General features: G+C 43.7%; 3 protein-coding genes across 4 annotated transcripts; 2 read left to right on the forward strand and 1 right to left on the reverse strand.

The window, feature by feature from the left end:
• Nucleotides 1–27,620: 27,620 nt before the first annotated feature.
• LOC123122440 (protein TIC110, chloroplastic) lies at nucleotides 27,621–37,193 on the forward strand. Its single transcript, XM_044542645.1, has 15 exons — nucleotides 27,621–28,318; nucleotides 28,702–28,761; nucleotides 29,434–29,557; nucleotides 29,704–29,772; nucleotides 29,857–29,955; nucleotides 30,969–31,035; nucleotides 31,233–31,297; nucleotides 31,530–31,624; nucleotides 32,314–32,438; nucleotides 32,528–32,628; nucleotides 33,912–34,125; nucleotides 34,948–35,102; nucleotides 35,235–35,357; nucleotides 35,494–36,483; nucleotides 36,634–37,193. Exons 1-15 carry the CDS (start codon nucleotides 27,774–27,776, stop codon nucleotides 36,886–36,888), a joined length of 3,087 nt encoding a protein of 1,028 aa, XP_044398580.1. The 5' UTR covers nucleotides 27,621–27,773; the 3' UTR covers nucleotides 36,889–37,193.
• Nucleotides 37,194–38,320: 1,127 nt separating this feature from the next.
• Nucleotides 38,321–40,343, reverse strand: LOC123122458 (G patch domain-containing protein 11). 2 transcript variants are annotated; one of them, XM_044542666.1, is made up of 4 exons: nucleotides 40,085–40,343; nucleotides 39,903–39,956; nucleotides 39,182–39,304; nucleotides 38,321–38,676 (listed from the first exon to the last, which is right to left on the reverse strand). In XM_044542666.1, the coding sequence occupies exons 1-4, from the start codon at nucleotides 40,118–40,120 to the stop codon at nucleotides 38,545–38,547; spliced, it is 345 nt and encodes a 114-aa protein (XP_044398601.1). In that variant the 5' UTR covers nucleotides 40,121–40,343; the 3' UTR covers nucleotides 38,321–38,544. The 2 variants fall into 2 exon arrangements, with proteins under 2 accessions (XP_044398601.1, XP_044398598.1); XM_044542663.1 differs by having other exon boundaries at nucleotides 38,321–38,679; nucleotides 40,085–40,340.
• Nucleotides 40,344–40,396: 53 nt separating this feature from the next.
• LOC123122448 (ubiquitin-40S ribosomal protein S27a-2) lies at nucleotides 40,397–41,128 on the forward strand. Its single transcript, XM_044542653.1, has one exon. It carries the CDS (start codon nucleotides 40,491–40,493, stop codon nucleotides 40,977–40,979), a length of 489 nt encoding a protein of 162 aa, XP_044398588.1. The 5' UTR covers nucleotides 40,397–40,490; the 3' UTR covers nucleotides 40,980–41,128.
• The last annotated feature ends 30,961 nt before the right edge of the window (nucleotides 41,129–72,089 follow it).

Raw genomic sequence — 72,089 nt, forward strand, 5'->3', positions numbered from 1 at the left:
ACTTGATAGGAAATAATATGATGGAAGATAGACCCCGGGGCCATAGGTTTCACTAGTGGCTTCTCTCAAGATAGCATAATTTACGGTGGGTTGAACAAATTACTATCGAGCAATTGATAAAAAAGCGCATAGTTATGAGAATATCTAGGCATGATCTTGTATATAGGCATCACGTCCGTGACAAGTAGACCGAAACGATTCTGCATCTACTACTATTACTCCACACATCGACCGCTTCCAGCATGCATCTAGAGTATTAAGTTCATAACAACACAGTAACGCAAGATGACATGATGTAGAGGGATAAACTCAAGAAATATGGTATAAACCCCATCTTTTTATCCTCGATGGCAACAATACAATACGTGTCGGTTCCCTTTCTGTCACTGGGATCGAGCACCGCAAGATTGAACCCAAAGCTAAGCACTTCTCCCATTGCAAGAAAGATCAATCTAGTAGGCCAAACTAAACTGATAAATCGAAGAGACATGCAAAGATATCAAATCATGCATATAAGAATTCAGAGAAGAATCAAATATTGTTCATAGATAATCTTGATCATAAACCCACAATTCATCAGATCTTGACAAACACACCGCAAAAAATATTACATTGAATAGATCTCCAAGAACATCGAGGAGAACTTTGTCTTGAGAACTAAAGAGAGATAAGAAGCCATCTAGCTAACTATGGACCCAAAGGTCTATGGTAAACTACTCACACATCATCAGAGAGGCTATGGTGTTGATGTAGAAGCCCTCCGTGATCAAATCCCCCTCCGGTAGATCACCGGAAAAGGCCCCAAGATGGGGTCTCACGGGCACAGAAGGTTGCGGCAGTGGAAAAGTGGTTTCATGGCTCCCCTGGATGTTTTCAGGGTATAAGAGTATATATAGGCGAAAGAAGTAGGTCGGTAGAGCTACAAGGGGCCCACGAGGGTGGGGGCGCGCCTACCCCCTGGGCGTGCCCTCCTACCTCGTGGCCGCCTCGTTGCGTCTCCGACTTCCACTCCAAGTCTCCTGGATTGTGTTTGTTCCAAGAAAGATACTCGCGAAGGTTTCGTTCCGCTTGGATTCCGTTTGATATTCCTTTTCTGCGAAACACCGAAATAGGCAAAAAACAGCAATTGGCACTAGGCCTCCGGTTAATAGGTTAGTCCCAAAAATAATATAAAAGAGCATATTAAAGCCCATTAAACAACCAAAATAGATAATATAATAGCATGGAACAATAAAAAATTATAGATACGTTGGAGATGTATCAATAAGATAGTGATTGACAGAGTTCTCTAGTCACTATCACCAAGTTACTAGAACTTCGTGATGAACTAAAATATGTAAGGGATGACGAAAACGATTCCCGGGCTCTTCGCGATGCTGAAATCAGCGAAGGTAGAAATCAAGAAAAGCATCAAGTGTTGATGGTTGACAAGACCACTAGTTTCAAGTACAAGGGCAAGGGAGAGAAAGGGAACTTCAAGAAGAATGGCAAGCAAGTTGCCACTCCCATGAAGAAGCCCAAAGATAGGCCAAAGGCTGAAACTGAGTGCTTCTACTACAAAGGAAATGGTCACTGGAAGTGGAACTGCGCTAGATACTTGGCGGATAAGAAGGATGGCAAAGTGAACAAAGGTATATTTGATATACATGTTATTGATGTGTACTTTACTAGTGTTTATAGCAACCCCTCAGTATTTGATACTGGTTCAGTTGCTAAGAGTAGTAACTCGAAATGGGAGTTGCAAAATAAACAGAGACTAGTTAAGGGCGAGGTGATGATGTGAGTTGGAAGTGATTCCAAGGTTGATAAGATCACCATCGCACACTCGCTTTACCTTCGAGATTAGTGTTGAATCTAAAATAAATGTTATTTGGTGTTTACGTTGAGCATAAATATGATTTGTTGCTGTTGTTGCTGTTGCTGTTGTTGCTGTTGTTGCTGTTGTTGCTGTTGTTGCTGTTGTTGTTGTTGCTGTTGTTGCTGTTGTTGCTGTTGATGTTGTTGTTGTTGCTGTTGCTATTGTTGCTGTTGTTGTTGTTGCTGTTGTTGTTGTTGTTGTTGTTGTTGTTGTTGTCCCCTCTAGTCAACCATATCAATCCTTTCAACAGTGTCTGATCGGGCGGCTTTTTTTTTGTGTGGACCCATATTTTGACAGTTATTTTGCGGGTCGGGGCATTATACGGGATCTGCTAGAGATGCTCTAAGCGTCTTCCACAGCTGCAAGAAAAGCTACACAATTTGTAGATAGCGTCAATAGACCGCCGCAATGGGAAGCGTTCAATCACAAACTTGCTGCGAATCTCCACAATGTGCATGTGAGAACCCCAATCCGAAGCCACCTAATGTGGCGGGAACCCACAATGTAAGCTAGTAATTTGTTGTAAAGATCGGGGAAGTTTGTGCCGGGACTTCCAAAGCATTTTGGAGTGCTGACTTTGTTTTTGCAACGACTTCTAAGAATGTCATTCCATGATAAAACTTTGTAAGCACTTCAAAATTTCAAAGTTTTACTACAAGAAAATTTCATATTTTTCATTTTTTTGGAATTTACTGTTCACCCAAGCTCATTTGAGCTTGAGCTAAGAAACATCGCACCCAACTTGGATAGACTATTCGTTTGATGGTTCTCTTCAGATTATCCACGATAATATGACATGTGCGGATGATAGGTGGTGAGACTTTGTTCTAGCATGACTATGCCATGGATCAAGGGGTGGGGTACTTTGGTTTTATGCACGAAAGCTACTGAGGATCACAACAAGGAAATATAAAACACAACCATGAAAAGAGCGACATGCTGTCAATTACCATCCATAAGTGGTTTAGCTCGGTGATCGTGTCGAACTTCTAGAGTTGTTTGATTATGAGGCGTGCTACGCGCCCGCCGACTGATGTTTTTAAAAGACCGACCAGGTCACGAGTCATCGGATTTAGTGCCATCAAGCGGACAAGCGCTCTTTGTTCGACGAGTTTTTGTGCACTGTTACATAATTTATTTATTTATTTAAAAATGAGTTTTTGATGCAGGATATATATACAAAGGCACAATTCCTTTAGCATGGCACAAGCACGCATGGATGGCTGCCCACGTTCTTGCACATGCATGTGCATGAAATCTTGGTGCAAGTAATACGTGTCCATGCACACGTCCTGGTCACTTGCACGTAGGCTAGGTGTAGTAGTCTCGCTTTGTACGTATAGTATTTCAAATGTCTCGGCCGGCCGGCAAGCTCGCGTGCGTACATACCCGAATACCGGTGCAATGCTTAGTCAACCTGTATTTTGTCAAACTAAACCATAATGACACGTTCGGCCAGGGAGCTTGTCCGCCAGCAGCCAGCTAGGTAAGTATGTTACGCTTTGTTTTGTAGTCGTGCAGGGCAAGAAGAACAATCATATGGAAAGGAAATTTCAGAAGGAAAGCTTTGATCTTCTTGCCAATGAAGAAATCACGTCGCATGTTGCCTGCCTAATTAGTGGCCGACACCAGCCTATATCAAGCTAGCGGAGGGACAAAGGAAAAGAGGAAGCAGAAGACGCGCCTTGGCGGCAGCGTCGAGAACATCAGGAAGAAAAACCCCACACAGCTCCGTACGCAGGAGGCGCACAGGAAGGAACGCGACGGCTCGCCTGTGGCCGTGCGTTCGCAACACACGAAGCCCAGGAGAAGCTTGCCATGGCGAGCATGCAGGCACTGAGGATATGAAGAAACAGGAGAGCTCCGCTAACTAATTTTATTTTGTTACTATGTCTTCCAATGCCATGTGAGAAGAATAGCCGGCTGGAGAAAAGGAAACAAGACAACAAAGGGAGACCAGGAGGAGAAGCAGACGCGCCCGGGGTGGCTGCGTCGAGGAACAACGAAGTCTCAGAAGAGAAGACAGGAGACAGAAGCCAGCCGAGAGAGGCGCGCCCGTGGTGGCAGCGTGTACGGCAGCGTCGCTTGCTACAGAGCATGTACACATATGAGAAGACCGGCGTACGCGGCGGCGTCAACTACACCCTGTCAAAACATGAAGATGCGCAGGCCGGCGACGACAATGTTCACGGTCGTTGCGTGCCTCTTCAGCTGCCCATGCATCTTCAAGGATGTACGACGGATTTCCTTGTTTCTTTTTCTTCTTCTTCTCCGTTCTTACCAGGGCCAGAGACACAAACACGGAGAGGAGCACAAAACCAACACAACCGGCAGATCAAGACATCTCATGAAGGAGACGCACCCGTGGTGCAGTGTCGAGGAGATCCGGCAGGCGCAGCGCTGACTATGTCCCAAGCTTTGTGATGGCCCGGCGGCAATGGCGGTGCTTCGGCAAGAAGCTCGCAGCGACGCTGGGCGAAAGCATCATGTTAGCAGAGAAGAACCTGTCCGCGGCAGCGGGAACGCATTACCAATGTCGAGCATGCGGCCGGCGGGATTAAAGACCAGCAGCAACGCATGCCGGCGTTGACTGACCTTTTTTTATGTATGTGTTTTCATCAATCAGGTTTCACGGGAGAGCATGCATAGAAGGAGAGGCAGCCGGCGAGGCAACAACACCTCCCGTAGGCTCCCGCACGCATGGAGAAGACGAGGAGAGACGTGCCCCTGGTGACAACGTCGAGGAGATCGGAGAGCGCGCCCATGCGGTGGCGCGTGCGCCAAGGGGATGCAGCGACAACACCCTCACACGGAAGCAGAGGAGTGGCAAGCAGATGAACACGCCCACGGGAGGATTTTTGGCGGTGCAATAATCTTGTTTTTTTCTATGTGTGTAGATCATCACGCACCTGGATGCGGCAGACGCAGCGGCGGCTGATGTGGCACACTCACACATGGGCGCACACTCACCCATGGACGAACATAGCAAGGAGGCGGCGTCAAGCCTACTGGGAGGCCGACCGCCATCTACTTCGTCAAGCCGGTGCCATGGAGGACGGAGGCGTGGAGCTCGCCCAAACGATGCCCTCGACTTAGGCGGCGCCATGGAGGACGGAGGCGTGGAGCTCGTCCGAACGACGCCCTCGATTTTGTCATCAAGCCGGCGCCATGGAGGACGGAGGCGTGGAGCTCTCCCGAACGACGCCCTCGACTTCGTCATAGGCGTGGAGCTCACCCGAACGACGCCCTCGACTTTGTCATCAAGCTGGCGCCGTGGAGGATGGTGGCATGGAGCTCGCCAACACGACACCCCTCGCCAACATCAACTTGGTGTCACGGAAGATCGTGGCGTGGAGCCCGGAGGTGTGAAGCTCGCGGGCATGCTGCCGCGTGCCGTAGAGGATGGCGACTCAGAGCTTGCTAGGACAACGTCCGTTGTTTTCTTCATCAAACTAGAGCTATGGAGGATGGAGGCCTGGTGCCACAGAGGATCGTGGCGTGGAGCTCGCTAGGACGATGTCCATCGGCAACATCATCAAGCTGGTGCCGCGATGGACGAAGGCGTGGAGCTCGCGGGACGACACCACCAATGTCTACCTCATCAAGACGGAGCCCGCGACCTAGAGCCCATGAAGCTGACACACGCCCCCGGTGCTGCCCGCAACACGGAGCCCGCAAGATGAAGAAGATGGTGTTACGCGATGACACGTCTTCACCGACCCTTACCACGATCCCCGCGATGTGTTTCCTTTGTCTTGGTGGACCACCGAATACGGCGTCCAGCCGAGACGAGGTGCACTCTCCATGGCGTACTGGTCTCGACGTACAAGCAGCATGCTCCTTCTCTTAGCGGACCACCGAATACGGCGTCTAGCTAGGACGAGGCATCAACCACGCCCCTCCATGAAGCCATCCTTCTTCAACACCACAATGTTTCACCCTTGTCTTGGTGGACAACCGAATATGGCGTCCAGCCGAGACGAGGCGCACCCTTCATTGCACAGGTCTCATTGTCATACAGGCGGCGTGCTCCTTGTCTTAGCAGACCACCGAATACGGCATCTAGCTGGGACAGGGCATCAATCACGCCCCTCCATGTCATCCTTCTTTGGCCCCGCGATGTTTGCCTTTGTCTTGGTGGACCACCGAATACGGCGTCTAGCCAAGACGAGGTGCGCCCTTTGTTGCATACAAGTCTCATCGTCGTACAGGCGGCGTGATCCTTGTCTTAGCAGACCACCGAGTACAGCGTCTAGCTGAGACGAGGCATCAACCGTGCCTCTGCATGATGCCACTTTTCTTCGGCCCCGCGGCATGATCTTTGTTTTGGCAGACCATCGAATACGGCGTCTAGCCAAGACGAGGCATCCACCACGCCCCTCTATGGCGTTACCTCTCACGGCCTTGTGAGGCGGAGTCTTTGTTTCCGCAGACTATCGTAACCTCAACGTCTAGTCGAGACGAGATGCCAACCACACCGGCCATGCCGATGAGAGTGTGCGTTGGTTTTACACTGACGACAGTCTCCACAAAAGAATACTCCCGCGAGGCAACCCCTTGCGTACCCCGACGAAGCCGCTACATCATCAAGAAGTCCGAGCCAAGCAGGATTCATGCTACCCCAACACCGATTACATCAACGTTGTCAACACCGACGAGGTGCGACGGCGAGGGCGGACGTGGCTAGCACAAAGCCATGTTTTGAGCGGCACGTGTACCGACGAGGACACGGGCTTTGCCGCCGCCCACACCATACACACACCATCATCATCATTATGCATGAAGAACGCGAAGCGAAGATGGCGAAGACGACCACACGGCTTAAATCGGAGGTATCTCGCGGAGCAACCCGCGGGAGTAATTAACCGGGAGCTTTTCGAGGCCCCGGGTACCAGGAGACCGCACATCGCCATAGTCAGGTAGGCCGCGCTAGTAGGCCATAGAGCGCAACCCTTTTTTTATGGGATCTTGTAGTTTTGTTCATCCAAAGAGATAAATGAAATACTCGTTTCCCGTATCACTTTTCTTTGTGTACTATACGGTACACTGGCACGCCCGCATTTTCTTTTTCCCGGCGCATGAGAGAAATCTACACTCCTTCTCTTCCCTTCTCACGGAGTGCTTATAAGATTTTTCTCGCGTCAAGCACCCTTCACCGTCACAACAAAGGTGATGTTGCAGAAACCTTGTAATATAGATAATGTTACAAAACCTTTGCAATAGAGGTGATGTTGCAAAAACGTCATCGCCTGTTTAGCGCCACTTTGCAACATAACTGATGTAGCATAAATCTTTCTTTGCAACAAGGTGATGTTGCAAAAAGTCACCGCCGTTTGACGAAACCTAAACCTAAGCTAGATGTCTTGAAACGAGGGTAACAGAGACACATGGATTTTACCTAGGTTCGGGCTCTTCGAGGAGATAATACCCTATGTTCTGCTTGAGTTTATTGCGTTCGAGTGAGTATATAGTACATATATCTATCAAGAGATTGTAGACAACTTGTGGTTTCTATGAGCCGGGTTTATATAGGTGCCGGGGGTCCTAGGGTACAAGATCCTAGTCGGTTACGCACAGAGAGGTAGAGTCCTACACGGCTCCAACATCTTGTCGTGTACACCAAGTCTTCTAGATCCTTTTGATTATACGCAACGGGTTGCCTGATGTGGCCCAGGTCGGAGCCCACTAGGTCGAGAGTCAAGAGGCCCCTTAGCCGGTACACTGTCACCGTTGAGCACCATCGTCGTTCGCCACCGCTGTTGCAAAAGCTCGTATACGTTGCCGCCGTTGAGGACCACCATCGTTCGCCGCCACTGTTGCAAAAAGATTCATCTGTGTCGGTCATCATCGCTCAGGATCCCAACGGTGAGGACGAACTGGCGACGGCTCGAGGTATTAAGGTCCGTCGGCGTCAGAGGCAAATGCTTGACACGAGCGGCGTTGGACTTGCTGACGACGGCAACAGAGGCTCACGAGGCCAACGTCGTTGGGTGGAGAAGAAGCGCGTCAGGGAGGTGCTCGTTGGTCGGTGAGTGGTGGTGACGCATGATAACCCACAAGTATAGATGATCGTTTGTAGTCTTCTTCGGTAAATAAGAGTGTCGAACCCAAGGAGGAGCTAAAGGTAGAACAAATATTCCCTCAAGTTCTGTCGACCACCGATACAACTCTACGCACACTTGACGTTTGCTTTACCTAAAACGAATATGAAACTATCTTGCAAGAATAAAACTACGAGTACTTCGCGAGAATAAAACTACGAATAAATTGCAAGGTAAGAAAGTGGAGCCATTTATCCCTAGGCAATCGATAACAAGTACCGATAATCATTCTTGTAATTTTATATGAGGGAGAGGCATGAGCTAACGTACTTTCTCTACTTGGATCATATGCACTTATGATTGGAACTCTAACAAGCATTCACAACTACTAAAGATCATTAAGGTCGTGAAACCCAACCATAGCATTAAGTATCAAGTCCTCTTTATCCCATACGTAACAACCCTGTTGGAAATATGCCCTAGAGGCAATAATAAAATGGTTATATTATATTTCTTTGTTCATGATAATTGTCTATTGTTCATGCTATAATTGTATTATCCGGAAATCATAATACATGTGTGAATACATAGACCATAACAAGTCCCTAGTGAGCCTCTAGTTGACTAGCTCATTGATCAACAGATAGTCATGGTTTCCTAACTATGGACATTGGATGTCATTGATAACGGGATCACATCATTAGGAGAATGATGTGATGGACAAGACTCAATCCTAAGCATAGCACAAAGATCGTGTAGTTCGTTTCGCTAGAGCTTTTAAAATGTCAAGTATCATTTCCTTAGACCATAAGATTGTGCAACTCCCAGATACCGTAGGAGTGCTTTGGGCGTGCCAAACGTCACAACGTAACTGGGTGACTATAAAGGTGCACTACGGGTATCTCCGAAAGTGTCTGTTGGGTTGGCATGAATCGAGACTGGGATTTGTCACTCCGTATGACGGAGAGGTATCTCTGGGCCCACTCGATAATGCATCATCATAATGAGCTCAATGTGACCAAGTGTCTGGTCACGGGATCATGCATTACGGTACGAGTAAAGTGACTTGCCGGTAACGAGATTAAACGAGGTATTGGGATACCGGCGATCGAGTCTCGGGCAAGTAACATACCGATTGACAAAGGGAATTGTATACGGGGTTGATTGAATCCTCGACATCGTGGTTCATTCGATGAGATCATCGAGGAGTATGTGGGAGCCAACATGGGTATCCAGGTCCCGCTGTTGGTTATTGACCGGAGAGGCGTCTCGGTCATGTCTGCATGTCTCCCGAACCCGTAGGGTCTACACACTTAAGGTTCGGTGACGCTAGGGTTGTAGAGATATTAGTATGCAGCAAACCGAAAGTTGTTCGGAGTCCCGGATGAGATCCCGGACGTCACGAGGAGTTCCGGAATGGTCCGAAGGTAAAGAATTATATATGGGAAGTCGAGTTTCGGCCATCGGGAAAGTTTCGGAGGTCACCGGTATTGTACCGGGACCACCGGAAGGGTCCCGGGGGTCCACGGGTGGGGCCACCTATCCCGGAGGGCCGCATGGTCTGAAATGGGGAGGGGACCAGCCCCTGGTGGGCTGGTGCGCCCCCCTTGGGCCCCCCCTGCGCCTAGGGTTGGAAACCCTAGGGTGGGGTGGGGCGCCTCCACTTGCCTTGGGGGGGCAAGGCACCCCCTTGGCCGCCGCCCCCCTTGGATATTCAATCTCCTAGGGCCGGCGCCCCCCTGGGGACCCTATATAAAGAGGGGGGAGGGAGGGCAGCCGCACCCTTGCACTTGGCGCCTCCCTTCCCCCTTGCTACACCTCTCCCTCCTGTAGACGCTTGGCGAAGCCCTGCCGGGATCCCTGCTGCATCCACCACCACGATGTCGTGCTGCTGGATCTTCATCAACCTCTCCATCCCCCTTGCTGGATCAAGAAGGAGGAGACGTCTCACTGACCGTACGTGTGTTGAACGCGGAGGTGCCGTCCGTTCGGCGCTAGGATCTCCGGTGATTTGGATCACGACGAGTACGACTCCCTCAACCCCGTTCTCTTGAACGCTTCCGCTCGCGATCTACAAGGGTATGTAGATGCACTCCTCTCTCTCGTTGCTAGATGAACTCCTAGATTGATCTTGGTGAACGTAGAATTTTTATTATTTTATGCAACGTTCCCCAACAGTGGCATCATGAGCTAGGTCTATGCGTAGTTCTCTTTGCACGAGTAGAACACAATTTGTTGCGGGCGTAGATGTTGTCAACTTTCTTTCCACTACTAGTCTTATTTCGCTTCAGCGGTATTGTGGGATGAAGCGGCCCGGACCGACCTTACACGTACGCTTATGTGAGACAGGTTCCACCGACTGACATGCACTAGTTGCATAAGGTGGCTAGCGGGTGTCTGTCTCTCCCACTTTAGTTGGAGCGGATTCGATGAAAAGGGTCCTTATGAAGGGTAAATAGAAGTTGGCAAATCGCGTTGTGGCTTTTACGTAGGTAAGAAAACGTTCTTGCTAGATCATGTTCTTGTAATAGGAATCACGACTTGCATGTCGATGAGTATGACAACCGGCAGGAGCCATAGGAGTTGTCTTTATTTCTTGCATGACCTGCGTGTCATTGAAGAACGCCATGTAAATTACTTTACTTTATTGCTAAACGCGTTAACCATAGAAGTAGAAGTAGTCGTTGGCGTGACAACTTCATGAAGACACGATGATGGAGATCATGGTGTCATGCCAGTGACGAAGATAATCATGGCGCCCCGAAGATGGAGATCAAAGGAGCAATATGATATTGGCCATATCATGTCACTATTTGATTGCATGTGATGTTTATCATGTTTTACATCTTATTTGCTTAGAACGACGGTAGTAAGTAAGATTATCCCTCAAAATAATTTCAAGAAAAGTGTTCCCCCTAACTGTGCACCATTGCGAAGGTTCGTTGTTTCGAAGCACCACGTGATGATCGGTTGTGATAGATCCTAACGTTCGAATACAACGGGTGTAAGCCAGATTTACACACGCAATACACTTAGGTTGACTTGACGAGCCTAGCATGTACAAACATGGCCTCGGAACACGGAAGACCGAAAGTCGAGCATGAGTCGTATATAAGATACGATCAACATGAAGATGTTCACCGATGTTAACTAGTCCGTCTCACGTGATGATCGGACACGGCCTAGTTGACTCGGATCATGTTTCACTTAGATGACTAGAGGGATGTCTGTCTAAGTGGGAGTTCATTGAATAATTTGATTAGATGAACTTAATTATCATGAACTTAGTCTAAAACCTTTGCAAAATGTCTTGTAGATCAAATGGCCAACGCTCATGTCCACCTCAACTTCAACGCGTTCCTAGAGAAAACCAAGCTGAAAGATGATGGCAGCAACTATACGGACTGGGTCCGGAACCTGAGGATCATCCTCATAGCTGCCAAGAAAGATTATGTCCTAGAAGCACCGCTAGGTGAAGCACCAATCCCAGAGAACCAAGACGTTATGAACGCTTGGCAGTCTCGTGCTGATGATTACTCCCTCGTTCAGTGCGGCATGCTTTACAGCTTAGAACCGGGGCTCCAAAAGCGTTTTGAGCAACACGGAGCATATGAGATGTTCGAAGAGCTGAAAATGGTTTTCCAAGCTCATGCCCGGGTCGAGAGATATGAAGTCTCTGACAAGTTCTTCAGCTGTAAGATGAGAAAAATAGTTCTGTTAGTGAGCACATACTCAAGATGTCTGGGTTGCACAACCGCTTGACTCAGCTGGGAGTTAATCTCCCGGATGACGCGGTCATTGACAGAATCCTCCAGTCGCTCCCACCAAGCTACAAGAGCTTTGTGATGAACTTCAATATGCAGGGGATGGAAAAGACCATTCCTGAGGTATATTCAATGCTGAAATCAGCAAAGGTAGAGATCAAAAAGGAACATCAAGTGTTGATGGTGAATAAAACCACTAAGTTCAAGAAAGGCAAGGGTAAGAAGAACTTCAAGAAGGACGGCAAGGGAGTTGCCGCGCCCGGTAAGCTAGTTGCCGGGAAGAAGTCAAGCAATGGACCCAAGCATCAGACTGAGTGCTTTTATTGCAAGGGAAGTGGTCACTGGAAGCGGAACTGCCCCAAGTACTTAGCAGACAAGAAGGCCGGCAAAACCAAAGGTATATGTGATATACATGTAATTGATGTGTACCTTACAAGTGCTCTAGTAGATCCTGGGTATTTGATACCGGTGCGGTTGCTCATATTTGTAACTCAAAGCAGGAGCTGCGGAATAAGCGGAGACCGGCGAAGGACGAGGTGACGATGCGCGTCGGGAATGGTTCCAAGGTCGATGTGATTGCCGTCGGCACGCTACCTCTACATTTACCTACGGGATTAGTTTTAAACCTCAATAATTGTTATTTAGTGCCAGCTTTGAGCATGAACATTGTATCAGGATCTCGTTTAATTCGAGATGGCTACTCATTTAAATCCGAGAATAATGGTTGTTCTATTTATATGAGTGATATGTTTTATGGTCATGCCCTGCTGGTGAATGGTTTATTATTAATGAATCTCGAGCATAATGTTACACATATTCATAGTGTGAATACCAAAAGATGTAAAGTTGATAACGATAGTCCCACATACTTGTGGCACTGCCGCCTTGGTCACATTGGTGTCAAGCGCATGAAGAAGCTCCATGCTGATGGACTTTTAGAGTCTCTAGATTATGAATCGTTTGACACATGCGAACCATGCCTCATGGGCAAAATGACCAAGACTCTATTCTCCAGAACAATGGAGCGAGCAACCAACTTATTGGAAATCATACATACTGATGTGTGCGGTCCAATGAGCGTTGAGGCTCGTGGAGGATATCGTTATGTTCTCACTCTCACTGATGACTTGAGTAGATATGGGTATGTCTACTTGATGAAACACAAGTCTGAGACCTTTGAAAAGTTCAAGGAATTTCAGAATGAGGTAGAGAATCAACGTGAGCGAAAGATAAAGTTCTTACGATCAGATCATGGGGGAGAATATTTAAGTCATGAATTTGGTACGCACTTAAGGAAATGTGGAATCGTTTCACAACTCACGCCGCCTGGAACACCTCAGCGAAATGGTGTGTCCGAACGTCGTAATCGCACTCTATTGGATATGGTGCGATCTATGATGTCACTTACCGATTTGCCGCTATCATTTTGGGGATACGCTCTAGAGACAACTACATTCACTTTAAATAGGGCACCGTCTAAATCCGTTGAGACGACACCGTATGAATTATGGTTTGGGAAGAAACCTAAGCTGTCGTTTCTAAAAGTTTGGGGATGCGATGCTTATGTCAAGAAACTTCAACCTGAGAAGCTCGAACCCAAGTCAGAAAAATGCGTCTTCATAGGATACCCTAAGGAAACCATTGGGTATACCTTCTACTTAAGATCCAAGGGCAAGATCTTTGTTGCCAAGAACGGGTCCTTTCTGGAGAAAGAGTTTCTCTCGAAAGAATTAAGTGGGAGGAAAGTAGAGCTTGATGAAGTACTACCTCTAGAAATGGTGAGTAGCGCAACTCAGGAAGATGTTCCTGTGGTGCCTGCACTGACAAGAGAGGAGGTTAATGATGATGATCAAGATACTTCGGATCAAGCTCCTACTAAACTTCGAAGGTCCACAAGGACACATTCCACACCAGAGTGGTACAGCAACCCTGTCTTGGAAATCATGTTGTTGGACAACGGTGAACCTTCGAACTATGAAGAAGTGATGGCGGGCCCAGATTCCAACAAATGGCTTGAAGCGATGCAATCCAAGATAGGATCCATGTATGAAAACAAAGTGTGGACTTTGACAGACTTGCCCGATGATCGGCGAGCGATAGAAAACAAATGGATCTTTAAGAAGAAGACGAACACGGATGGTAATGTTACCATATATAAAGCTCGACTTGTCGCTAAGGGTTATCGACAAGTTCAAGGGATTGACTACGATGAGACATTCTCTCCCATAGTGAAGCTGAAGTCCGTCCGAATCATGTTACAATTGCCGCATACTATGATTATGAGATATGGCAAATGGACGTCAAAACGGCATTCCTTAACGGTCACCTTAAGGAAGAACTGTATATGATGCAGCCGGAAGGTTTTGTCGACCCTAAGAATGCTAACAAGGTATGCAAGCTCCAGCGCTCCATCTATGGGCTGGTGCAAGCATCTCGGAGTTGGAACATTCGCTTTAATGAGATGATCAAAGCGTTTGGGTTTATGCAGACTTATGGAGAAGCCTGCATTTACAAGAAAGTGAGTGGGAGCTCTGTAGCATTTCTCATATTATATGTGGATGACATACTTTTGATGGGAAATGATATAGAACTTTTGGACAGCATTAAGGCCTACTTGAATAAGTGTTTTTCAATGAAGGACCTTGGAGAAGCTGCTTACATATTAGGCATCAAAATCTATAGAGATAGATCAAGACGCCTCATAGGTCTTTCACAAAGCACATACCTTGATAAGATATTGAAGAAGTTCAATATGGATCAGTCCAAGAAGGGGTTCTTGCCTGTGTTGCAAGGTGTGAAATTGAGCTCGGCTCAATGCCCGACCACGGCAGAAGATAGAGAAAAGATGAGTGTCGTCCCCTATGCCTCAGCCATAGGGTCTATCATGTATACCATGACCTGTACCAGACCTAATATAAACCTTGCCGTAAGTTTGGTAGGAAGGTACCAAAGTAATCCCGGCATGAAACACTGGACAGCGGTCAAGAACATCCTTAAGTACCTGAAAAGGACTAAGAATATGTTTCTCGTATATGGAGGTGACGAAGAGCTCGTCGTAAAGGGTTATGTCGGCGCTAGCTTCAACACAGATCTGGATGACTCTAAGTCACAAACCGGATACGTGTATATTTTGAATGGTGGGGCAGTAAGCTGGTGTAGTTGCAAGCAGAGCGTCGTGGCGGGATCTACATGTGAAGCGGAGTACATGGCAGCCTCGGAGGCAGCGCATGAAGCTATCTGGGTGAAGGAGTTCATCACCGACCTAGGAGTCATACCCAATGCATCGGGGCCGATCACACTCTTCTGTGACAACACTGGAGCTATTGCACTTGCCAAGGAGCCCAGGTTTCACAAGAAGACCAGGCACATCAAGCGTCGCTTCAACTCCATCCATGAAAATGTTCAAGATGGAGACATAGATATTTGTAAAGTACATACGGACCTGGATGTAGCAGATCCGTTGACTAAACCTCTCCCTAGAGCAAAACATGATCAACACCAGAACGCAATGGGTGTTTGATACATCACAATGTAACTAGATTATTGACTCTAGTGCACGTGAGAGACTGTTGGAAATATGCCCTAGAGGCAATAATAAAATGGTTATTATTATATTTCTTTGTTCATGATAATTGTCTATTGTTCATGCTATAATTGTATTATCCGGAAATCGTAATACATGTGTGAATACATAGACCACAACAAGTCCCTAGTGAGCCTCTAGTTGACTAGCTCGTTGATCAACAGATAGTCATGGTTTCCTGACTATGGACATTGGATGTCATTGATAACGGGATCACATCATTAGGAGAATGATGTGATGGACAAGACCCAATCCTAAGCATAGCACAAAGATTGTGTAGTTCGTTTCGCTAGAGCTTTTAAAATGTCAAGTATCATTTCCTTAGACCATGAGATTGTGCAACTCCCGGATACCATACGAGTGCTTTGGGTGTGCCAAACGTCACAACGTAACTGGGTGACTATAAAGGTGCACTACGGGTATCTCCGAAAGTGTCTGTTGGGTTGGCACGAATCGAGACTGGGATTTGTCACTCCGTATGACGGAGAGGTATCTCTGGGCCCACTCGATAATGCATCATCATAATGAGCTCAATGTGACCAAGTGTCTGGTCACGGATCGTGCATTACGGTACGAGTAAAGTGACTTGCCGGTAACGAGATTAAACGAGGTATTGGGATACCGACGATCGAGTCTCGGGCAAGTAACGTACCGATAGACAAAGGGAATTGTATACGGGGTTGATTGAATCCTCGACATCGTGGTTCATCCAATGAGATCATCGAGGAGTATGTGGGAGCCAACATGGGTATCCAGATCCCACTGTTGGTTATTGACCGGAGAGGCGTCTTGGTCATGTCTGCATGTCTCCCGAACCCGTAGGGTCTACACACTTAAGGTTCGGTGACGCTAGGGTTGTAGAGATATTAGTATGCAGCAAACTGAAAGTTGTTCGGAGTCCCGGATGAGATCTCGGACGTCACGAGGAGTTCCGGAATGGTCCGGGCGTAAAGAACTATATTGGGAAGTCGAGTTTCGGCCATCGGGAAAGTTTCGGAGGTCACCGGTATTGTACCGGGACCACCGGAAGGGTCCCGGGGGTCCACCGGGTGGGGCCACCTATCCCGGAGGGCCGCATGGGCTAAAGTGGGGAGGGGACCAGCCCCTGGTGGGCTGGTGCACCCCCCTTGGGCCCCCCTGCGCCTAGGGTTGGAAACCCTAGGGTGGGGGGGCGCCTCCACTTGCCTTGGGGGGGGGGGGCAAGGCACCCCCTTGGCCGCCGGCCCCCCTTGGAGATTCAATCTCCTAGGGCCGGCGTGAAGGAAATATGCCCTAGAGGCAATAATAAAGTTATTATTTATTTCCTTATTTCATGATAAATGTTTATTATTCATGCTAGAATTGTATTAACCGGAAACATGATACATGTGTGAATACATAGACAAACATATAGTCACTAGTATGCCTCTACTTGACTAGCTCGTTTATCAAAGATGGTTATGTTTCCTAGCCATGGACAAAAGAGTTGTCATTTGATTAATGCGATCACATCATTAGGAGAATGATGTGATTGACATGACCCATTCCGTTAGCCTAGCACTTGATCGTTTAGTATGTTGCTATTGCTTTCTTCATGACTTATACATGTTCCTGTAACTATGAGATTATGCAACTCCCGTTTACCGGAGGAACACTTTGGGTACTACCAAACGTCACAACGTAACTGAGTGATTATAAAGGAGTACTACAGGTGTCTCCGAAGGTACATGTTGAGTTGGCGTATTTCGAGATTAGGTTTTGTCACTCCGATTGTCGGAGAGGTATCTCTGGGCCCTCTCGGTAATGCACATCATTATAAGCCTTGCAAGCAATGTGACCAAATGAGTTGGTTACGGGATGATGCACTACGGAACGAGTAAAGAGACTTGCCAGCAACGAGATTGAACTAAGTATTGGATACCGACGATCAAATCTCGGGCAAGTAACATACCGATGACAAAGGGAACAACGTATGTTGTTATGCGGTTTGACCGACAAAGATCTTCGTAGAATATGTGGGAGCCAATATGGGCATCCAGGTCCCGCTATTGGTTATTGACCAGAAACGTGTCTCGGTCATGTCTACATAGTTCTCGAACCCGTAGGGTCCGCACGCTTAACGTTTCGTTGACGATATAGTATTATATGAGTTATGCATGTTGGTAACCGAATGTTGTTCGGAGTCCCGGATGAGATCATGGACATGACGAGGAACTCCGGAATGGTCCGGAGATAAAGTTTGATATATGGGATAATAGTGTTTGATCTCCGGAAGGGTTCCGGAATTCACCGGAAGGGGTTCCGGATGTTTCCCAAAATGTTTGGGTACGAGAACACGTTATTTGGGCCAAAGGGGAAAGCCCACAAGGTTTTTGGAAAGCGCAAAAGGAAGTTTTGCAGAGTCCAGGGGCCAGACGCCAGGGTCCCTGGCGTCTGGGTCCAGACGCCGGGAACCCTGGCGTCTGGCCCTGGAGTCCGAGAAGGACTCTTGCCTTTCGGGTGAAACCGACTTTGTGAAGGCTTTTACTCCAAGTTTCGACCCCAAGGCTCAACATATAAATAGAGGGGCAGGGCTAGCACCAAAGACACATCAAGAAACACCAAGCCGTGTGCCGGCAACCCTATCCCCTCTAGTTTATCCTCCGTCATAGTTTCCGTAGCGCTTAGGCGAAGCCCTGTGGAGATTGTTCTTCACCAACACCGTCACCACGCCGTCGTGCTGCCGGAACTCATCTACTACTTCGCCCATCTTGCTGGATCGAGAAGGCGAGGACGTCATCGAGCTGAACGTGTGCAGAACTCGGAGGTGTCGTGCGCTCGGTACTTGGATCGGTCGGATCGTGAAGACGTACGACTACATCAACCACGTTGATAAACGCTTCCGCTTAGCGATCTTCAAGGGTATGAAGATACACTCTCCCTCTCGTTGCTATACCATCACCATGATCTTGCGTGTGCATAGGAATTTTTTTGAAATTATTACGTTCCCCAACAGTGGTATCAGAGCCAGGTTTTATGCGTTGATGTTATATGCACGAGTAGAACACAAGTGAGTTGTGGGCGATACAAGTCATACTGCTTACCAGCATGTCATACTTTGGTTCGGCGGTATTGTGAGATGAAGCGGCCCGGACCGACATTACGCGTACGCTTACGCGAGACTGGTTTCACCGTTACGAGCACTCGTGCTTAAAGGTGGCTGGCGGGTGTCTGTCTCTCTCACTTTAGTTGAACCGAGTGTGGCTACGCCCGGTCCTTGCGAAGGTTAAAACAACACTAACTTGACAAACTATCGTTGTGGTTTTGATGCGTAGGTAAGAACGGTTCTTGCTCAGCCCGTAGCAGCCACGTAAAACTTGCAACAACAAAGTAGAAGACGTCTAACTTGTTTTTGCAGGGCATGTTGTGATGTGATATGGTCAAGACGTGATGCTATATTTTTATTGTATGAGATGATCATGTTTTGTAACCGAAGTTATCGGCAACTGGCAGGAGCCATATGGTTGTCGCTTTATTGTATGAAATGCAAACGCCCTGTAATTGCTTTACTTTATCACTAAGCGGTAGCGATAGTCGTAGAAGCAATAGATGGCGTAAACGACAACGATGCTACGATGAAGATCAAGGTGTCACGCCGGTGACGATGGTGATCACGACGGTGCTTCGAAGATGGAGATCACAAGCACAAGATGATGATGGCCATATCATATCACTTATATTGGTTGCATGTGATGTTTATCCTTTATGCATCTTATCTTGCTTTGATTGACGGTAGCATTTTAAGATGATCTCTCACTAAAAATTATCAAGAAGTGTTCTCCCTGAGTATGCACCGTTGCCAAAGTTCGTCGTGCCCAGACACCACGTGATGATCGGGTGTGATAAGCTCTACGTCCATCTACAACGGGTGCAAGCCAGTTTTGCACACGCGGAATACTCAGGTTAAACTTGACGAGCCTAGCATATGCAGATATGGCCTCGGAATACGGAGACCGAAAGGTCGAGCGTGAATCATATAGTAGATATGATCAACATAATGATGTTCACCATTAAAAGCTACTCCATTTCACGTGATGATCGGTTATGGTTTAGTTGATTTGGATCACGTGATCACTTAGAGGATTAGAGGGATGTCTTTCTAAGTGGGAGTTCTTAAGTAATATGATTAATTGAACTTAAATTTATCATGAACTTAGTCCTGGTAGTATTTTGCAAATTATGTTGTAGATCAATAGCTTGCGTTGTTGCTTTCATATGTTTATTTTGATATGTTCCTAGAGAAAATTGTGTTGAAAAATGTTAGTAGCAATGATGCGGATTGGATCCGTGATCTAAGGTTTATCCTCATTGCTGCGCAGAAGAATTATGTCCTTGATGCACCGCTAGGTGACAAACCTATTGCAGGAGCAGATGCAGACGTTATGAACGTTTGGCTAGCTCAATATGATGACTACTTGATAGTTTAGTGCACCATGCTTAACGGCTTAGAATCGGGACTTCAAAAACGTTTTGAACGTCATGGACCATATAAGATGTTCTAGGAAATGAAGCTAATATTTCAAGCAAATACCCGAGTTGAGAGATATGAAGTCTCCAACAAGTTCTATAGCTAAAGGATGGAGGAGAATCACTCAAATAGTGAGCATGTGCTCAGATTGTCTGGGTACTTCAATCGCTTGAATCAAGTGGGAGTTAATCTTCCAGATAAGATAATGATTGACAGAATTCTCTAGTCACCATCACTAAGTTACTAGAACTTCGCGATGAACTATAGTATGCAAGGGATGACGAGAACGATTCCCGAGCTCTTCGTGATGTTGAAATCAACGAAGGTAGAAATCAAGAAAAACATCAAGTGTTGATGGTAGACAAGACCACTAGTTTCAAGAAAAGGGCAAAGGGAAGAAGGGGAACTTCAAGAAGAACGGCAAGCGAGTTGCTGCTCAAGTGAAGAAGCCCAAGTCTGGTCCTAAGCCTGAGACTAAGTGCTTCTACTGCAAAGGGATTGGTCACTGGAAGCGGAACTACCCCAAGTGATTGGCGGATAAGAAGGATGGCAAAGTGAACATAAGTATATTTGATATACATGTTATTGATGTGTACTTTACTAGTGTTTATAGCAACCCCTCAGTATTTGGTACTAGTTCAGTTGCTAAGATTAGTAACTCGAAACAGGAGTTGCAGAATAAACAAAGACTAGTTGAAGGGGAAGTGACGGTGAGTGTTGGAAGTAGTTCCAAGATTGATATGATCATTATCGCACACTCCCTATACTTTCGGGATTAGTGTTGAAACTAAATAAGTGTTATTTGGTGTTTGCGTTGAGCATGAATATGATTTGATCATGTTTATTGCAATATGGTTATTCATTTAAGTAAGAGAATAAATTGTTGTTCTGTTTACATGAATAAAACCTTATATGGTTACACACCCAATGAAAATGGTTCATTGGATCTCGATCGTAGTGATACACAATTCATAATATTGAAACCAAAAGATGCAAAGTTAATAATGATAGTGCAACTTATTTGTGGCACTGCCGTTTGGGTCATATCGGTGTAAAGCACATGAAGAAACTCCATAAAGATGGATTTTCGGAATCACTTGGTTATGAATCATTTGATGCTTGCGAACCGTGCCTTTGGGCGAGATGACTAAAACTCCGTTCTTCGGAACAATGGAACGAGCAACAAACTTGTTGAAAAATACATACTGATGTATGCAGTCCAATGAGTGTTGATACTCGTGGCAAGTATTGTTATTTTCTGACCTTCACAAGATGATTTGAGCAGATATAGGTATATCTACTTGATGAAACATAAGTCTGAAATAGTTGAAAGGTTCAAAGAATTTCAGAGTGAAGTGGAAAAATCATCGTAACAAGAAAATAAAATTTCTGCGATCTGATCGCGGAGATGAATATTTGAGTTACGAGTTTGGTCTTCAATTAAAACAATGTGGAATAGTTTCACAGCTCACGCCACCTGGAACACCACAACATTATGGTGTGTCCGAACGTCGTAACCGCACTTTATTGAATATGGTGCGATCTATGATGTCTCTTACTGATTTACCAATATTGTTTTGGGGTTATGCATTAGAGACAGCTGCATTCACATTAAAAGGGCACCATCTAAATCCGTTGAGATAACAACATGTGAACTGTGGTTTAGCAAGAAATCCAAGTTGTCGTTTCTTAAAGTTTGGGGCTGCGATGCTTATGTGAAAAAGTTTTATCCTAATAAGCTCGAACCCAAATCGGAGAAGTGCGTCTTCATATAATACCCAAAGGAAATTGTTGGGTACACCTTCTATCACAGATTCGAAGGCAAGATATTCGTTGCTAAAATGGATCCTTTCTAGAGAAGGAGTTTCTCTCGAAAGAAGTGAGTAGGAGGTAAGTAGAGCTTGATAGGGTAATTTGTACTTTCTCCCGAATTGGAAAGTAGTTCATCACGGAAATTAGTTCCAGTGATTCCTACACCAATTAGTGAGGAAGCTAATGATGATGATCATGAAACTTCAGATCAAATTACTACAAAACCTCGTAGGTCTTCCAGAGTACGGTCCGCACCAGAGTGGTACGGTAATCTTGTTCTGAAGGTCATGTTACTAGACCATGATAAACTTACAAACTATGAGGAAGCGATGATGAGCCCAGATTCCGCGAAATGGCTTGAGGCCATGAAATCTGAGATGGGATCCATGTATAAAACAAAGTGTGGACTTTGGTGGACTTGCCCGATGATCGGCAAACCATAGAAAATAAATGGATCTTCAAGAGGAAGACAGACGTTGATAGTAGTGTTACTATCTACAAAGCTCGACTTGTCGCAAAAAGGTTTTTGACAAGTTCAAGGTGTTGACTACAATGAGATTTTCTCAACTGTAGAGATGCTTAAGTCTGTCCGAATCATGTTAGCAATTGCCACATTTTATGAAATTTGGCAAATGGATGTCAAAAACTACATTCCTTAATAGATTTATTAAAGAAGAGTTGTATATGATACAACCAGAAGGTTTTGTCAATCCTAAAAGTGCTAACAAAGTGTGCAAGCTCCGGCGATCCATCTATGGACTGGTGCAAGCATCTCAGAGTTGGAATATACGCTTTGATAAGTTGATCAAAGCATATAGTTTTGTACAGACTTACGGTGAAGCCTGTATTTACAAGAAAGTGAGTGGGAGCACTACAGCATTTCTGATAAGTATATGTGAATGACATATTGTTGATCAGAAATAATGTAGAATTATTCTGCAAAGCATAAAGGAGTGTTTAAAAGGAGTTCTTTAAAAGAAAGACCTCGGTAAAGCTGCTTACACATTGGGCATCAAGATCTATAGAGATAGATCAAGACGCTTGATAAGATTTTTCAATGAGCACATACCTTGACAAGATTTTGAAGTAGTTCAAAATGGAACAGTCAAAGAAAGAGTTCTTTCCTGTGTTGCAAGGTGTGAAGTTGAGTAAGACTCAAAACCCGACCATGGTAGAAAATAGAAAAGAATAAACAGTCATTCCCTATGCCTTAGTCATAGGTTCTATAAAGTATGCTATGCTGTGAACCAGACCTATTGTATACCTTGCTCTGAGTTTGACAAAGGAATACAATTTTGATCTAATAGTAGATCACCGGACAACAGTCAAGAATATCCTTAGTGAGGACTAAGGAGATGTTTCTCGATTATGGAGGTGATAAAAGAGTTTGTTGTAAAAGTTACAACGATGCAAGCCTTACACCAATCCAGATGACTCTAAGTCTCAATCTGGATACATATTAAAAGTTGGAGCAATTAGCTAGAGTAGCTCTGTGCAGAGCATTGTGGACATAGAATATTTGCGAAATACATACGGCTCTGAATATGACAGACCCGTTGACTAAGCTTCTCTCACGAGCAAAACATGATCATACCTTAGTACTCTTTTGGGTGTTAATCACATAGCGATGTGAACTAGATTATTGACTCTAGTAAACCCTTTGGGTGTTGATCACATGACGATGTGAACTATGGGTATTAATCACATACAGATGTGAATATTAGTGTTAAATCACATGGCGATGTGAACTAGATTATTGACTCTAGTGCAAGTGGGAGACTGAAGGAAATATGCCCTAGAGGCAATAATAAAGTTATTATTTATTTCCTTATTTCATGATAAATGTTTATTATTCATGCTAGAATTGTATTAACCGGAAACATGATACATGTGTGAATACATAGACAAACATATAGTCACTAGTATGCCTCTACTTGACTAGCTCATTTATCAAAGATGGTTATGTTTCCTAGCCATGGACAAAAGAGTTGTCATTTGATTAACGGGATCACATCATTAGGAGAATGATGTGATTGACATGACCCATTCCGTTAGCCTAGCACTTGATCGTTTAGTATGTTGCTATTGCTTTCTTCATGACTTATACATGTTCCTGTAACTATGAGATTATGCAACTCCCGTTTACCGGAGGAACACTTTGGGTACTACCAAACGTCACAACGTAACTGAGTGATTATAAAGGAGTACTACAGGTGTCTCCGAAGGTACATGTTGAGTTGGCGTATTTCGAGATTAGGTTTTGTCACTCCGATTGTCGGAGAGGTATCTCTGGGCCCTCTCGATAATGCACATCATTATAAGCCTTGCAAGCAATGTGACCAAATGAGTTGGTTACGGGATGATGCACTACGGAACGAGTAAAGAGACTTGCCGGCAACGAGATTGAACTAGGTATTGGATACCGATGATCAAATCTCGGGCAAGTAACATACCGATGACAAAGGGAACAACGTATGTTGTTATGCGGTTTGACCGATAAAGATCTTCGTAGAATATGTGGGAGCCAATATGGGCATCCAGGTCCTGCTATTGGTTATTGACCGGAAACGTGTCTCGGTCATGTCTACATAGTTCTCGAACCCGTAGGGTCCGCACGCTTAATGTTTCGTTGACGATATAGTATTATATGAGTTATGCATGTTGGTAACTGAATGTTGTTCGGAGTCCCGGATGAGATCATGGACATGACGAGGAACTCCAGAATGGTCCGGAGATAAAGTTTGATATATGGGATAATAGTGTTTGATCTCCGGAAGGGTTCCGGAATTCACCGGAAGGGGTTCCGGATGTTTCCCAAAATGTTTGGGTACGAGAACACGTTATTTGGGCCAAAGGGGAAAGCCCACAAGGTTTTTGGAAAGCGCAAAAGGAAGTTTTGCGGAGTCCAGGGGCCAGATGCCAGGGTCCCTGGCGTCTGGGTCCAGACGCCGGGAACCCTGGCGTCTGGCCCTGGAGTCCGAGAAGGACTCTTGCCTTTCGGGTGAAACCGACTTTGTGGAGGCTTTTACTCCAAGTTTCGACCCCAAGGCTCAACATATAAATAGAGGGGCAGGGCTAGCACCAAAGACACATCAAGAAACACCAAGCCGTATGCCGGCAACCCTGTCCCCTCTAGTTTATCCTCCGTCATAGTTTCCGTAGCGCTTAGGCGAAGCCCTGCGGAGATTGTTCTTCACCAACACCGTCACCACGCCGTCGTGCTGCCGGAACTCATCTACTACTTCGCCCATCTTGCTGGATCGAGAAGGCGAGGACGTCATCGAGCTGAACGCGTGCAGAACTCGGAGGTGCCGTGCGTTCGGTACTTGGATCGGTCGGATCGTGAAGACGTACGACTACATCAACCGCGTTGATAAACGCTTCCGCTTAGCGATCTTCAAGGGTATGAAGATACACTTCCCCTCTCGTTGCTATACCATCACCATGATCTTGCGTGTGCGTAGGAAATTTTTTGAAATTACTACGTTCCCCAACACGGCGCCCCCCTAGGGACCCTATATGAAGAGGGGGGAGGGAGGGCAGCCGCACCCTTACACTTGGCGCCTCCCTTCCCCCTTGCTACACCTCTCCCTCCCATAGACGCTTGGTGAAGCCCTGCCGGGATCCCTGCTGCATCCACCACCACGCTGTCGTGCTGCTGGATCTTCATCAACCTCTCCTTCTCCCTTGCTGGATCAAGAAGGAGGAGACGTCTCACTAACCGTATGTGTGTTGAACGCGGAGGTGCCGTCCGTTCGGCGCTAGGATCTCCGGTGATTTGGATCACGATGAGTACGACTCCCTCAACCCCGTTCTCTTGAACACTTCCGCTCGCGATCTACAAGGGTATGTAGATGCACTCCTCTCTCTCGTTGCTGGATGAACTCCTAGATTGATCTTGGTGAACATAGAATTTTTTTTATTTTATGCAACGTTCCCCAACAAACCCACCTACTCGAGTTTAAGCTTTTGTCACTCTCGCAACCCACCATAAGGGAATCATGAACGTATTGCAACACCCTACAACGGGGATCCTCACGTTTGCGCGAGACGGAGGGCGTCGTTGACAGTGCCATAAATAAAATATACAATCATACCAACCAAGATCATGATTAACCCATAGGACAAAACAGATCTACTCAAACATCATAGGATAGCCAAATATCATTGGGAAATAATATATGGAGTTGAGCACCATGTTTAAGTAGAGATTACATCGGGGAGAAGGGGCGTTACACCGCTGCATAGAGGGGGAGAGAGTTGGTGTTGACGGTAGCAAGATTGTTGATGTAGATCGTCGTCACGATCCTAGCCCCGGCGGCACTCCGGCGCCATCAGGAGAGAGGGCGAGAGAGCCCCCTCCTTCTTATTCTTCCTTGCCCCTCCCCCCCTAGATGGGAGGAGAGTTCCCCCTCTAGTCCATGGCCTCCATGGCAGCAGATCCCCTCCGAGATTGGATCCCCCTCTCTGTTCTCTTCTGTTTTGCGTTCCCAGATCTGGCCCTTCATGGTTTCTTAAATTTCCGGAGATCCGTAACTCCGATTGCGCTGAAATTTTTACACGATTTGTTTCCATAAATTATCTTTATTGCGCCAGAAGAAGGGCCCCAACCGACCTTCGAGGAGGGCACAAGACACCTGGGCGCGCCTGGCACCCCCAGGCGCGCCCTGGTGGTTTGTGGGCATTGTGGGCCCCCGTTTGCGTTCATTCCACCTCCCAAAAATCACATATATTCCAAAATAATTCACTGTAAATTTTTATCGCGTTTGGACTTCGTTTGATATGGATTTTCTGCCAAACAAAAAACCTGCAGAAAACAGGAACTGGCACTGGGCACTGGATCAATAGGTTAGTTCAATAAATCATATAAATTGTTGCCAAAAATATGTAAAGGTTGTATAATGTTGGCATGAAACAATAAAAAATTATAGATACGACGGAGACGTATCAACGCGCGCCCTCCCGCACAAGCTCGGGCAAAGTGGGCTCCATGGTTGCCAATCTGCAGAGGGGGCTGTGAGGTTAGAGGGAGAAGGGGGAGAAGAGGAAGATGATGAGAAGAGGAGGCTGGGCGCGGGGTCTCACCGGCGAGCGGTGACACGAGCACAGAGCGACGACTCAAGGTTTGCAACAGACCACTTGTGGTTGAACGGATTTCAACAAGGGCCAAGTTACATCAAGGTGAAGATGGCTACGAGTTGTTCGATCAAAAACAAATTTGACGACCATAAAAGCGGTTGAAGCGCGCGGCTTCACCTGTCGAGTGAACGCTAGCATTTTCCCTTGATTTTTTGCATTGAATGTTGACTTTTTACCTTTTTTCATCCTATTGATTTAGTGAAAGTGGCACATAGAACACAAATGATGTTTGTTCGGTGAGTTTGGCCCACAAAGCTCATCCGAGAGGTTTAGAAACCCAAAGGTTATAGCCTCCCATAACTCATAGGCTAATTAAGTCTCGTTATTTATTTGTATCACACGACAAAAATCTTTGTGATGATTATCTGTGTTCAACGAGACCGTCTGCATAATTCAATTAGCTTAGCTTACTAGACCCCATACCTTTGCAACGACGACCCTTTTTTTTCCTTTTTTTTTGTTCTTGAAATAATAGATGGGAACAACTCTCTCACTTTAGACACATTCCAAATTATTACAATATCATACAAGTCATAAGAGAAGTGAAAGCAACAAGCTACCAACCCAGCGATATTCATAATATTAATATTATTTATGAACGAGGAATAAACATCGAAAGACTTGCTGTTAGTCATCTTGTCAACGTGACGCTCCGAGAGGTCTAAAGGAAAGCACACACTCATTTTTGAAGGCTTTTCTCATGTTCTTTTTCTAACTTTTCAAATCTCGTGGCTTAAGTATGATGAGTGTGATGTCACTATATTAGCGAACAGTTTTTTTTGGGTTTTCTTACAAGCAGTTGTATCACATTGTAACTACTTCCGGTTTCCTTTAATCCTCAAAGTCAAAAGAAAAAAAGAAAGAAAAAGGAAAAAGGAGACCTTGTGCTTGCCTTGCCCCTAAATTCGGCCCTTCGTCCCACCCCTTTGCCCAGCCAGCCGCCCGAGCCCCCAGGCGTTGCTCCGCCCCGACCGCCCCCACCAATCCCCATCCATCGTCGCAACGCTATCCACACCCTCCGCCCCGCCCCTGCCCCTCCTCCTCCGCCCGCCGCCGCCGCCGCCGCCGTCCGTCCAGGCGAGATCTTACAATGGAGCTCTCCCTCGTCTCCGCGAGGCCCTTGCCCCGCGCCGCCGCCTCCCCGCTCCTCTTCGCCCCGCTCAAACCATTGCCCCTCCTCCGCTTCCCGCCACGGAAGCGCACCGCCTTCGCCCGCCTCCGCAGCCGGCGGTCTCGCCGCGTGGCGGCCTCGGGGGAGGGGGAGGGCGACGCCGCGGACCGGGACGAGGAGGTGTTCGGCGGCCGGAGTGAGCAGGTGTTCGGGGGCCGGAGGGAGCTCACCGGCGTGCAGCCGCTCGTGGAGGCGCTGCCGCCGGTCGCACGGACGGCGGCGGAGCTTGCGGTCGCCGTGGCGGCCGTGGCGGCGGGCTACGGCATCGGGCTCCGCGCTGGCGGCGGCAACCGGGCCGCGGCGTTCGCGGGCGCGGCCGTGCTTGGTGGGGCCAGCGTCGCGGCTGCTGTCGCGGTGAACTCTGTAGTGCCAGAGGTCGCCGCTGTCGGATTGCACAACTACGTAGCCGGCCATGACGACCCCACCAAGCTGGAGGCCAGCGAGGTGGAGGCCATCGCGAACAAGTGAGTTTGGATTGCCTCCTTATAGTCGCTGCCTTCGTTGTAACCCTGCGTCGTTTATATCAGCTATAAGTTTTTTTTAAATAGATTATACCAGCCATTTGATCATCTCAACATTTTGTTTTGCTCGTTTTTTCTTGTATCAATTTAGGCTTGCAATGTAGTTTCTGCAAACCCATTTACTTTTGAAACTCCAAACCTGTTAGGGGACTAGCAACATTGTCGTGTATGCTTTTTCTGTAAAAGATGAAAAATATTACTGGGGCTATCGTTAAATGTAAGACGGGAGGAGACCTAAGATTCTTTAGGGTGATGTGAACTTACATTTAAGTATTGGATGCATCTCTCTTTCTGCATTATCTTATCCTTTTCTTATTTATTTTTAGATACGGAGTTAGTACACAAGATGCAGCCTTCAAAACAGAGCTCTGTGACTTGTATGGCAGGTAAACCTCTTGATACACGTGATGTTCAGTTGCTTTCCATGATGATTGTGAAAACATGTATGCACAGAACGACCAGATAAATAGTGGATTCTATGCAATCTTACTCTTGGATGGGAGTATTTGTACTGCCATATTTTCTAGTACATGGCTACACCTCTCTTAGCAATCACCCCCTCCTGTCCAGAAAAGGGGCCACTTCTGACAATTTGTAAACAACAGCATGCAATATTGAAGTTTGTACCATAATATTTCTGTAAATGGTACAGATCTATAATATGGTGGAAGTACTGTGAATGTTGATGACTATTCACCGTATTATTTTCATATGGTGAATCTACCAATTTAATATACATTGGTAGGTTCACACATATTCACATGAGCACGATTCAACTCGAATTTTTCGTATGATTCTTTGATATTGCATTCAGTTAACTCAGTTCTTGAATATACTACTCAACTAAAACCACGACGAGAATTATGGAACGGAGGGAGTACCTTTTTGATAAGCACTTCTAAATTCACGTTGGTGTTGAACATTTACTGTCTTTAGAAATCGGACACTATCCACATCTTACCAATTTTGCAATGTGATATTTGAGCTTCACGTGGTTTCATGCTCCTGAACATTTGTCATTCGCTCATTCTTTCTCCTATCTTCTTTTTTTCCTGCAGCTTTCTTTACTCAGTACTTCCTCCAGGAGATGAAGATCTCAAAGGTAATGAGGTTGAGGTCATTGCAAAATTTAAAAGAGGCCTTGGACTCGATGATGTAGATGCTGCAAATATGCACATGGAGGTATTCCCTCGTGATCCAAGCCTTTTTATTACATCTTGGTATCCCATATTGTTTTCAGATGTTTGTATTATCTTTAGTCACTGTTTTCACAATTGCAATATTTTCCGTCTGCCTGTTTATTCCTTCCACTTTGCCCATTTCAATAGATTGGTAGACGCTTATACAGAGAGAGGTTGGAAACAAGGGACCGTGATGCTGACATTGAACAGCGGCGGGTAATTGTTTCTGCTTTGAAGTAAATACATGGATACTTAAAACCGTATGTAGATCCTAATAGTAACCATGGAAATATTTCATAGGCATTTCAAAAGTTGATATATGTGTCAAATCTTGTCTTTGGAGACGCATCAGCCTTCCTACTTCCATGGAAACGTCTTTTCGGGATCACTGATTCTCAGGTACATTAATATACATTGTTTTACCTTTGTGCATGGCATGTCTCTGTTTATGATTTCATGGTATCTTTCCGGGATCACTGATTCACAGGTACATTAGTATACATTGTTTTACCTTTGTGCATGCCATTTCTCTGTTTATGATTCATCTCATGGAGAAAGCAGAACGTTACCTCCATTATGGTGTTTATTATTTTTGCTAAACTTTGAAGTGTAATTGCACTCATTTTCTAACTACGTTGTTACTGTAAGAGACCTCCTGAAGCTAGTGTTTCACCCTTCATAATGCAATAGGTGATCTTTGCATGCTCATTTTGTCATGGCCAATTTTAATATCTACATATGTACCATGATTGAAGGGGAGCCTTGGCGCAGTGGTAATGCTGCTGCCTTGTGACCATGAGGTCACGGGTTAAGTCCTGGAAACAGCCTCTTGCAGAAATGTAGGGAAAGGCTGCGTACAATAGACACAAAGTGGTTGGACCCTTCCCCGGACCCTGCGCAAGCGGGAGCTACATGCACCGGGTTGCCCTTTACATATGTACCATGATTACAAATTTGTTGCCCTGATTGGCCGTGCATATCAGTCTGCGAGACATACATGATCCACTGAGGTGAAAAACTAAAAATTCTCCATGAAAAATAGATATGCAATGTAATGTTATGCACTATGACACATGCATTGTTACTTGTACCAAAAATAGACAGACTGACTGTACATGTTTAGTGTCGTTGTTTCTTGACTAGCATGATCAAACTTATAAAGTTTGAGTAGATTGTTTCAGGCTGAATGTAGTAGTTGAAAGGGAAGATCTTCTGTGCTGATAAAGATGAAGACGTAGATTGCTTTAACATGTGCAAATCGCACATTCACATAACTCAGATGTTTTTTCTCATAGAACATGTCTTTTGAACTGCTTGCTCATCTCTTGTTACTTTGGTGCATAGTTTCTGTGTGTCTGTGTCTTGTTTGACATCATGGTTGTTTTGTTACATTTTCATAATCTTTTTGGCAGATCGACATTGCTATGCGGGATAATGCCAAAAATTTGTACGCGATACAGCTCAAGTCTATTGGTAGAGGTATCGCTGAAACACATTGTCTTTTGTAAGCATTAGTTCCATTCTTAGCTCATATCGTGCTTGCAAGGTTTGTCATTCAAGTAGATTAAATTTAGAGCAGGGTAGATAGCAAGGATATCCCCTGTATACTAATTACTTGATATATGACTTGTTGCGTTCCATGAATGTTCTCACCTGGACATATTCTGTTTTTCTAGGTCTGGACATAGGCACACTCATTGAAGTAAGGAGAGCCCAACTTGCGTGTAAACTTTCTGATGAGGTAACCCTTCTCTCTGGAAATTTACTGCTGGGTTGCTTTAGCATCATTTCATCAGTTCTTGGGGCATCTTGTCACCTATATCCAAATAGCATAAATCTAAGGATAGTATCTTGGACGCCATACAGGTTTCTATTTGATTGTTGACATCATTCTAAGTATGGCAAGACATGGCAGACAACGTCAATCTAAGCATATTCTGTTGTAGCATGTGCTGATATTTATATTTTGGCAGATTGCTGCTGACATGTTCAGGGAACATGCGAAGAAGTTGATTCAAGAAAACATTTCATCAGCTTTAGACATCTTGAAGTCGCGTAACAAAGCCACGTATGAAGCCTCTCTGCAAAACCTGCTGGATGATTTCATTAGTTGACAATTTCCATGAAAACATAGATGTATTAACTGCTAATCTGATGGTTTTAAGAAAAGGGAACTTATATTTTTGTTAAAGCCAACATATAGGTATTTTGTCTATTAGAATTTCCCCTGATATTATATTTGTGGAAAGTACTTCATAAGTAGCAATGATGAACTTTATTTCTCCTCCCTTCACAACAAGAGAGGCTTTCCACCTCATGAGCAAGTGATGTTATCAGTGTTTGCTGGCTTGTTCGAGTTGCAAGCTTTCAGTATTATTTTATATCATGAAGAATAGCATATAAACTCAACCCCGAGTTAAAAATCTTAGCTGTATTAATGTACGCACCATGCTGTTTATAAGGGAGACTAGGGTATGTTTGGTGGATTCATCTGCTTTAATATTAACTAGCAAATAATATTTTTCTACTATTACGGAAAACTGAGCTATCTGCACTCCCGAGGAAGTTTGAGAAATACTTTTCCAAGAAACCCCATTTGTTTTCGTTGTTCAGTTATTAGCAAATACATCAATATCTGTCAAGAAGTGTAAACCCTCTGAATCTTGCTACACTTAATTTTTTTGCATCTTATCAAATATCAATACAGAATGCTCAAATTTTTACCTCAGGACTAAACCATATTATCACTGCCTGCAGGAATAGCCCAACACAGGTTATTGAAGAAGTAAAGTGTGTCCTTGCATTTAATAGCCTTCTAACTGTACTGAGCAAGCACCCTCAAGGCGATCGATTTGCACGTGGGCTTGGACCTATTTCATTAGGTAAGTTAGTGAAGATTTTTGAATTCATATGTTGATGAGGTGGGCTGTCCTTATGAATTCTTATTGGTTCTTCTGCATGGATTGCATAGCGGGAGAGCATGATCATGATAGAAGGGCTGGTGATCTAAAGACACTCTATAGGGCCTATGCAACAGATGTACTTTCAGATGGACCTGTTGATAATGAGAAGGTGATCACATGTTATTCACATTTTGTTTAGTTAGCTGATGCTCCATATGAGATGACAAGCTAAAATAAGTAATCAATAATTCCGTAGGTTTCTTATGAAATGGTTAACATAGATACCTATTATTGTGAAGCATATTGATTTAAGTAATCAGTGCAAGTTTGCAAGTCTATAGGATTTGGAAAATACAGTCTGGATTTTTTGTGGACAAAGTTATTTTTTAAGTGTACAAAGTTAGTCCATTGACCTATTATTGTGAAGCATATTGATTCAAGTGGACCAGTGCAAGTTTGCAAGACTGTAGGATTTGAAAAATACAGTCTGGATTTTATTTGGACAAAGTTAGTCAGTCTATTGACATATTTGGATCACATACAACTGTCTAGTCTGAAAGTGTTTGCACCCGGGATGAACAGTAACTCCACACCCATCTATGTCACACATCTTCTGTTTTGTACTCCCTCTGTAAACTAATATAAGAGTGTTATTCTAGTGATCTAAATGCTCTTATATTAGTTTACGGAGGGAGTAGTTCACATCATGTTAGATGCTGAACTAAACAAACAAAAGTGGTACCTGTTACTGTTGTTTTAGTGAATAATCTGTGTGTCCTAGGGCTACACATCAGTAACACATCAATAGTATTTTCTGGTCCGCATCAATTTAATACCAAGCCCTTGATCAGACCAGCAAGTTTTGACAAAAGAGAGAACATATACTCTGATTCAAGTAGAGTTTATGCCGATTCATGCTAACAAACTAATGCTTGGCAGAATTCCTGTTTTTCACAATAAGAACAACAAAAAGTGCCTCTCAAATGATTTTCACGCTGGCCCCTTGGAGACCTGATTTTCTGAAAATTTATCCATCAGCTGCCCTTTTTTAAGAGTTTATAAGTTGGTTATGATTGTGAGACTCTAAATAGATGAGACATGGTCGTCCACATTTTATGCATCTCTGTTATTCTGCGGAGCTATTTTTTGTCAATTATATAGCTGGGAACAGTCATGATAGATAATAACAAGTACTTTGTTTTGTTGTCATTGTTCTGTAAAGGTTGCTTTAATCAAGATAAAATAATTTGAGAAGTACATAACCTAGCAATTGTATCACATCAGGCTGACAATTTTGTTTTTTCAACATGAACCGTCTTATATTTTTGCCCATGCTCTCTGACCATTGAGTCTAAAAACATACGGTAGCATCTTAACAAGATAAATCTTTACAACAACAACAACAACGAAGCCTTTTAACAAGATAAATCTTTCTGTGATTAAAAATTCCAGCTTACTCCTTTGAATGATCTGAGAAATATATTTGGACTGGGGAAGCGTGAAGCAGAAGCAATCATCTCAGATGTCAAATCTCAAGCATACAGAAAGAGACTTGCAAAATCCTTTAACACTGATTTGGCTGCAGCTCCTAGCAAAGCATCGTTCCTCCAAAATCTGTGCGAAGAGCTACAGTTTGATCCTGAACTTGCTAGCAAGATGCATGAAGGTACCACCTTGTCACTTGCTTCTAGTTTTACAGTGTAGCTCTATATTTGCTACAGTTTAATCCTTCTCTTGCTAGCAAGATGCGTACCATTCTGGAAAATCACGAGGCAAATTGAGAATCTGGTTTGACTAGGTTCTAGTCTTTTTAGAGGTTCCACTACAAACTACATGCGGATGTATATAGACATATTTTAAAGTGTAGATTCACTCATTTTGCTCTGTATGTACTCCCTCCGTTCCTAAATATTTGTCTTTCTAGAGATTTCAACAAGTGACTACATACGGAGCAAAATGAGTGAGCCTACACTCTAAAATATGTCTATACACATCCGTATGTAATAGTCCATTTGAATCTCTAAAAAGACAACTATTTAGGAACGGGAGTAGTTCATAGTGAAATCTTTTAGAAGACTTATATTTAGGAACGGAGGGAGTATATGGTATCCTATATCCTTTTGCTGCATCAGTACACACAGTTATTCATTATGCACCATCAGACATTAGCTGTGGGCTGATACTGCTGCTTATTATTTTAGCTGCCAACATTTTACATTGACTATAGGAAGTAATATGCAGCAAGGGAACTGACTGCATTTACTTAATCTTGTTTTACATTGCTGGTCTTGTGTTGTACGAGCAGTTATGGATTTTTACCACTCCCTCCGATCCATAATAAGTGTCGTGGTTTTAGTTCAAATTTAAAAACCACGACACTTATTATAGATCGGAGGGAGTAGGAAAGAAAGACAAATATAATATGGCTATAATTATTGCCTTTGTATTTATGATTATCAGCGTGTATTAATGCTGCTTCATACTTCAGACATTTACAGACAGAAGCTTCAGCAGTTTGTAGCTGACGGAGAGCTGAGCAAGGATGAAACAGAAGCTTTGATGGCATTCCAAGTGCGTCTCTGCATTCCTCAAGAAACTGTTGATGCTGCTCATACTGACATCTGCGGTCAATTGTTTGAAAAGGTGATGTATTTTATTGTGCCTTTCATTAACACACTGCATAATTTTAGGTTCAAATCCAGATCTGCATTAGTTCAGCAAAGTTGATGGCCTGTTCTGTGTAAATATATTCTTACCCTTTTTAGGACATTGCAGGTTGTCAAGGAAGCAATTTTGTCAGTTGATGGATACAACGCTGATAGACGAGAGGCAGTTAGGAAAGCAGCACAGGGTCTAAACTTGAAAAAGGAGGCTGCTATGACCATCTTTAGTAAAGCAGTATGCCTCTTCCCTAAAAATTAGGCTATATAGATTGGCCTATATTCTTCTGTAGAAACTACTACTATGTATATCTTTTGGTATATTCCAACTGCAGATCCAATTAATTTTCTGTATTGCCAAATTCAAATGGCAGGTACGGAAATTATTCCTGAACTACATTCAGAAAGCAAAAGCAGCTGGGAATCGCATTGAACAGGCAAAAGAGTTGAAGAAGTTAATTTCCTTCAACACAGTTGTTGTAAGTGAGCTTCTGGCTGACATTAAAGGGGAGCTAACAACTGCTGAACCTGCAACATCAAGTGCGACCTCAGAACCTGAAACGACTGAATCTGAGGGAGAGGATGAGGACTATGAATGGGAATCACTAGAAACATTGAAGAAGACAAGGCCTGATAAAGAGCTAAAAGAAAAGCTGGGCAAGTCAAGTCAGAAAGAGATAACCCTCAAGGATGATCTTCCATTGAGAGATAGAGCTGAGCTGTATCAAACATATTTGATGTTCTGTATCACTGGTGAGACTACTAATGTTTCATTCGGGACAGCAATCTCCTCGAAGAAAGACGATTCAGAGTATTTAATGCTAAAGCAATTGGGACGCATACTTGGTTTAACCGCCAAAGAAGCTCAAGATGTCCACATTAAGCTGGCAGAAAAAGCATTTGTGCAACAGGCTGAAGTGGTTCTAGCTGATGGGAAGTTGACAGAATCCAAGGCTGACCAGCTTGCAACGATACAGAAGCAGGTTGGTTTGCCATCTGAGCATGCACAGAAAATCATTAAGAGCATCACAACGACAAAGTTGTCTAGTGCAATTGAAGCATCTATATCGCGAGGACAGATTGGTATACAGCAGGTCCGAGGATTGAAAGACGCAAATTTCGAGCTGGACAGCTTGATTTCAGAACCGTTGCGAGAAACCATTTACAAAAAGTGTGCTGAGGAGATATTCTCATCAGGCACAGGTGAATTTGATGAAGAGGAAGTGTATGTAAAGATGCCAGCTGATCTTATCATAAGTGCTGAGAAGGCCAGGTCGATTGTTCAGGACATTGCGAAGGTTAGGTTGGAGAACGCCCTTGTCCAGGCTGTTGCTTTGCTTCGGCAGAAGAAGAGAGATGGTGTGGTACGTACCGTGTGCCCCTTGTCTGCTTGTTTTGTTAAATTTACATAATTGCTCCTAGAGATATAGGTATAATAACATCTGCTAGGTTATACTCCTGCAGATTTCTTGAAGTTTGTGGTGAAATTTTTCATTGCTTCATATCTGATGCAGATTTCATCACTGAACGACCTGCTCGCATGTGATGCTGCCGTGCCTGCTTCGAAGCCTTTGTCATGGCCCACTCCGCGAGAGCTTGACGACCTGTACTGTGTGTACATGAAGAGCATTCCGAAGCAGGATAAGCTGTCAAGGTTGCAGTATTTACTCGACATCAGTGCCGAGAAGGCTGAGGACCTTCGGGATGCGGCGACAGCAGGCATGTTGCCTCAAACAGCAGGTCAAGAGGAAGAAGAGTTGGCGTTCTAGAGGGGATGATGATGGGAAGAGGCACTTTTTTGTTAGGTAGCCAGCAGAGTCGAGCTCCTGCCAGACGCGGTGCTGTGGCGCCAATAGCTGCTGTTGTAGCTAGGCATGGTTTTGAGAAGCAACGCATTATCCTGACATGCATAAGTATTTGTATAGACAGATTTGACACCACAAGGTGACAGTTTTCTGCTGCATTCTTTCAAACCATACTGAAACCGTTTTCTGTTTCTCCTTTGCGCTTTTTGGCCTCTTGGTCATGTACCACAGTCACTGCAGGTCCTTTTGTAATAAATGTGGTTTGTTAAGGTTGGTCGTAATGGTAGTATCATAAACAATATCATGCATGCCAACTAGACTTTTTTTATGATGTGGTACAATTAAATGGAGAAAAAGAGAATGTGTATCAAGCATGCCAACTAGGTTTTTTTATGGTGTGGCACACAATTAAAATGGAGAAAGAGAGAATGTGGTATCATATTAAATGGTATACTACTTTGTGTTATACTCCCTCCGTTCCTAAATATTTGTCTTCTTAGAGATTCAAATGGACTACCATATACGGATGCATATAGACATATTTTAGAGTGTACATTCACTCATTTTGCTTCGTATGTAGTCACTTGTTGAAATTCACTCATTTTGCTTCGTATGTAGTCACTTGTTGAAATCTCTTTGAAATTCACTCATTTTGCTTCGTATGTAGTCACTTGTTGAAATCTCTAGAAAGACAAATATTTAGGAACGGAGGGAGTACATGGCACTTAATAAGGTAACATGAGATGTACTAACTTATACTATGCATGACGGGAGTAGTATCAGACACTAGTACAATATGCATGATACTAGTATATGATACTCCCCGTTACCGACAACCTAACTTCTATCATATGCCAAGCATGTTCTGTCTTTCCCAGATAGCTAAAAAAGCTCTGCAACAAGGAATAACAAATTAACCAACTCAAATCAAATAAAGCTTCCTGCAAAATCAACTACTCCCTCCGTTCTTAAATATAAGTCTTTGAAGAGGTTTCACTATGGACCACATACGGATGTATAAAGATGCATTTTATATGTAGATTCACTCATTTTGCTTCGTATATAGTCCATAGTAAAATCTCTCCAAAGACTTATATTTAGGAACGGAGGGAGTAATTTTTTTTACCAATGAAAATACGGCATCTCATGTGGCACCAAATCTTCACTCCTAAAATTTAAATACCATCATTTTTTGTGAGAATCAACTCATGTTTTGCCCATTTTCTTTACATTACACCATATTTTGCCATTTTGTCTGTCAATTTGTGAATTGAATTCAGACCTTAGATTTTATGACATGGTATATATGTTCATCTCTAGTCACAGCTTTTAAATGTGTTTTTGGTTGCCTGGTACACCTGAAAGTTGCTAGTGCCTAATATTACCCCAGCAGCAGTAAAAAATCCAAGTGACATTTTCTACAATCAAAGAACGTCTGTTACAAGTTACTACAACATATCTCTGCAGGGCACAAACATCTACAGCTGAATAAATGCAACACTTGGACCAGAACAAAGACAGAAACAGTGAACAGCAGTTGCAAACTGCAGAAGCATCGATAAGATGTACAATGGCATTATCAGCTGATGCCAACGGGTGCAACGCTGTCAGGTTTGTGGTTTACACATTATCAGGCCAAAATTCCCTGAAGAAAGCAATTTCGAATTCCCTCTCTTGTGCTCTCTTCTCCTCTTCCTGCATCTTTCGTATCCTCTTTGCGGCCAACTTTGCCTTCTTCGTTGCCGGCGCGTCCTGCTGATAATAGCAACATTTTGTGGCATTAAGTCAGATATTGATGAAAAAAGAAAATCAGATCAGTGATGACTACAAGTACGCTGGTTCGAGATGCAGAAATGTACAAGGACACATCAGTATTATCTTCTAAACCTTACAAATACTCCACGGAAAGAAATTGATGAGCATCCAATATAACATGTTACGTTTGTTCAATTTAACTATATATAAACACATACACTTTTTTCAATAGTACCACACAAAGGATCTGTAATCAGTAAATAGTACTCCCTCTGTTCACTATTATAAGACGTTTTGGACATCTCAATATAGCTACATACGGATTGAAATGAGTGAATAAACACATTAAAACATGTCTATATACATCAGATTCATGAAAAAGTTAGAGCATCTTGTAATAGTGAACGGAGGTAGTAGTAAACAAATTTTGTGAAATCGGCGGAACCTATGAACTACAACAAAACAGTTCTTGGAATCAAGTCAACAAGAATGCTTTGCTCACCTTGGGTCTTTTACTAGGAGCTGTTTCAACATCATCCTCGACCTTTGGCTTTGGCTTTGGTTCTTTGGAACCTAAACCGCGTTTGTTGTTCTTGACACGAGTTTCTACTGGTTCCAACCGCCCCTGTTTCATGACAGTTTGGCAAAGTGAGTACACAAACAGAAATAATACAGGAGTAACTAGGCAATTATAAGCAACAAGCCAGCTTCTACCAAGTGTGTAATCACGATTTGTTATATACAGCAGACGGCCAACCACGCATTTGTTGTTTTAAAACCCATGGATGTGTTCAGTTAGACACATACTCCTGAGCTTGTGAACTGAACCAAGATTATACAAGAAGCAAAGGTAAGTTGTTTATAGTTAACAAATTCAAGCATTTAACTGTATTTGTCCGATTGTGATCATTACCCAGAAACCAAACTAATTTCAGCACGCCCTTTATCATTTTGTTAAGTCCACAATATGAGACAATTTGATACGCAATGATCTCAAAGATAAGCAATAAGACACAACACTGGAGAAACACAGAACAATTTGATTCACAATGGATCATATAATCTAGTACCAAGAATAGAAAAACAAGGAGAACTAAGCCTCGCGTTGGGAGTACGATGCTACAACTAACACAATTATCCCTAAAATCAACATACGGATTGGGTGAAAATGGACAGATGAGATCTTGATCGGGGAGAAGAGAAAAGAGAACAGAGACACGGACCTGCTCCTGCGCACCGAGGCCGGTGCCCTCCTTCCACCCGGATTTCTTCAGCAGCTGCAGCAACCCAAGAACACACGACCATCAGGCTCACGCAGGGCAACAAAGCATCAAACCCTAATCCTCCGCGAGGGGAGGGAGGGAAGGATGGATGGGCAGCAGAAGAAACCAAGCGAGGGACGGACCTGGAAGCCGATGTTAGAGGAGCCGATGGACGACATCGTCTCTCTCACCGGGCGAACGCGGCGCCCCTCTGCCTCCGCTCGCCGCGCGCTTCACCGGCTCTCTCTCCTCTCCCCGTTTCAGGCGTCGCGTGCGCCGCTTTGGTTTTACTTCTCTGGTCTGGTCTCCGTCTCACGGGTCCTTGCCGTGTCCGGCTCGTTCACGAGTCGGTTCAGACCCGCTCGATCACAGGCGTCCGTCGCGTATCGGACGGCCTATCAAACGAACCAGGCTTACATATAACCCCATCTCCACCCCCCATGGGCCGCGACGTTGCCCGACCAACCAAAGCTCCCAATCCACGCCGCCGCCGCCGCCGCTGCCGACGAAACAGGTCATAATTCTCGGCGACCGGCGAACGAGGGCAAGATGCAGATCTTCGTGAAGACGCTGACGGGGAAGACGATCACGCTGGAGGTGGAGTCGTCGGACACGATCGACAACGTCAAGGCCAAGATCCAGGACAAGGAGGGGATCCCGCCGGACCAGCAGCGGCTCATCTTCGCCGGGAAGCAGCTGGAGGACGGGCGCACGCTGGCCGACTACAACATCCAGAAGGAGTCGACGCTGCACCTGGTCCTCCGCCTGCGCGGCGGCGCCAAGAAGCGCAAGAAGAAGACCTACTCGACGCCCAAGAAGGTCAAGCACGAGCGCGAGAAGACCCCGCTCGCCGTGCTCGGCTACTACAGGGTGGACGACGCCACGGGCAAGGTGGAGAGGCTGCGCAAGGAGTGCCCCAACCCGGACTGCGGCGCCGGCACCTTCATGGCGGCGCACGCCGACCGCCACGCCTGCGGCAAGTGCGGCCTCACCTACGCCTACGCAGAGGCCCAGAGCCCAGAGATCGACAGTGATTGATCAGGTGGTCTGATTCGATGACGGAGTTGATTAGCGCCATGAATTCCGTGTACGTCTGGTAATGATTTTTTCAATGGATATTTGTGGTTAGAACAATTATTCTGGATATTTTTCTCAATTAGTCATCAGTAAGCATGTTTTGGTCTGAATTGGAATGTGCTTTGGCATGCATCGTGACTTGATTGGCGACACTTGTGATCGGAGGGAGTAGTAGGCAGTATCCCTTCATCATATCAGATGCTTTGTTTGTGTTTTGAAGTCAATGGAAACTTCTATTGATTGGGAGTTACGGAGTACAATTTATATGGACTGGAGAGACGCGACGATCCGAGAGGATGCGTCAGTTTCAGGGGATACGAGAGAGAGAGACCTCCGTTGCGCGAGGAACCACAATGACGGTTGGGCAAGGGAAGATTCCCCACTAATTACATGTGCTAATTAATCACAACACTTCCTCTAATCTACGCTCTACCATGTAGAATCTTCTCATAATTGTCCAGGCGTTGTCATCATCTCAATAGAATTCTTCTCCAAAAGCTCTTCATTAAAATCATTGATAAGAACCTCAAACATAAACTCACAAAGAGAGATAGCGTAATGTGATGTTTAAACAATGATTTTTCACATGATTTAACTTGCAAATGTTTATTTCCCCGTTTTTCTGAAGATCATGGGAAAAAACCACTTAGGAGAAATATGTGAGTGATATTACTCTTGTTGAATCCTGTTTGCATCTGTGATAATGGTAGGTGATTTTATCGATCATTCTGCGAAGCCACACACATTTGCATGTTATTTCAAATAATGAAATTATTTCAGAATGATTGGTAGATGTTGCCACCAAAGTCTGTTTTGAAGACTTCCATGACATAACAGTACCACCATGTAGGAACACAAAGCCGACAAAGCCGGCTTGTGATCTGGCATTACGGGGATAAGATAAATAGCCAGCATCTACGAATCCAATCATATCAGAGTCCGATTTCTCTGGAACTGGAAAAATAGGCCAAGATCCTTTGTGCCCTGGAGATATTGAAAGATATTCTTCACTCCAGACCAATGGCGTTTGGTGGGAGCTGCGTTGTGTTTAGTAAGTAGATTCACTGCAAATGCAATATCAGGTCTTGTGCAATTTGCAAGATACATAAGCGCTCCAACAGCACCGAGGTATGGAACTTCAGGTCCCAACGCCTCTTCTCCATCATCCCTTGGCCTCGCCCCAACAACACCGAGGTATGGAACTTCAGGTCCCAACGCCTCTTCTCCATCATCCCTTGGCCTGAATGAATCTTTCTCTACATCTAGAGAATGAACCACCATAGGAGCTTTAGATGGGTAGGATTTGTCCATATTGAATTTCTCCAGTATTTTTTGGATAAAGGCAGCTTGGGGCGTGTTCAGAAACGGCCCAGCTCCTCCGAATCCTTAACTCCCACTCCTCCTCCCCCAAATGCTGCTCCTGCTAAAAAATAGCGCCAGAAAAAACTGTTCGGGAGGCAGCTCCGCTCCCGATTCACGAGGAGAGACAGAAGCGACCGAGTCGGACGTGGCCACTCGAACCGTTTTCACTTGGCGGTGGCAGTTCTTTTGCAAATTTTATCAACTCTATGTTTTGACGATCTGAGATCCTGGAAATCGTCGCTCCGCGCAATTGTACCGCGGCCCGCTCTGCTCCAGATTTTTTGCTCTGAAGAGTTTGAGCGTTCGGCGCCGCTCCCCGGGCTCCGGAAGCGGAGTTGAGGAGTGGAGAGAGCCTGAACACGCTCTTGGTGTACCATGATTTCCGAGGGAAGGTGCTCAAGTTGAATACCTAAGCAAAATTTGGTTTTACCCAAATCCTTCATCTCAAATTCCATCTTTAGGTGATTGCGTGCTTCATCAATGTCTGGTGTGTTGTCAATGATGTTGAGTTCATCAACGTACACATAAATGATGCAAAATCATGTAAAGGACTTCTTGATGAAAACACATGGGTAATCACTACTATTGGAGTAACCTTTCTGAAGAAGGAACTACCCTACATGGCCACCCATGTAGGTCGAGATTATCTCTGGTTCACCCATCTAGGTCAAGATGATCACCAAAGAGTTTGAGGTGCTTGCCATCATTGGCCACAATTACCCTACATGGGCCATGGACAAATAAATCAGTCTTGCGTCCCGCGCGATAGCGCGTGCAATCCAGGCCCCCGAGACTCCTCACCTAGCCAGAGCCACGCTGCTGACAGAACATCAGAATTATGTTGCTTTATTCATCATAAGGCACCATATTCATCCAGATTTCAAGTCCGAGTATTTACAAGAGGAGTCTCCTAGTACTTTGTTTCCGGCCCTCAAAACGAGGTATGAACAACAAAAGGCAGTTGTCCTGCCAGAAGCACTCCATGATTGGACTCATCTTCGTCTTTAGGATTTCAAGTCCATTGGTGAGTACAATCATGCAGTTCATAAGATATATTTCAAACTACGCTTTTGTGAGAAGGAACCTACTGATGCGGAGAAGATAGGGAAGACTTTGTCTACTATGCTCCCATCAGATCGGATCTGTTGGGAAACGTTGCAAGGAAAACAAAACAAAAGTTCTACGCACACGCAAGATCTATCCATGAAGATGCATAGCAACGGGAGGGGAGAGTGTGTCTATGTACCCTCGTAGACCGTAAGCAGAAGCGTTTGTTAACGTGGTTGATGTAGTCGAACTTCTTCGCGAGCCAACCGATCAAGTAACGAACGTACGACACCTCCGCGTTCAGCACACGTTGAACTCGGTGACGTCCTCGCCTTCTTGATCCAGCAAGACGGCGAAGTAGTGGATGAGTTCCGGCAGCACAACGGCGTGGTGACGGTGATGCTATCTCTGCATGGCTTCGCCTAAGCACTACGAAAATATGACCGAGGGACGGAACTGTGGAGGGGGGCGCCGCACACATCTAAGAGATTGTCGTGATGTTGTGTGGTGCCCCCTCCCACACACACACACACACAGAGAGAGAGATATATATGTAGGGGAGAGGGGAGGCAGCCAAGGGGCGCCCCAAGTGTGGCCAAATCCATGATACGTCCATTTTGCATCATGTTTTCCTACTGTTATTTATATTGTTTTTATGCATAATAATGCCTTTTGGAAGTAATTATAATGCCTTTTCTCTCATAATATGCAAGGTTCACTCAAAGAGGGAGAATACCGGCAGCTGGAATTCGGGACCTGGAAAAGCTACGTCAGGCCACCTATTCTGCACATCTCCAAATGAGCTGAAACTTCACGAGGAATTTTTATGGAATAAATAAGAATTGTTGGAGCAAATAAGTACCAGAGGGGCTCACCTAGGCGTGCCAGGGAGCCCAGGCGCGCCCTGGTGGGTTGTGCCCTCCTCGGCCCACCTCTGGTGCCCCTCTTCTGGTATATAAGCCATTTCGACCTAGAAAAAAAAATAAGGGGAAGACTTTCGAGACAAAGCACCGCCGCCTCGAGGCGGAATTGGGGTAGGATCACTTTTGCCCTCTGGCGGAGCGATTCCGTCGGGGGGAACTTCCCTCCCGGAGGGGGAAATCATCGTCATCATCATCACCAACAACTCTCCCATCTCGGGGAGGGAAATCTTCATCAACATCTTCAACAACACCATCTCCTCTCAAACCCTCGTCCATCTCTTGTGTTCAATCTTTGTTCCGGAACTATAGCTTGATGCTTGTGGGTGACTAGTAGTGTTAATACATCTTGTAGTTGATCACTATATGGTTTATTTGGTGGAAGATTATATGTTCAGATCCATTATGTTATTTAATACCCCTCTGATTATGAGCATGATTATCATTTGTGAGTAGTTACTTTTGCTCTTGAGCTCACGGGAGAAATCTTGTTGCAAGTAATCATGTGAACTTGATATGTGTTTGATATTTTGATGGTATGTATGTTGTGATTCCCTTAGTGGTGTCATGTGAACGTCGACTACATGACACTTCACCATACTTGGGCCTAAGGGAATTCATTGTGGAGTAGTTATTAGATGATGGGTTGCGAGAGTGACATAAGCTCCAAGGGTCGCAATCCATTCTTTCCGGGCAAGCCAGTTCAGTTCCTTTCTGGTAGCAAGAGATCCCATATCAGATTAAGTAAAGGGATTACCTAGCTAGCGCATATCGAAGAGTTGGAGACTTCCTGCCACTATAGAAAAAGCCGTTGATGGATCAATTTCTGTAGGTGGGTCTCAACTCGGATCGAGACATTCGGATTTGCCGATGAAGAGTACTGCCTTGGAGGGCTAGGGGTTGTAGGGGAAGAACCACCTTTTGTAGGTAGCAAAACATCTCACTCAGTAACTAAATTAGAGTTCGATCTTTTACATTTGTGTTGTCTTTTTGCATTTTTGTTTCGATCTGACATCAGATCTGAGTTATTGTTCACTAACAAGTAATTGCGGAGATTCATGCCGGAACGTCCACTTTACATTTTAAAGAAAGGGTGCAAAAGCATATTTATTCTGAATTAGACGGCGAAATGCACTGGAGTACTGATGTTTACCATGCGCCCGAATATCAATATGGTAATCTTCGCCGATTATGCGCTACTTCGTATGGGGCTGATTTGTATCCAAAAGTTTAATAATAATATTAGATTTATTCTTAATACTTTCTTGTAGTTGCAGGTTAATCAGAAGTAGGAGGTTTGTTCAAGTAAGAGCATCACCTAAGCACTGGTCCACCCACATATCAAATTACCAAAGTAGGAAACACAAATCAAACCAACATGATGAAAGTGACTAGATGAAATTCCTGTGTACCCTCAAGAACGCTTTGCTTATCATAAGAGACTGTTTTGGCCTGTCCTTTGCCTCAAAAGGATTGGGCTACCTTGATGCACTTCTGTTACCGTTACGGTTACTTGCTCGTTACAAATTACCTTGCTATCAAACTACTCGTTACTTATAATTTCAGTGCTTGCAGAGAATACCTTGCCGAAAACTACTTGTCATTTCCTTCTGCTCCTCGTTGGGTTCAACACTCTTACTTATCGAAAGGACTATGATTGATCCCCTATAATTTCAAGGCTCTTTTCTGGTACCGTTGCCGGGGAGTGAAGCGCTCTTGGTACGTGGAAATCGGTAAGGAAAAATTATTACTACATTCTGAAATTTATTGTCACTTGTTACTATGGAGAACAATCCTTTGAGGGGTTTGTTCGGGGTATCTTCACCTCGACGGGAACCACAATTAGTCACCAGTCAACCTACTGAACCTACTGAAAATATTGGTTATGAAATTCCTTAGGGTATGATAGAACAACTGCTAGCTAATCCTTATGCAGGAGATGGAACCGAACATCCTGATATGCACTTGATATATGTGGATGAAATTTGTGGATTATTTAAGCTTGCAGGTTTACCCGGAGATGAAGCTAAGAAGAAGGTTTTCCCTTTATTTTTGAAGGGAAAAGCATGCGATGGTATTGGATCTTGGAATTGGAATCGATTGAAATTGGAATTTCACCAAAAAATTTATCCTATGCATCTAGTTCATCGTGATCGGAACTATATATATATAATTTTTGGAAAGTATCGCTCTAGCTTGGGGAAGGCTTAAGTCAATTTTATATTCATGCCCCAATCATGAGCTCTCAAGAGAAATTATTATTCAGAATTTTTATGCTCGGGTTTCTCGTGATGATCAATCCATGCTTGATACTTTTTGTACTGGTTCCTTTATGAAGAAGACTATTGAATTTAGGTGGGATCTTTTAGAAAGAATTAAACGCAACTCTGAAGATTGGGAACTCGATGAAGGTAAGGAGTTAGGTATTAAGTTTAAGTATGATTGTGTTAAATCTTTTATGAATACCGATGCTTTTTAAAAGTTTATCACTAAATATGGACTTGACTTTGAGATAGTAGCCTCCTTTTGTGAATCATTTGCTACTCATGTTGATCTCCCTAAGGAGAAGTGGTTTAAATATCACCCACCTATTATATAAGAAATTAAAGAACCAATAATAGCTAAAGATGAAACTATTTTCTACAATGTTGATCCAGTTGTTCCTACTGCTTATATTGAAAAACCACCTTTCCCTGTTAGGATTAAGGAACATGCTAGAGTTTCAACTGTGGTCAATAAAGGCTATATTAAAGCACCCAAACCTGCTGAATAAATCAAGGTAGAACCTGCTGAACATGCTAGAGTTTCAACTGTGGTCAATAAAGGTATGTTATTTACTTCTGTGATGAAGCTGCTAGAATTGCCAAACCCGATGAAAAAGATAAACATAGACCCGTTGTTGGCATGCCTGTTGTCTCGGTCAAAATAGGAGATCACTGTTATCATAGTTTATGTGACTTAGGTGCTAGTGTGAGTGCTATTCCTTTTACTTTATATCAAGAAATTATGAATGATATAGCACCCGCAAAAATAGAAGACATAGATGTTACTATTAAACTTGCTAATAGAGACATCATCACACCACTTGGGATTGTTAGAGATGTTGAAGTCTTGCATGGAAAAATAAAATATCCTACTGAGTTTCTTGTTCTTGGTTCCCCACAGGATGACTTTTGTCCCATTATCTTTGGTAGACCTTTATTGAACACCGTTAATGCTACAATAGATTGTAAGAAACAAACAGTCTGTGTTAGTGTTGGTGATGAGTCTCATGAGTTTAATTTTTCCAAGTTTAGTAGAAAGCATCATAAGAAAGAGTTGCCTAGTAAGGATGAAATAATTGGTCTTGCTTCTATTGTCGTGCCTCCTACTGATCCACTAGAACAATATTTGCTACACCATGAAAATGATATGCATCTGCATGAAAGAAATGATATAGATAAAATTTTCTTCGTACAACGACCTCTGCTTAAACACAATTTGCCTATTGAAACCCTAGGAGGTCCTCCTCCACCTAAAGGTGATCTTGTGTTTTAATTAAAACATTGCCGGACACTTTGAAATATGCTTATCTTGATGGGAAGAAGATATATCCTGTTATTATTAGTGCTAACCTGTCAGAACATGAAGAAGAAAGATTATTGAAGGTTCTGGAGAAGCACCGAGCTGCCATTGGATATACTCTTGATGATTTAAAGGGCATTATTTCCACTCTATGTCAGCACAAATTTAATATGGAACCTGATGCTAAACCCGTTGTTGATCACCAATGACGTTTAAATCCTAAAATGAAAGAAGTGGTAAGAACAGAAATACTGAAGCTTCTGGAAGCAGGTATAATCTATCATATAGCTGATAGTAGATGGGTAAGTGTCATTCATTGTGTCCCTAAAAAGGGAGGTATTACTGTTGTTCCTAATGATAAGAATGAACTTATTCCACAAAGAATTGTTACTGGCTATAGGATGGTAATTTATTTTGGAAAACTAAATAAAACAACTAGGAAAGATCATTACCCCTTGCGTTTTATTGATCAAATGCTAGAAAGACTATCAAAGCACACACGCACTTATGTTTCCTTGATGGATATTCTGTTTTTTCTCAAATACCCGTCTCACAACCTGATCAAGAGAAAAACACCTTTACTTGTCCTTTTGGAACTTATGATTATAGACGCATGCCTTTTGGTTTATGCAATGCACCTGCTACCTTTCAAAGATGTATGACTGCTATATTCTATGATTTTTGTGAAAAGATTGTTGAGGTTTTCATGGATGTTTTTTCCATCTACGGAATTTCTTTTAATGATTGCTTAAGAAACCTTGATCGAGTTTTGCATAGATGCGTGAAAACTAATCTTGTCTTGAATTGGGAGAAGTGCCACTTTATGGTTAATGAAGGTATTGTCTTGGGACATAAAATTTCTGAAGGAGGTATTGAGGTGGATAAAGCTAAAATTGAAGCAATTGAGAAAAAGCCATGTCCTAAAGATATCAAAGGTGATTGTAGTTTCCTCGGTCATGCTGGTTTCTATACGAGGTTTATTATGGACTTCTCTAAAATTTCCAGGCCTCTTACAAATCTTTTACAAAACGATGTTCCATTTGTTTTTGATGATGACTGTGTAGAAGCCTTTGAAACACTTAAGAAAGCCTTAATTTCTGCACCTGTTGTTCAACCACCTGATTGGAACTTGCCTTTTGAAATTATGTGTGATGCTAGTGATTATGCTGTTGGTGTTGTTCTAGGACAAAGAGTTGATAAGGAACTAAATGTTATTCATTATGCTAGTAAAACTCTAGATAGTGCCAAACGCAGTTATGCTACTACTGAAACAGAATTTCTAGTAGTGGTGTTTGAAGGAAATATGCCCTAGAGGCAATAATAAAGTTATTATTTATTTCCTTATATCATGATAAATGTTTATTATTCATGCTAGAATTGTATTAACCGGAAACATGATACATGTGTGAATACATAGACAAACATATAGTCACTAGTATGCCTCTACTTGACTAGCTCATTAATCAAAGATGGTTATGTTTCCTAACCATAGACATGTGTTGTCATTTGATTAATGAGATCACATCATTAGGAGAATAATGTGATTGACATGACCCATCCCGTTAGCTTAGCACTTGATCGTTTAGTATTCTGCTATTGCTTTCTTCATGACTTATACATGTTCCTGTAACTATGAGAATTATGCAACTCCCGTTTACCGGAGGAACACTTTGGGTACTACCAAACGTCACAACATAACTGGGTGATATAAAGGAGTACTACAGGTGTCCCCGAAGGTACATGTTGAGTTGGCGTATTTCGAGATTAGGTTTTGTCACTCCGATTGTCGGAGAGGTATCTCTGGGCCCTCTCGGTAATACTCATCACTTAAGCCTTGCAAGCATTATAACTAATAAGTTAGTTATGAGATGACGTATTACAGAACGAGTAAAGAGACTTGCTGGTAACGAGATTGAACTAGGTATTGGATATCGACGATCAAATCTCGGGCAAGTAACATACCGATGATAAAGGGAACAACGTATATTGTTATGCGGTTTGACCGATAAAGATCTTCGTAGAATATGTAGGAACCAATATGGGCATCCAGGTCCCGCTATTGGTTATTAACCGAGAATGGTTTTAGGTCATGTCTACATAGTTCTCGAACCCGTAGGGTCCGCACGCTTAACGTTTCGATGACAGTTTTATTATGAGTTTATAAGTTTTGATGTACCGAAGTTTGTTCGGAGTCCCGGATGTGATCACGGACATGACGAGGAGTCTCGGAATGGTCGAGACATAAAGATTAATATATTGGAAGCCTATGTTTGGACATCGGAATGGTTCCGGGTGAAATCGACATTTTACCGGAGTACCGGGAGGTTACCGGAACCCCCCGGGGGGTTAATGGGCCTACATGGGCCTCGAGGGAGAAGAGGGAAGGAGCCAGGAGGGGGCCGCGCGCCCCTCCCCCTCCTAGTCCGAATAGGACAAGGGAAGGGGGGCGGCGCCCCCCCTTTCCTTCCCCTCTTCCTCCTCTTTCCCCCCTTCTCCTACTCCTACTTGGAAAGAGGGAGTCCTACTCCCGGTGGGAGTAGGACTCCCCCCTTGGCGCGCCCTCTAGGCCGGCTGCCTCCTCCCCCCTAGGTCCTTTATATACGGGGGCGGGGGGGGGGGGCACCCCAAAGACACAGAAGTTGATCTACGGATCATTCCTTAGCCGTGTGCGGTGCCCCCCTCCACCATATTCCACCTCGGTTATATTGTCGTGAAGCTTAGGCAAAGCCCTGCGTCGGTAGAACATCAACATCGTCACCACGCCGTCGTGCTGACGGAACTCATCTCCGGAGCTCGGCTGGATCGGAGGCCGGAGATCGTCATCGAGCTGAACGTGTGCTGAACTCGGAGGCCCCGTACGTTCGGAGCTTGGATCGGTCGGATCGTGAAGACGTACGACTACATCAACCGCATTGTTATAACGCTTCCTCTAACAGTCTACGAGGGTACATGGACATACACTCTCCCCTCTCGTTGCTATGCCATCAACATGATCTTGAGTGTGCGTAGGAATTTTTTTGAAATTACTACGTTCCCCAACAGTGGTATCCGAGCCTAGGTTTTATGCGTTGATGTTATATGCATGAGTAGAACACAAGTGAGTTGTGGGCGATACAAGTCATACTGCTTACTAGCATGTCATACTTTGGTTCGGCGGTATTGTGAGATGAAGCGGCCCGGACCGACATTACGCGTACGCTTACGCGAGACTGGTTTCACCGTTGCGAGCACTCGTGCTTAAAGGTGGCTGGCGGGTGTCTGTCTCTCTCACTTTAGCTGAATCGAGTGTGGCTACGCCCGGTCCTTGCGAAGGTTAAAACAGCACTAACTTGACGAACTATCGTTGTGGTTTTTGATGCGTAGGTAAGAACGGTTCTTGCTAAGCCCGTAGCAGCCACGTAAAATTTGCAACAACAAAGTAGAGGACGTCTAACTTGTTTTTGCAGGGCATGTTGTGATGTGATATGGTCAAGACATGATGCTATATTTTATTGTATGAGATGATCATGTTTTGTAACCGAAGTTATCGGCAACTGGCAGGAGCCATATGGTTGTCGCTTTATTGTATGAAATGCAAACGCCCTGTAATTGCTTTACTTTATCACTAAGCGGTAGCGATAGTCGTAGAAGCAATAGATGGCGTAACGACAATGATGCTACGATGAAGATCAAGGTGTCACGCCGGTGACGATGGTGATCACGACGGTGCTTCGAAGATGGAGATCACAAGCACAAGATGATGATGGCCATATCATATCACTTATATTGATTGCATGTGATGTTTATCCTTTATGCATCTTATCTTGCTTTGATTGACGGTAGCATTTTAAGATGATCTCTCACTAATAATCAAGAAGTGTTCTCCCTGAGTATGCACCGTTGCGAAAGTTCTTCGTGCTGAGACACCACGTGATGATCGGGTGTGATAGGCTCTACGTTCAAATACAACGGGTGCAAAACAGTTGCACATGCGGAATACTCAGGTCATACTTGACGAGCCTAGCATATACAAATATGGCCTCGGAACACGGAGACCGAAAGGTCGAACGTGAATCATATAGTAGATATGATCAACATAGTGATGTTCACCATTGAAACTACTCCATCTCACGTGATGATCAGACATGGTTTAGTTGATTTGGATCACGTGATCACTTAGATGACTAGAGAGATGTCTGTCTAAGTGGGAGTTCTTAAGTAATATGATTAATTGAACTTAAATTTATCATGAACTTAGTACCTGATAGTATTTTGCTTGTCTATGTTTGTTTGTAGATAGATGGCTCGTGCTGTTGTTCCGTTGAATTTTAATGCGTTCCTTGAGAAAGCTAAGTTGAAAAATGATGGTAGCAATTACACGGACTGGGTCCATAACCTGAGGATTATCCTCATTGCTGCACAGAAAAGTTACGTCCTGGAAGCACCACTGGGTGCCGGGCCTGCTGCTGATGCAACTGACGACGTTAAGAACGTCTGGCAGAGCAAAGCTGATGACTACTCGATAGTTCAGTGTGCCATGCTTTACGGCTTAGAACCGGGTCTTCAACGACGTTTTGAACGTCATGGAGCATATGAGATGTTCCAGGAGTTGAAGTTAATATTTCAAGCAAATGCCCGGATTGAGAGATATGAAGTCTCCAATAAGTTCTATAGCTGCAAGATGGAGGAGAATAGTTCTGCCAGTGAGCACATGCTCAAAATGTCTGGGTATAATAATCACTTGATTCAACTGGGAGTTAATCTTCCTGATGATAGTGTCATTGACAGAATTCTTCAATCACTGCCACCAAGCTACAAGAGCTTTGTGATGAACTATAATATGCAAGGGATGAACAAGACTATTCCTGAGCTCTTCGCAATGCTAAAAGCCGCGGAGGTAGAAATCAAAAAGGAGCATCAAGTTTGATGGTTAACAAGACCACCAGTTTCAAGAAAAAGGGCAAAGGGAAGAAGAAGGGGAACTTCAAAAAGAACAGCAAGAAAGTTGCTTCTCAAGAGAAGAAACCCAAGTCTGGACCTAAGCCTGAAACTGAGTGCTTCTATTGCAAGCAGACTGGACACTGGAAGCAGAACTGCCCCAAGTATTTGGCGGATAAGAAGGATGGCAAAGTGAACAAAGGTATATGTGATATACATGTTATTGATGTGTACCTTACTAATGCTCGCAGTAGCACCTGGGTATTTGATACTGGTTCTGTTGCTAATATTTGCAACTCGAAACAGGGACTACGGATTAAGCGAAGATTGGCCAAGGACGAGGTGACGATGCGCGTGGGAAATGGTTCCAAAGTCGATGTGATCGCGGTCGGCACACTACCTCTACATCTACCATCGGGATTAGTTTTAGACCTAAATAATTGTTATTTGGTGCCAGCGTTGAGCATGAACATTATATCTGGATCTTGTTTGATGTGAGACGGTTATTCATTTAAATCAGAGAATAATGGTTGTTCTATTTATATGAGTAATATCTTTTATGGTCATGCACCCTTGAAGAGTGGTCTATTTTTATTGAATCTCGATAGTAGTGATACACATATTCGTAGTGTTGAAACCAAAAGATGCAGAGTTGATAACGATAGTGCAACTCACGGTCAAAAAAACGATAGTGCAACTTATTTGTGGCACTGCCGTTTAGGTCATATCGGTGTAAAGCGCATGAAGAAACTCCATACTGATGGGCTTTTGGAATCACTTGATTATGAATCACTTGGTACTTGCGAACCGTGCCTCATGGGCAAGATGACTAAAACGCCGTTCTCCGGAACTATGGAGCGAGCAACTGATTTGTTGGAAATCATACATACTGATGTTTGTGGTCCAATGAATGTTGAGGCTCGCGGCGGGTATCGTTATTTTCTCACCTTCACAGATGATTTGAGCAGATATGGGTATATCTACTTGATGAGACACAAGTCTGAAACATTTGAAAAGTTCAAAGAATTTCAGAGTGAAGTGGAAAATCATCGTAACAAGAAAATAAAATTTCTACGATCTGATCGTGGAGGAGAATATTTGAGTTACGAGTTTGGCCTACACTTGAAACAATGCGGAATAGTTTCCAACTCACGCCACCCGGAACACCACAACAAAATGGTGTGTCCGAACGTCGTAATCGCACTTTACTAGATATGGTGCGATCTATGATGTCTCTTACTGATTTACCGCTATCGTTTTGGGGTTATGCTTTAGAGACGACCGCATTCACGTTAAATAGGGCACCATCAAAATCCGTTGAAACGACAACTTATGAACTGTGGTTTGGCAAGAAACCAAAGTTGTCGTTTCTTAAAGTTTGGGGCTGCGATGCTTATGTGAAGAAACTTCAACCTGATAAGCTCTAACCCAAATCGGAGAAATGTGTCTTCATAGGATACCCAAAGGAGACTATTGGGTACACCTTCTATCACAGATCTGAGGGCAAGATTTTCGTTGCTAAATTCGGATCCTTTCTAGAGAGGAGTTTCTCTCGAAAGAAGTGAGTGGGAGGAAAGTAGAACTTGACGAGATAACTGTATCTACTCCCTTATTGGAAAGTAGTTCATCACAAGAACCGGTTCCTGTGACAACTACACCAATCAGTGAGGAAGCTGATGATATTGATCATGAAACTTCAGATCAAGTTTCTACAGAACCTCGTAGGTCTACCAGAGTAAGATCCGCACCAGAGTGGTACGGTAATCCTATTCTGGAAGTCATGTTACTTGACCATGATGAACCTACGAACTATGAGGAAGCGATGATGAGCCCAGATTCCACAAAATGGCTAGAGGCCATGAAATCTGAGATGGGATCCATGTATGAAAACAAAGTATGGACTTTGGTTGACTTGCCCGATGATCGGCAAGCCATTGAGAATAAATGGATCTTTAAGAAGAAGACTGACGCTGATGGTAATGTAACTGTCTATAAAGCTCGACTTGTTGCGAAAGGTTTTCGACAAGTTCAAGGGGTTGACTACGATGAGACTTTCTCACCCGTAGCGATGCTTAAGTCTGTCCGAATCATGTTAGCTATTGCTGCATTTCATGATTATGAAATTTGGCAAATGGATGTCAAAACTGCATTCTTGAATGGATTTCTGGAAGAAGAGTTGTATATGATGCATCCAGAAGGTTTTGTTGATCCAAAAGGTGCTAACAAAGTATGCAAACTCCAGCGATCCATTTATGGACTGGTGCAAGCATCTCGGAGTTGGAATAAACGTTTTGATAGTGTGATCAAAGCATATGGTTTTATACAGACTTTTGGAGAAGCCTGTATTTACAAGAAAGTGAGTGGGAGCTCTGTAGCATTTCTGATATTATATGTAGATGACATATTATTAGTTGGAAATGATATAGAATTTCTGGATAGCATAAAGGGATACTTGAATAAAAGTTTTTCAATGAAAGACCTCGGTGAAGCTGCTTACATATTGGGCATCAAGATCTATAGAGATAGATCAAGACGCTTAATAGGACTTTCACAAAGCACATACCTTGACAAAATTTTGAAAAAGTTCAAGATGGATCAGGCAAAGAAAGGGTTCTTGCCCGTGCTACAAGGTGTGAAGTTGAGTCAAACTCAATGCCCGACCACAGCAGAAGATAGAGAGAAAATGAAAGATGTTCCCTATGCTTCAGCCATAGGCTCTATCATGTATGCAATGCTGTGTACCAGACCTGACGTATGCTTAGCAATAAGCTTGGCAGGAAGGTACCAAAGTAATCCAGGAGTGGATCACTGGACAGCGGTCAAGAACATCCTGAAATACCTGAAAAGGACTAAGGATATGTTTCTCGTATATGGAGGTGACAAAGAGCTAGTCGTAAATGGTTACGTCGATGCAAGCTTTGACACTGATCCGGACGATTCTAAATCGCAAACCGGATACGTGTTTTTATTAAACGGTGGAGCTGTAAGTTGGTGCAGTTCTAAACAAAGCGTCGTGGCGGGATCTACATGTGAAGCGGAGTACATAGCTGCTTCTGAAGCAGCAAATGAAGGAGTCTGGATGAAGGAGTTCATTTCCGATCTAGGTGTCATACCTAGTGCATCGGGACCAATGAAGATCTTCTGTGACAATACTGGTGCAATTGCCTTGGCAAAGGAATCCAGATTTCACAAGAGGACCAAGCACATCAAGAGACGCTTCAATTCCATTCGGGACCAAGTCCAAGTGGGAGACATAGAGATTTGCAAAATACATACGGATCTGAATGTTGCACACCCGTTGACTAAGCCTCTCTCACGAGCAAAACATGATCAGCACCAAGACTCCATGGGTGTTAGAATCATTACTATGTAATCTAGATTATTGACTCTAGTGCAAGTGGGAGACTGAAGGAAATATGCCCTAGAGGCAATAATAAAGTTATTATTTATTTCCTTATATCATGATAAATGTTTATTATTCATGCTAGAATTGTATTAACCGGAAACATGATACATGTGTGAATACATAGACAAACATATAGTCACTAGTATGCCTCTACTTGACTAGCTCATTAATCAAAGATGGTTATGTTTCCTAACCATAGACATGTGTTGTCATTTGATTAATGAGATCAAATCATTAGGAGAATAATGTGATTGACATGACCCATCCCGTTAGCTTAGCACTTGATCATTTAGTATTCTGCTATTGCTTTTTTCATGACTTATACATGTTCCTGTAACTATGAGAATTATGCAACTCCCGTTTACCGGAGGAACACTTTGGGTACTACCAAACGTCACAACATAACTGGGTGATATAAAGGAGTACTACAGGTGTCCCCGAAGGTACATGTTGAGTTGGCGTATTTCGAGATTAGGTTTTGTCACTCCGATTGTCGGAGACGTATCTCTGGGCCCTCTCGGTAATACTCATCACTTAAGCCTTGCAAGCATTATAACTAATAAGTTAGTTATGAGATGACGTATTACAGAACGAGTAAAGAGACTTGCTGGTAACGAGATTGAACTAGGTATTGGATATCGACGATCAAATCTCGGGCAAGTAACATACCGATGATAAAGGGAACAACGTATATTGTTATGCGGTTTGACCGATAAAGATCTTCGTAGAATATGTAGGAACCAATATGGGCATCCAGGTCCCGCTATTGGTTATTGACCGAGAATGGTTTTAGGTCATGTCTACATAGTTCTCGAACCCGTAGGGTCCGCACGCTTAACGTTTCGATGACAGTTTTATTATGAGTTTATAAGTTTTGATGTACCGAAGTTTGTTCGGAGTCCCGGATGTGATCACGGACATGACGAGGAGTCTCGGAATGGTCGAGACATAAAGATTGATATATTGGAAGCCTATGTTTGGACATCGGAATGGTTCCGGGTGAAATCGACATTTTACCGGAGTACCGGGAGGTTACCGGAACCCCCCGGGGGGTTAATGGGCCTACATGGGCCTCGAGGGAGAAGAGGGAAGGAGCCAGGAGGGGGCCGCGCGCCCCTCCCCCTCCTAGTCCGAATAGGACAAGGGAAGGGGGGCGGCGCCCCCTTTCCTTCCTCTCTTCCTCCTCTTTCCCCCCTTCTCCTACTCCTACTTGGAAAGAGGGAGTCCTACTCCCGGTGGCAGTAGGACTCCCCCCCTTGGCGCGCCCTCTAGGCCGGCCGCCTCCTCCCCCCTGGCTCCTTTATATACGCGGGTGGGGGGGGGGGGGCACCCCAAAGACACAGAAGTTGATCTATGGATCGTTCCTTAGCCGTGTGCGGTGCCCCCCTCCACCATATTCCACCTCGGTTATATCGTCGCGAAGCCTAGGCGAAGCCCTGCGCCGGTAGAACATCAACATCGTCACCACACCGTCGTGCTAACGGAACTCATCTCCGGAGCTCGGCTGGATCGGAGGCCGGAGATCGTCATCGAGCTGAACGTGTGCTGAACTCGGAGGCCCCGTACGTTCGGAGCTTGGATCGGTCGGACCGTGAAGACGTACGACTACATCAACCACGTTGTTATAACGCTTCGGCTAACGGTCTACGAGGGTACGTGGACATACACTCTCCCCTCTCGTTGCTATGCCATCAACATGATCTTGAGTGTGCGTAGGAATTTTTTTGAAATTACTACGTTCCCCAACAGTGTTTGCTTGTGATAAATTTAGATCTTATATTGTTGATTCTAAAGCTACTGTTCACACCGATCATGCTGCTATAAAATATCTTATGGAAAAGAAAGAGGCTAAACCTAGACTCATTAGGTGATTTCTCTTGCTACAAGAATTTGACTTACATATAATTGATAGAAAGGGAGCTGAGAACCCCGTGGCTGATAACTTGTCTAGGCTAGAAAATATTCTTGATGGCCCACAACCTATTAATGATAGTTTTCTTGATGAAAGATTAGATGCAATAAATGTTTCTCATAACACTCCTTGGTATGCTGACTATGCTAATTATATTGTTTCTAAATATATACCACCTAGCTTCACATACCAACAAAATAAAAAAATTCTTCTATGATTTAAGACATTACTTTTGGGATGACCCACATCTTTATAAAGGAGTAGATGGTATTATTAGACATTCTGTACCTGAGCATGAACAGGGACAAATCCGACGAAAATGCCACTCTGAAGCTTATGGAGGGTGTAAGTGCATCTAGTGCCACCGCTAGTTGGTTTTGGAGTATTGACGACAAATTTGGTTGAGGGACTAATGCGTTTGTGAGAATTGCAGCATAACACAGGAAGTGTCCCTCATTGATTCGGTTTACCTACCGGAGATGACCCCTAAAAATGTATGAAGACATTGACGACAATGGTGGTATGTGAAGATATTCATATTGAAGACTATGACATGAGAAGACATTGAGTGAAGACTATGGAGCGGGAGACTGTGTCGTTTCGTTGTTTCCTTTTTTCTTCTTTGTTGAGTCATAGGAACCACCGTACTGTTAAGTGGGGTCCAAGTGAACAAAGTCAGAATGACTGAAGTGATGCTCAACCCAAATCCTATGTCTTCGAGCGAAGACAATGAGAGCAAATCTTATCCAGAGCTGGATGAGTCAGCTTTGCTTGTAGCCCAAGTAAAGTTGCCGTGTGTGTTTGAAATCTGACCGTTGGAACATGTGTCAGTTCCTTAGTGACCCAGGGTCATTTCGGACATATCAGGTCGGGTTGCCTAGTGGCTATAAATAGCCCACCCCCTACACCATAAATTGGTGGCTGCTCAGAGTTAGTGCACGACTTTTGTCGTTTGAGAGCAACCCACCTTGAAGCCTTTGAGAGAGAGAAATCCTTGCGAGGACAAAGCCCAAACACCCAGAGCCAATGAGTGTTAGGCATCACTGAAGTCTTTCTGTCTGCGTGACCTGAAGACTTATTACACTTGAGGACTGTGAATCCTCCAGACGGTTAGGCGTCGCGTTCTGAGCATCCAAGAATCATTGTGGATCGCCGGTGAACGAAGTCTGTGAAGGTTTGGAAGTCTACCTTGAAGACTTACCAGAGTGATTGGGCGAGGATTGTGTGTCCTTAGCTCAAGGGGAATAAGGTGAAGACACGGTCTTCTGAGTTGAATCTCAGCCTCCCTAACCATACGTACAGTTGTCACAGCAACTGGAACTGGTCCAACAAATCCTGTGTCTTCAACAAGTGACTGGTTTTATCCTCTCCCTCCCTTTACTTAGAGTTTGTCTTCGTGAAGTCATTGCCTATTTGTCGTACCTATTTGACTTCATTGCTTGACTACTATCATTGGTTGGCTTCATACTATCTTCCATCCTGATCCTTACTACTAAGCTGCTATTAGTCTTTGTACTTTCACATTATTGCATACTTGACTATGGTTTGCTTGTTGTAGTTTATCTTCCGCTGCATATCAATTAGGTCATTTCTATTGTTTGTCTTTGAAACTTCCACGTTTTGAAGACTTCATAAAAATCACCTGTTCACCCCCCTCTAGTCGATAACTAGCACTTTCAATTGGTATCAGAGCAAGGTACTCCCTTGTTCTGTGTGATTCGGTTTAACCACCCGGAGTTTTAGCTATGTCGACTGCAGGATTGAGGAACGTATCTTGCCCCACCTTTGACGGTCATGAGTATCCTCGATGGAAGGCCATGATGAAGAAGCGACTCATGGCTATGGACAGGGAACTATGGACCGTCACTGAGATTGGTCTTACCGATCTATGCAAGATGGCGGAGGCTGATGACATTCGCAAGTACACTCTACTGAACCTCACGGCGAAGGATGTCATCTGCTCCTGTCTGTCCCGAAATCAGTTCAGGAACGTCATGCACCTCAATCACGCGAAGCTAATCTGGGACCGGCTTTCTGAGGTCTATGAAGGTCATCATACTCGTCATGATCCTTGGTTTGAGGATTACAAGGAGTCTCTCAAAGAGATGATCTTTGCACCTGAATCGTCATCATCTTCACCATGCCTTATGGCAGGGGGTGCTAAGGTAACTGAATGCTACCTCTCTGAATCTAGTGATGATGAATCAGGTGATGAATTTGGCCCCAGCTATGTCAAATTTGCTTCCCTTGCCACTAAACAACAAAGAGCCTTGGAAAAGGTTCAATACATGCTTAGTAAGAGCGATGATATGTTGGGTGAAGAAATGGATCAGTCAAAAGCATTGGCTGATAGTCTTCAGAGACTTCATTCCAAGTTTGATGCCCTTCAAGATCAACATAATACTCTCTTGTCTGATCATGAGAAGCTTTCTTCTGAATGTCTTCAAAGAAAGCAAGATCTTGAAAAGCTAAGACTGGATTATGAAGATCTTCAGAAGGAGCGCGATTCATTACTTGCTCAACAAATCAGCGTTACACAGGAAGAATTTGTTCCTCCATGTCTGAAGTGCATTGAACGTGAAACCATTAATTCTTCACCTGAATGTTCAAATGCTTCTAATGCTACAAATTCTTCATATGTCTCTGCTGTCACTAATTCCTCATCTGAGGACAATGCAAGTATCACCGATGATGCAGGGCTGAAGGAATTATACATGACAAGGATGTACAAAAGCCTCAAAGGGCATCAAACATTATGTGATGTCCTCAAAAAGCAGATTCTGAACCGAAACCCTAGGAAAGAGGGTGTTGGGTTCGAGAGGAAAATGAATGTTGATGGTTCCTACTGGAAGCCTGAGCAGTATCCCAAAACCACATGGGTTGCTGCAAAGGGACCTTCAGTGGATCCATCCACCTTCTCTGGCTTTACCTGTGCTAATCCTATTATCATTGATGAATCCCTTGATGCAAACTATAAGCTGTTCAAGAATCAGAATGGTGAAGTGTTTGCCAGGTATATTGGTACTAACTGCAGGAATGGACCACCTATGAAGAAGATCTGGGTTCCCAAAAGCTGTCTTGAGAATTCCAGTGAATGTGATCATGACACCACATGGGAAGAAGACAAACCCCAGACCTAAGGCGTCATATGGTCCAAAGGCTTCATACAGACAGAGGACTCACCTGAGTCACCCTAACGCCAATGTTTTGCAGGGAAACCATACTCAAACTTATGAATATGAGCGTGTGTCTTCAAACCGCTATGTTCATAGAACTAAGAACTTTTCTGCTTATTCATATGAGTATCATTCATCTCCTGCAAGGCTATTTGCTAGGGCTCCAAAGCCGAAGTTCTCAGATGCTGCACTTAGACTCATTGCTTCTAAGCCACCCCTAAAGATGTGGGTGGTTAAGAAGAATTAACTTTCTTTTGCAGGGAAAGGTCTCCAGCCGAAAATCAAAGGCGTCTGATGCTATTGCTGGGGACCTAAAACATCTTGTAGGGCGCAAGATCAAATGCCCAAATGGTCTCACTATGTATTTTGTTCCTGAATAGTTTGCCATTCATCCTATCTGTCCTAATCTTGATATGAGCTTCAATAATCCTCTTGCCCGTCAAATGTTTATGCTTCACAATACTCTTGGTGAAGCCTATCCCCCTAACTGTACTGTAGGGTATGACCCCTCATGCTTCAGAATGGATTATGGACAGCGGATGCACTAATCATATGACCGGTGATCGAAGTCTTCTCATGGACTCAACCTTACGTCCATCAGACAAGAGCCACATCACATTTGCTGACACTGGTAAAAGCAAGGTATTGGGTCTAGGTAGAGTTGCAATCTCAAAGGATCAACACATGGATAAAGTGATGCTTGTTGAATCCCTTGGTTTCAACTTAATGTCTGTCTTGATGCTTTGTGACTTGAACATGATTGTGCTATTCGGAAAATATCGTTGCCTTGTACTAATGGAATCTGACAAGTCTCTAGTCTTTGAAGGGTATCGGAAAGATGATCTATACATGGTAGATTTCTCAGCAGGTCCACAGCTTGCCGTATGTCTTCTTGCAAAAGCTTCAGAATGCTGGCTCTGGCATCGGAGGCTGGGGCATGTTGGCATGAGGAACTTGCACACACTCACCAAGAATAAGCATGTCATAGGCATCGAGGGTGTCAAGTTCAAGAAGGATCATTTGTGTGGTGCCTGCGAAGCTGGAAAGATGACTAGGGCAAAGCACCCCTCGAAGACAATCATGACGACATCTCAACCCTTCGAGCTGTTACACATGGACTTATTTGGCCCTACTCACTACTCTACCCTCACAACAACTACTTGTCTCTATGGCTTCGTCATTGTTGATGACTACTCAAGATATACATGGGTGCACATAATTCTCTACAAGACTAAAGTGCAAGATGTCTTCAGACGCTTCGCCAATCGAGCCATGAACAGTTATGGCGTCAAGATCAAGCATATCAGAAGTGACAACGGCACTGAGTTCAAGAACACCGGACTTGATCTTTATCTGGATACAATGGGAATCACTCATGAGTTTTCTGCTCCATACACACCTTAGCAAAATGGCATCATAGAGCGCAAGAACAGAACCCTCATTGAGATGGCTCGAACAATGCTCGACGAGTACAAGACACCAAGAAAGTTATGGCCTGAAGCTATTGATACAACATGTCACGTCATCAACCGTGTTCACATCCATAAGCTTCTGAACAAAACATCCTATGAGCTCCTTACTGGCAAGAAGCCAAATGTCAGCTACTTCAGAGTATTTGGAGCTAGGTGCTGGATCAAGGATCCCCATCACAAGTCAAAATTTGCACCTAAAGCTCACGAAGGCTTCATGCTCGGTTACGGAAAGGACTCACAGTCTTACAGAGTCTTCAACCTCTATCTCTACAAAATCGTCGAAACTGTGGACGTGTGATTTGATGAAACCAATGGTTCACAAAGAGAGCTCCTGGCAAGTACACTAGACGAAGCTCCGCCCAGTGAATATATCAAGCTGATGGGAACTGATGAAATCATGCCTTCTGAAGCACAACCTGAAGAGGAACTTATCATTTCTGCACCTAACCAACCTGAAGACAATGCTCACACTGAAGACAATCCTCCCAATGATGACAATGATCAACAAGAGCAAGGTCTTCGTCCAGTTCATCCTCGAGTTGCAAATGAAGTACAAATTGAGAAGATAATTGATAGCATCAATGCACCTGGTCCACTTACTCACTCAAGAGCAACACAGTTAGCAAATTTCTGTGGGCACTTTTCTTTTGTGTCGATATCAGAACCCAAGAAAGTTGCTGAAGCCTTTATGGAACCTGAATGGATACAAGCTATGCAAGAAGAACTTCAACAGTTCAAGCTGAACAATGTTTCGGAATTTGTCAAGCGTCCTGACCCTCGCAAGCATAACATTATTGGCACAAAATGGATATATCAAAACAAGCAAGATGAGCATGGTCAAGTCGTCAGAAACAAAGCACGTCTTGTGGCTCAAGGATATACTCAAGTTGAAGGAATTGACTTCGATGAAACATTTGCTCCTGTGGCTAGGCTTGAAGCTATTCGCATACTGCTAGCCTATGCTAACCACCACAACATCTTGCTATATCAAATGGATGTCAAGAGTGCATTTCTCAACGGCAAGATTGAAGAAGAAGTATACGTCGCTCAACCACCTGGCTTTGAAGATCCAAAACATCCTGATATGGTGTACAAGCTAAACAAAGCACTGTATGGCCTCAAACAAGCTCCTCGCGCTTGGTATGTTACGATCAAATACTTCCTGAAGAGCAAAGGCTTCAAACCTGGATCCCTCAATCCCACACTCTTCACGAAGACATATGATGGTGAACTGTTTATGTGCCAAATATATGTGGATGACATTATCTTCAGCTGCACCAACCAGAAGTATAGTGATGAGTTTGGATACATGATGCAAGAGCAATATCAGATGTCCATGATGGGTGAGCTGAAGTTCTTCCTTGGTCTTCAAATTCGTCAACAAAGGAATGGCATCTTCATATCTCAAGAAAAATACCTCAAAGATTGTCTGAAGAAGTTGGGAATGCAAGATTGCAAAGGTTACACGACGCCAATGCCAGCCAAACACCATCTAGGTCCCGACGACAATGGTAAAGAATTTGATCAAAAGGTATACCGCTCCATGATTGGTTCCTTACTTTACCTATGTGCATCTAGGCCAGATATTATGCTTAATGTTTGCATCTGTGCTCGATTCCAAGCGACACCAAAGGAATCGCATCACTTAGCTGTGAAGTGAATTCTTTGATATTTGGCTCACACCCCAACACTCGGATTATGGTATCCAAAGGGCTCAGAATTTGATCTAGTTGGATTCTCGGATGCTGATTATGCTGGTGACAAGGTGGATCGCAAGTCTACATCAGGCACATGTCACTTTCTGGCACGATCACTTGTCTGTTGGTCTTCAAAGAAGCAGAACTATGTATCACTCTCAACTGCTGAATCTGAATACATTGCTGCTGGATCTTGTGATGTCTACTACACAACCTTCTTCTTGTAGACGTTGTTGGGCTGGACAGTAGCAAATTTCCCTCAAGTGGATGACCTAAGGTTTATCAATCCGTAGGAGGCGTAGGATGAAGATGGTCTCTCTCAAACAACCCTGCAACCAAATAACAAAAAGTCTCTTGTGTCCCCAACACACCCAATACAATGGTAAATTGCATAGGTGCACTAGTTCGGCGAAGAGATGGTGATACAAGTGCAAAATAGATAGTATATATAGGTTTTTGTAATCTGAAATAATAAAAACAGCAAGGTAGCGATCGATAAAAGTGAGCGTAAACGGTATTGCAATGATAGGAAACAAGGCCTAGGGTTCATACTTTCACTAGTGCAAGTTCTCTCAACAATAATAACATAGATAGAACATATGACAAGCCCTCAACATGCAACAAAGAGTCACTCCAAAGCCACTAATAGCGGAGAACAAACGTAGAGATTATGGTCGGGTACGAAACCACCACAAAGCTATTCTTTCGGATCGATCTATAAAAGAGTTCGTACTAGAATAACACGTTAAGATACAAATCAACCAAAACCCTAATGTCACCTAGATACTCCATTGTCACCTCAAGTATCCGTGGGCATGATTATACGATATGCATCACACAATCTCAGATTCATCCAACCAACATAAAAGTACTTCAAAGAGTGCCCCAAAGCTATTACCGGAGAGTCAAGAACGTGTGCCAACCCCTATGCATAGGTTCCCAAGTGTCACGAAACCCGCAAGTTGATCACCAAAACATACATCAAGTGGATCAATAGAATAACCCATTGTCACCACGGTTATCCCATGCAAGACATACATCAAGTGTTCATAAAAGACTCAATCCGTTAAGAAAACTTCAAAGGGGAAACTCAATTCATCACAAGAGAGTAGAGGGGGAGAAACATCATAAGATCCAACTACAATAGCAAAGCTCGGGATACATCAAGATCGTGCCATAGAGGAACACGAGAGAGAACATGAGAGAGAGAGAGAGAGAGAGAGAGAGAGATCAAACACATAGCTACTGGTACATACCCTCAGCCCCGAGGGTGAACTACTCCCTCCTCGTCATGGATAGCGCCGGGATGATGAAGATGGCCACCGGTGATGGGATCCCCCTCCGGCAGGGTGTCGGAACGGGGTCCCGATTGGTTTTTGGTGGCTACAGAGGCTTGCGGCGGCGGAACTCCTGATCTATCTTCTGTTCTGGAAGTTTTAGGGTATGTAGGTATATATGGGTGCAGGGAGAATGTCGGTGGAGCTACGGGGGCCCCACGAGGCAGGGGGGCGCGCCCAGGGGGGGAGGGCGCGCCCCCCACCCTCGTGAGCACCTCCCGTATCTTCTGACGTGGGGTCCAAGTCCATCAGGTGGGTTTCCTTCCAAAAATAACTTCTCCAGTTGATTTCGTTCCGTTTTGACTCCGTCTGATATTCCTTTTCCTCGAAACACTGAAATAGGCATAAAACACCAAATCTGGGCTAGGCATCCGGTTAATAGGTTAGTCCCAAAAATAATATAAAAGTGGATAATAAAGCCCAATATTGCCTAAAACAGTAGATAAAGTAGCATGGAGCAATCAAAAATTATAGATACGTTGGAGACGTATCAAGCATCCCCAAGCTTAATTCCTACTCGTCCTCGAGTAGGTAAATGATAAAAAGAAGAATTTTTGATGCGGAGTGATACTTTGGCATAATTTCAATGTAAATCTTCTTAATCATGGCATGAATGTTCAGATCCGAAAGATTCAAGATAAAAGTTCATATTGACATAAAAATAATAATACTTCAAGCATACTAATCAAACAATTATGTCATCTCAAAATAACATGGCCAAAGAAAGTTCATCCCTACAAAATCATATAGTTAGGCTATGCTTCATTTTCGTCACACAAAGATGTTCCCAACTTCTATACCCCCGATGACAAGCCAAGCAATTGTTTCATACTCAAATAATCTCAAACTCTTTCAACCTTCACGCAATACATGAGCGCGAGCCATGGATATAGCACTATGGGTGGAATAGAATATGATGATGGGGATTGTGTGGAGAAGACAAAAAAAGAGAAAGTCTCATATTGACGAGGATAATCAACGGGCTATGGAGATGCCCATCAATTGATGTCAACATGAGGAGTAGGGATTGCCATGCAACGGATGCACTAGAGCTATGAATGCTCATCAAAAGAAAACTAGTGGGTGTGCATCCAACTCGCTTGCTCACGAAGACCTAGGGCATTTTGAGGAAGCCCATCATTGGAATATACAAGCCAAGTTCTATAATGAAAAATTCCCACTAGTATAAACAAGACAATTTATGAGACTCACTATATGAAGAACAAGGTGCTATTTTGAATCACGAGTGTGGTAAAAGGATAGTAACATTGCCCCTTCTCTCTTTTTCTCTCATTTTTTGGGCCTTCTCTTTTTTTTATTGGCCTTTCTCTCTTTTTTTTTCGTCCGGAGTCTCATCCCGACTTGTGGGGAATCATAGTCTCCATCATCCTTTTCCTCACTAGGGCAATGCTCTAATAATGATGATCATCACACTTTTATTTTTCTTACAACTCGATATTACAACTCGACATCTATAACAAAGATATGACTCTATATGAATGCCTCCGGCGGTGTACCGGGATGATGCAATGAATCAAGAGTGACATGTATGAAAAATAATGCATGGTGGCTTTGCCACAAATACGATGTCAACTACATGATCATGCAATGGCAATATGACAAAAGTAAAGTATGTCATGATGAACGGAACGGTGGAAAGTTGCATGTCAATATATCTCGGAATGGCTATGGAAATGCCATAATGTGTAGGTATGGTGGCTGTTTTGAGGAAGATATAAGGAGGTTTCTGTGTGAAAGAGCGTATCATATCATGGGGTTTGGATGCACTGGCGAAGTTTGCACCAACTCTCAATGTGAGAAAGGCAATGCATGGTACCGAAGAGGCTAGCAATGGCGGAAAGGTAAAAGTGCGTATAATCCATGGAATCAACATTAGTCAAAAGAACTCATATACTTATTGCAAAAATTTAGAAGTCATCAAAAATCAAGTACTACGCACAATGCTCCTAGGGGGATAGATTGGTAGGAAAAGACCATCGCTCGTCCCCGACCGCCACTCATAAGGATGCACAAGCCAGGTACACTTCATGTTTCAAATTTGTTACACAATTTTAACCATACGTGCATGCTACGAGACTTGCCAACTTCAACACAAGTATTTCTCAAATTCACAACTATTCAATTAGCACGACTTTGATATTATCACCTCCATATCTCAAAACAATTATCAAGCATCGAACTTAATTTAATTCACTCAAAAAGAAAGTTTCACATATCTTGAACACCAAGTATATTAACATTAAGCAAATTACCATGCTATTAGCGACTCTCAAAATAATCTAAGTGAAGCGTGAGAGATCAAGTTTCTTTAAAACAAATCCACCACCGTGCTCTAAAAGATCTAAGTGAAGCACTAGAGCAAAAATTATCACGCTCAAAATATATAAGTGAAGCACATAGAGTATTCTAACAAATTTCAATTCATGTATGGCTCTCTCTCATTAAATAATTTCAGATCTTGGTATTGTATTCAAGCAGCAAGCAAAGCTAAAGAAAACTACATTGCAAGGATAGCACAACTCATGTGAAGAAGCAAAAACTTAGGCTCAACCGATATTAACCGATAGTTGTTGAAGAAGAAAGGTGGGATGCCTACCGGGGCATCCCCAAGCTTAGATGCTTGAGACTTCTTGAAATATTATCTTGGGGTGCCTTGGGCATCCCCAAGCTTGAGCTTTTGTGTCTCCTTAATTCCTCTCATCTCATGGTTTCTCTTTTTATCAAAAGCTTCATTCACAACAAACTCAACAAGAACTCGTGAGATAGGTTAGTATAAACCAATGCAAAACCTTATCACCTTCTACTGTAACAAATCATTAACATTATTATTCCACATTGAATACTAAATGCCTCTGCATATTTAATACTCCTATCCTCAAATAGAATCATTAAACAAGCAAACATATGCAAACAATGCAACTATAACAGCAATCTGTCAAAACAGTATAGTCTGTAAAGAATGCAGGAGTATCAATACTTCCCTAACTCCAAAAATTATGAACTAAAATTCCCACTGTAATAAATTTATCAGAGCTCAATATGCAAAAATATTCAACATTATACCACTCTCTTAGTTTTCTAGGGAATTTTTGCAACAGCGGTAAATTTTCTGTTTTTCAAACAGCAACATGTATACTAGCAAAATAAGCATGGCAAAGGCTATCCTTGACTTTCTTATTGAAACTAAAGATGCAAAACACTATTCTAACTAACAGAAAGCAAAAACTAACAAAAGAAAATGACGCTCCAAGCAAAACACATATCATGTGGTGAGTAAAAATATAGCTCCAAGTAAAGTTACCGATGAACGAAGACGAAAGAGGGGATGCCTTCCGGGGCATCCCCAAGCTTAGTTGATTGGTTGTCCTTGAATATTACCTTGGGGTGCCTTGGGAATCCCCAAGCTTAGACTCTTTCCACTCCTTATTCCATTGTCCATCGAATCGTTACCCAAAACTTGAAAACTTCAACCACACAAAACTCAAAACAAAACTCGTAAGCTCCGTTAGTATAAGAAAATAAAACCACCACTTAGGTACTGTAATGAACTCATTCTAAATTCATATTGGTGTAATATCTACTGTAATCCAACTTATCTATGGTTCATACCCTCCGATACTACTCATAGATTCATCAAAATAAGCAAACAACACATAGAAAACAGAATCTGTCAAAAACAGAACAGTCTGTAGTAATCTGTATAAAACGTATATTTCTGGAACCCCAAAAATTATGAAATAAATTGCTGGACCTGAGTAATTTGTCTATTAATCATCTGCAAAAAGAATCAACCTAAAATCACTCTCCAGTAAAAAATGGAAGCTAATCTCGTGAGCGCTAAAGTTTCTGTTTTTCACAGCAAGATCACATAAACTTCACCCAAGTCTTCCCAAAGGTTCTACTTGGCACTTTATTGAAACAAAAGCTATAAAACATGATTACTACAGTAGCATAATCATGTGGACACACAAAAACATTAAGGATAAATATTGGGTTGTCTCCCAACAAGCGCTTTTCTTTAATGCCTTTCTAGCTAGGCATGATGATGACAATGATGCTCACAAAAAAGATAAGAATTGAAACGTAACGGGAGCATCATGAAGCATATGAATAGAACATTTAAGTCTAACCCACTTCCTATGCATAGGGATTTTGTGAGAAAACAACTTAGGAGAACAATAATCATCTTGCATAGGATGGCACAACAAGCATAGCTTCAAGATTTTAAGCACATAGAGAGGAAACTTGACATTATTGCAATTCCTACAAGCATATGTTCCTCCCTCATAATAATTTTAAGTAGCATCATGAATGAATTCAACAATATAACCAGCACCTAAAGCATTCTTTTCATGATCTACTAGCATAGAAATTTCACTACTCTCCACATAAGCAAACTTCTTCTCTATGGCATATGTATCATCACAATAATCATCATAGATAGGAGGCATGCTTTCATCATAGTAAATTTGCTCATAAAAGCTTGGGGAAAAAATATCATCTTCATCAAACATAGCTTCCCCAAGCTTGTGGCTTTGCATATCATTAGCCTCATGGATATTCAAGGAATTCATACTAACAACATTGCAATCATGCTCATCATATAAAAACATTCTATAGATTTCTTCTTCTAGTACTTGAGCACAATTTTCCTTTCCATCATACTCACGAAAGATATTAAAAAGGTGAAGCGTTTGAGACAAACTCAACTCCATTTTTTTGTAGTTTTATTTTATAAACTAGACTAGTGCTAAAACAAGAAACAAAAAGATTCAATTGCAAGATCTAAAGATATACCTTCACTTACCTAGCCTCCCCGGCAACGGCGCCAGAAAAGAGCTTGATGTCTACTACACAACCTTCTTGTAGACGTTGTTGGGCCTGCAAGTGCACAGGTTTGTAGGACAGTAGCAAATTTCCCTCAAGTGGATGACCTAAGGTTTATCAATCCGTAGGAGGCATAGGATGAAGATGGTCTCTCTCAAACAACCCTGCAACCAAATAACAAAAAGTCTCTTGTGTCCCCAACACACCCAATACAATGGTAAATTGTATAGGTGCACTAGTTTGGCGAAGAGATGGTGATACAAGTGCAAAATAGATAGTAGATATAGGTTTTTGTAATCTGAAAATATAAAAACAGCAAGGTAACAAGTGGTAAAAGTGAGCGTAAACGGTATTGCAATGATAGGAAACAAGGCCTAGGGTTCATACTTTCACTAGGGCAAGTTCTCTCAACAATAATAACATAGATAGAACATATGACAAGCCCTCAACATGCAACAAAGAGTCACTCCAAAGCCACTAATAGTGGAGAACAAACGTAGAGATTATGGTCGGGTACGAAACCACCACAAAGCTATTCTTTCGGATCGATCTATAAAAGAGTTCGTACTAGAATAATACCTTAAGATACAAATCAACCAAAACCCTAATGTCACCTAGATACTCCATTGTCACCTCAAGTATCCGTGGGCATGATTATACGATATGCATCACACAATCTCAGATTCATGCAACCAACATAAAAGTACTTCAAAGAGTGCCCCAAAGCTATCTACCGGAGAGTCAAGAACGTGTGCCAACCCCTATGCATAGGTTCCCAAGTGTCACGAAACCCGCAAGTTGATCACCAAAACATACATCAAGTGGATCAATAGAATAACCCATTGTCACCACGGTTATCCCACGCAAGACATACATCAAGTGTTCATAAAAGACTCAATCCGTTAAGAAAACTTCAAAGGGGAAACTCAATTCATCACAAGAGAGTAGAGGGGGAGAAACATCATAAGATCCAACTACAATAGCAAAGCTCGGGATACATCAAGATCGTGCCATAGAGGAACACGAGAGAGAACATGAGAGAGAGAGATCAAACACATAGCTACTGGTACATACCCTCAGCCCCGAGGGTGAACTACTCCCTCCTCATCATGGATAGCGCCGGGATGATGAAGATGGCCACCGGTGATGGGATCCCCCTCCGGCAGGGTGCCGAAACGGGGTCCCGATTGGTTTTTGGTGGCTACAGAGGCTTGCGGCGGCGGAACTCCCGATCTATCTTCTGTTCTGGAAGTTTTAGGGTACGTAGATATATATGGGTGCAGGGAGAACGTCGGTGGAGCTATGGGGGCCCCACGAGACAGGGGGCGCGCCCAGGGGGGAGGGCGCGCCCCCACCCTCATGAGCACCTCCCGTATCTTCTGACGTGGGGTCCAAGTCCATTAGGTGGGTTTC

The sequence above is a fragment of the Triticum aestivum genome, chromosome 1B (assembly GCF_018294505.1).
Source record: "Triticum aestivum cultivar Chinese Spring chromosome 1B, IWGSC CS RefSeq v2.1, whole genome shotgun sequence".
NCBI classification, from domain to species: domain Eukaryota; kingdom Viridiplantae; phylum Streptophyta; class Magnoliopsida; order Poales; family Poaceae; genus Triticum; species Triticum aestivum.

Excerpts from the sequence above, each read along its gene's own strand:
- LOC123122458 (XM_044542663.1), bottom strand. The coding sequence starts at position 40,120 with ATGTCGTCCATCGGCTCCTCTAACATCGGCTTCCAG. Across the intron at positions 39,305-39,902 it reads GCCTCGGTGCGCAGGAGCAG|GGGCGGTTGGAACCAGTAGA; the intron begins GTCCGTGTCTCT and ends GTCATGAAACAG. Across the intron at positions 38,680-39,181 it reads CTCCTAGTAAAAGACCCAAG|CAGGACGCGCCGGCAACGAA; the intron begins GTGAGCAAAGCA and ends TGCTATTATCAG.
- LOC123122448 (XM_044542653.1), top strand. The coding sequence starts at position 40,491 with ATGCAGATCTTCGTGAAGACGCTGACGGGGAAGACGATCACGCTGGAG.
- LOC123122440 (XM_044542645.1), top strand. The coding sequence starts at position 27,774 with ATGGAGCTCTCCCTCGTCTCCGCGAGGCCCTTGCCCCGCGCCGCCGCC. Across the intron at positions 29,558-29,703 it reads CTGCAAATATGCACATGGAG|ATTGGTAGACGCTTATACAG; the intron begins GTATTCCCTCGT and ends CCATTTCAATAG. Across the intron at positions 31,298-31,529 it reads CGTGTAAACTTTCTGATGAG|ATTGCTGCTGACATGTTCAG; the intron begins GTAACCCTTCTC and ends ATATTTTGGCAG.